The following is a 72,089-nucleotide window of genomic DNA, read 5'->3' on the forward strand; positions in this document are numbered from 1 at the left end:
ATACCCGTGGGTGTCTCGGCGCTGTGACTTAAGCTGGCAATCTCAATTAATCATGCGGTCAACCTTATGAAGAGAGGTGTAGGACCGCTATTGGTCAAATAGCCATGTTTTTACAAGTTTTCTAAATTGGATTAGTGAAGGTGCAGCTTTTAATTCCATAGGAAGCGAGTTCCAGAGTTTGAGGACCGGACCGGTTTCGAGGTAACACCTCTCATCAGCCCGGCTAGCTTGACTCCAGTGGTGTGGAGTGCCTGGGACCCACGTCTGAGCATCCCCAGCGCACTTATGGCGGAATTTGCAAACAAAACAGGTGATGGACCGAATGTGGATCAATGTCACACATTCACCCCATTCCAAAGATCTGGGCCCAAATCCATCGTTTTTTTGCACTCCACACCACCCCGGGCTAGACAATGGCGATATGCAAATCAGCTCTGACCCTGTGCCCCATGGGAACAGTCCAGTCCGAACTACAAAAGCCATGTCCTTCCCAGAACGGAATCAAGCATTCGAGGTAACACCTCTCATCAGACCGGCTAGCTTGACTCCAGTGGTGTGGAGTGCCTGGGACCCATGTCTGAGCATCCCCAGCGCACTTATGGCGGAATTTGCAAACAAAACAGGTGATGGTCTGAATGTGGATCAATGTCACACATTCACCCCAGTCCAAAGATCTGGGCCCAAATCCATCGTTTTTTTGCACTCCACACCACCCCGGGTTAGACAATGGCGATATGCAAATCAGCTCTGACCCTGTGCCCCATGGGAACAGTCCAGTCCGAACTACAAAAGCCATGTCCTTCCCAGAACGGAATCAAGCATCCGAGGACCGGACCGGTTTCGAGGTAACACCTCTCATCAGCCCGGCTATCTTGACTCCAGTGGTGTGGAGTACCTGAGACCCACGTCTGAGCATCCCCAGCGCACTTATAGCGGAATTTGCAAACAAAACAGGTGATGGACCGAATGTGGATCAATGTCACACATTCACCCCAGTCCAAAGATCTGGGCCCAAATCCATCGTTTTTTTGCACTCCACACCACCCCGGGTTAGACAATGGTGATATGCAAATCAGCTCTGACCCTGTGCCCCATGGGAACAGTCCAGTCCGAACTACAAAAGCCATGTCCTTCCCAGAACGGAATCAAGCATCCGAGGACCGGACCGGTTTCAAAGTAACACCTCTCATCAGCCCGGCTAGCTTGACTCCAGTGGTGTGGAGTGCCTGGGACCCACGTCTGAGCATCCCCAGCGCACTTATGGCAGAATTTGCAAACAAAACAGGTGATGGACCGAATGTGGATCAATGTCACACATTCACCCCAGTCTAAAGATCTAGGCCCAAATCCATCGTTATTTTGCACTCCACACCACCCCGGGTTAGACAATGGCGATATGCAAATCAGCTCTGACCCTGTGCCCCATGGGAACAGTCCAGTCCGAACTACAAAAGCCATGTCCTTCCCAGAACGGAATCAAGCATCCGAGGACCGGACCGGTTTCGAGGTAACACCTCTCACCAGCCCGGCTAGCTTGACTCCAGTGGTGTGGAGTGCCTGGGACCCACGTCTGAGCATCCCCAGCGCACTTATGGCGGAATTTGCAAACAAAACAGGTGATGGACCGAATGTGGATCAATGTCACATATTCACCCCAGTCCAAAGATCTGGGCCCAAATCCATCGTTTTTTTGCACTCCACACCACCCCGGGTTAGACAATGGCGATATGCAAATCAGCTCTGACCCTGTGCCCCATGGGAACAGTCCAGTCCGAACTACAAAAGCCATGTCCTTCCCAGAACGGAATCAAGCATCCGAGGACCGGACCGGTTTCGAGGTAACACCTCTCATCAGCCCTGCTAGCTTGACTCCAGTGGTGTGGAGTGCCTGGGACCCACGTCTGAGCATCCCCAGCGCACTTATGGCGGAATTTGCAAACAAAACAGGTGATGGACCGAATGTGGATCAATGTCACACATTCACCCCATTCCAAAGATCTGGGCCCAAATCCATCGTTTTTTTGCACTCCACACCACCCCGGGTTAGACAATGGCGATATGCAAATCAGCTCTGACCCTGTGCCCCATGGGAACAGTCCAGTCCGAACTACAAAAGCCATGTCCTTCCCAGAACGGAATCAAGCATTCGAGGTAACACCTCTCATCAGACCGGCTAGCTTGACTCCAGTGGTGTGGAGTGCCTGGGACCCATGTCTGAGCATCCCCAGCGCACTTATGGCGGAATTTGCAAACAAAACAGGTGATGGTCCGAATGTGGATCAATGTCACACATTCACCCCAGTCCAAAGATCTGGGCCCAAATCCATCGTTTTTTTGCACTCCACACCACCCCGGGTTAGACAATGGCGATATGCAAATCAGCTCTGACCCTGTGCCCCATGGGAACAGTCCAGTCCGAACTACAAAAGCCATGTCCTTCCCAGAACGGAATCAAGCATCCGAGGACCGGACCGGTTTCGAGGTAACACCTCTCATCAGCCCGGCTAGCTTGACTCCAGTGGTGTGGAGTGCCTGGGACCCACGTCTGAGCATCCCCAGCGCACTTATAGCGGAATTTGCAAACAAAACAGGTGATGGACCGAATGTGGATCAATGTCACACATTCACCCCAGTCCAAAGATCTGGGCCCAAATCCATCGTTTTTTTGCACTCCACACCACCCCGGGTTAGACAATGGCGATATGCAAATCAGCTCTGACCCTGTGCCCCATGGGAACAGTCCAGTCCGAACTACAAAAGCCATGTCCTTCCCAGAACGGAATCAAGGGTTTGGATTTGGGCCCAGATCTTTGGACTGGGGTGAATGTGTGACATTGATCCACATTCTGTCCATCACCTGTTTTGTTTGCAATTACCGCCAGAAGATTCAAGCCAGCACAGATCTTGCTTGGCCATAAGTCTCTGCCCCTAGCTCTTTTGTCAACCAGAACTACTGTGCACTCTCGTATGGGACTTAGCCCATATGAAGTGGTATTTGGACGCCCAGCAAATGTTAGGGGTGTCCCTCGTCCCAAAAGATACTCAGATATACCATATCCTCTGTTCATTGATGATCTGCACGATTTGACTACTAAATTGAGTATTATTCATCAACAGGTACAAAGTGTTCTGCCAGAGGCCTCCACAGACCCAGGTCACACCATCGTTCCCGGCGAATGGGTCTGTGTGAAGAACTTTCAACGGACCAAGAATTTGGAACCTAGGTGGTCCCCACCTACGCAGGTGCTGCTCGCTACTCGCATGGCTGTCAAGGTGGTGGGAAAGCACAACTGGGTGCATGGAGTGCACTGCAAAAAGGTGCCACTTCCATTACCCTTTGACCAGTGGACTTGAATTTGAATTTAAAAGAATTTGTAGAGCGCACATACACTATGCATTTTCTTTGCGCTAGGGGTTATTTTACCGGGCAAGAAAGGCACAGCAGGCTAGGAGCTGAACGCTTGCTGAAACAAAAAAGTTTTAAGGGCCTTGCAAAACTCCATATAGGAGGATGAAAGTTTAACAGGGATGGGAGTGCGTTCCAGAAGGTAGGAGCAAGGACCGAAAATTTCTGACTTCCAGATCTTTGGTTCTTAAAACGAGGGATTACCAAAAGAGATTTGGTGGACGAGCGCAGATCTCTAGAAGGGCAGTAGTTAGTAATTGCCGAATTTATAAAGGCGGGAGCCATGCCCGCACGGGCCTGAAAAATAAGGCATCCCAGTTTAAAAAGGGCCCGTTGTTTGATAGGGAGCCAGTGTAGAGCAATAAGCAAGGGAGAGGAATGGTGGGATTTGGATAGGCAATATACCAGGCGTGCTGCCTGGTTCTGCACCAGTTGAAGGCGTTGGAGTGCGTAAGCGGGGACACCGTTATAAATTATATTTCCATAATCGATCTTAGAAAGGACCATAGCCATTAGGATCAGTTTAAGTGCAGGGGGAGAAAAAAAACAAGATATTTTCTTAATGATATGCAGGGTAAAGAAACAGGAGGAAACAACAGAACTAATGTGGGAGTGAAGTGTCAAATGATGATTGAGTGTAATGCCAAGGGTTTTAACTGAGTGTGATGGGGTGGGGGGTAAACCTAGAGAAGGGGGCCAAAACGAGGGGGACCAACGGTTACCACTGCCACCAGTCAAAACCAACTCTGTTTTATCCGGGTTGAGTTTAAGGTGGTTCGCATTCATCCAATCCCGGATAAACAGCATAACGGACTGGAAGCTAGTGATACCTGATGTGAGGGGGGACAAATTAAAAATGAGTTGGAGGTCATCAGCGTAATTATACACGGTGATCTCCATTTGTTGCAGTGCAAAAATAAGGGGAAAAGTATAAAGGTTTAACAAAAGAGGGGAGAGGGAGGAACCCTGAGGGACACCGCATTGCACCCTGCGAGGCGGGGCAAAGAACTCGGCCAGATGGACTGCTTGCGTACGGTCAGACAGGAAGAAGCCGAGCCAGGCCAATATCGGTCCCCCTATGCCTGCAGCCTCGACACGGGACAAGAGAATGGGATGGTCCACCGTGTCAAAGGCGGCGGACAAGTCCAAGGGCCTGGGGGGTGTTGGTATCGAGCCCCTCCCTGAGTTGATCCATGACCGATATAACCACCTTCTCGGTGGAATGCCGAGGACGGAAACCCACCTGGCAGGGTGCAAGGTAGTTACTATCCTCTATAAAAGAGCTGAGCACCAGGGTGACATGGGACTCAGCAACCTTTCCCAGAAATGGGAGAAGGGATATAGGGCGATAGTTTGCCGGGGAGGCTGGGTCTGCCCCGGGTTTTTTTAATATGGGAATGATTGTAGCGGTTTTGAAAGGGACAGGGATAGTGCCATGCGTGAGGGAATCATTCAGGAGAGTGAGGACAGGAGATGAGCAGTCTGAGAAAATCTGACAGAGAATGCGGGCCGGGCAAATGTCAGCTGGAGAACCTGACTTGAGACGCTTAAGTAGGGGGAGGAGGGATTCTCTAGTCAGTGCAGGAATGTGTGTAAGAGACAGGTTATTGCCTGGCGGTTGGGGATCAGTGAAGGTGGGCGAGGGATATTAGCCTTAATGCAAACTACTTTCTCAATAAAAACTCATTGAGTGAGTCACATAGGGCCTGAGAAGGGGGGATCTTAGGCAGAGTTCTATCCGATGATGCCAGCTCGTTAACGGTGGCAAAAATCTCACGCGGCTGGCATTCCGCAGCTATAATACGCCCCGAGAAGTATTCTATCTTGGCTACTAAGATGTCTTTTTTGTATTCACTAAGGATGGTAATATAGTGTTGTCTGTGGGTCTGGCAGTATGCTAGCCTCCAGGCTCGTTCAACCTGTCGCACCTCCAGTTTCTTGGCTTTGAGGCCAGGGCTGAACCACTTGTTGGCATTGTGGGTGAGGTTGATGGTAACCTGCTTCAGAGGGGCCATCAGGCTGTAGGCTTTGGTAAGCCAGCACTCTAAGGTGGTTACCTGAGAGTGCAGAGCCGAACCCGACAGATCAGGGCAGGTGGTAGTTAATGAGCCACACAAAGACAGAATATCGACTCAGTTCCAGTTCCTTGCCCAGGTGTTTTTAGGGAAAAGAGGTGTTTTTGTGAGACTAAGATCCAAGGAAAAGGCAAGCAAGGAGTGGTAAGACCATGTGCAGGGCGCAATGATAGGGGCGGAAATTGGAATATTTAATGCCCATATCTGATCAAGAATGTGGCCCCGGTTGTGAGTGGGCGCATGGACATGCTGGGTAAAATTAAGACTGAGCAGCAATTGGGTAAAGTCTTTGGACATTGTATCTTCGGCAGGATCATTAGGCCAAAAAATCTCCCAAGACAAGGACTGAGGCTCTGTTGACTGCCAGGGTGGCCAACAAGTCCTGGATGGCAGGAAGAAAACCAGGGGATGGCTGAGGTGGCCGGTACATTAAGACACATGTAATTGGAATCTTAAAGGAAACAGAACGCACTACAAGGCAGTCTGCTGCTGGTATCGCGGATGATGCAAGTGTCTGAAAATGGAGTCCCTCGCGAGCAATCAGGGCGACCCGCCACCCACCCTCCCCTCCGGTCGGTCAGCACGGAGTACAAAGTAATGGGGCGGGAGGGCCGCCAGGACGCTGGGTAAGGAGTCCCGGCGATACCATGTTTCAGTTAAAAACAACAGGTCTGTTGAGTTGGAATCCAAGAGGCTGAATATTTTAATTGGTTCTTGAAAGTGGATCTTGTGTTCAAAAGGGGAACAGAAGTGGCGGGAGAGGAAGTGGGGATAGAGGGGCACGGAAAATACACCATCGTGCAAGGGTGAGGGGCCTTTGAGAGGGACAGGGGAGGCAAGGGGTGAGCAATACCAAGGGCCTGAACACGAGACAGTAATTTTGGAGAGAACGCAATTGCGCTGAAGAGTATGTTAAAAGGTGAGCATGGTGATGTGCCCCTAGCCCCGGTCGCCCGCAGACGGGTGCAGACGGGCTTAACTTTGGTGCAACTTCAGCGCACCATCGTCGCGCCTGCTGCGCTCGTCTGCTGCGCTTCCGGAAACACATGTGCGCTTTATGCGGGAGAGCCTCGGACAACTAGACCGCCTAGTCTGGTCTCCGTGTCCTTCAGGCTCTCCCAAGATGGCGCCCGCTTTCTGCCCGAGCGGCACAGAGAGCCGTGGGGGAAGAGCCGCCCTCCACGCAACGGTAGAGGAGCCGCGATGGACCGGGGCGTGTGCAGCCACAAGAGATGGTAAGCCCACAGTAATGCAGAGTGTCAAAGAATAACAGCAATTTAAAAAAATACAAGGCTCCTGCACCTGATCGTACAGCACGCCAGGATCAGCATTTGCAGAATGTTAAAAATAACAGCAATATAAAAAGTACAAGGCGTCGGCACCTAGTCGTGCAGCGCGCCAGGATCAGCAGATGCAGGATACAGAAGTAGCGAGTGGCAAGAGCCAACACAGAGCACACTGTAGTTCCTTAGCCACGTAAGCCCCTAGTGATGCCAGGAGCTGCCACCACCCTGACGAAACACAGGAAGCTCCACAGGGTATGCTGCTTTATGCGGGAGAGCCTCGGACAACTAGACCGCCTAGTCTGGTCTCTGTGTCCTTTAGGCTCTCCCAAGATGGCGCCTGCTTTCCGTCCGAGCGGCACAGAGAGCCATGGGGGAAGAGCCGCCCTCCACGCAACAGCAGAGGAGCCGCGATGGACCGGGGCGTGTGCAGCCACAAGAGATGGTAAGCCCACAGTATTGCAGAGTGTCAAAGAATAACATCAATTTAAAAAAATACAAGGCGCCTGCACCTGATCGTACAGCGCGCCAGGATCAGCATATGCAGAATGTTAAAAATAACAACAATATAAAAAGTACAAGGCGCCTGCACCTAGTGTGGTTCCGTGGTTCGAGGGTCTGTGGTTTGTAGATTCTGAACCCGTTCAATGAAGGTCGTCGGATGTAGACGATTTTGGTATCAGCGGACCGCAAATCATGAGTGCGGTATGTATGAGTGTTTTCGTCATAACCGATCAATGAGAACACTACGTATTCAGGGATTTCGTCCCTCGGGTTCCATTTTGTGTGCGGCAGCCATTTTGTGTGGTTGCCCTCACATAGGCAGATGACTATGTCCGAACGAGTCTTTGGGACACGTACACCTTAGTTGAATCTTGTGTGACCTGGCCGAACTGACTCCCTTGCCCGAGGCTGACCTCGCTGAGCCAGTTCCTCGTTAAGCAGCTGGTCAGATAAAGAACAAAGAGCAGGACATTGCCGAGTTTATGGTACATGCACACACCTTTTTATCTTGCTTCTCATCTGCTTCTGTTCCTTCCTTTATGGCTTAATCACTGATTTGGGTTGAGGTCTTATGATGGGTTTGTCCGGCCTGATCGAACAGGAATATTGGAATGTGCTTGGTCATTTCTGGTGGGCTGGACAATGGAAAGTGGGATTGTCGTCATGCTATATGTTTGAAATGTCACTGTTTCATTGGTCAGTTTGTATGTAATTGATGCTAGCCAGGAATGTGAATTTTAGCATAAAAGACGATGCTCCGCTCCTTGAATTTGTGCAGTCTCTAGCGAACCACCCGTGTTGTGCTTCGTAGACCTCTGTTCCTGGTTGCAGCCAATAAATTTGGTATTTGACGTCATCAAGAAGTGTCCCGTGTCTCTGTTTGCCAAGGCAGGGGAATCCGCAGACATCGGGCGTTATCCCTGGTGCCGCTGGGTTCTAAAACCCGGTTCTTCACTAGTCGTGTAGCGCGCCAGGATCAGCAGATGCAGGATACAGAAGTAGCGAGTGGCAAGAGCCAACACAGAGCACACTGTAGTTCCTGAGCCTCGTAAGCCCCCAGTGACGCCAGGAGCTGCCACCACCCTGACGAAACTCGTAGTGGTGTAAGAGAATCGGACACTGCAGTTGTTCCTTGTTTTGTCCCGTTAAGTGATGCTCAGATTTATGGGACCCTGTCTGAAAAAGCGGATGACAACATTCTTCAAGCTGCTGTGCCTGTGCATCATCGAATAGACACCACCAACCCAGAAATACTGTTTAAAGACCAGACCGTGCCGAGCAAAACACGCTACAATTTAAGGCCAAGACCCAACAAACTGAACTCTTGAACACTCTTTACTGATTAAAGACATTCTTTTGTTCTTTTTGCTTTTTTTATGTAATAGCCCATGGTACGGAGTCGGCGCTGGTGGTCGTGTTGGACACCCTTCGATCTCGGGTCGGCAATGGTCGAGCAGACTTTTTAGTGTTGCTCGACATGTCGGCCGCGTTCGACACGGTCAGCCACTCCATTCTTATCAACAGACTGGAGGAGGCCGGGATAGCAGGTTTGGCATGGGACTGGCTGATTTCCTATCTTCAGAACAGGCACCAGGTGGTGGCACTACCATCTTTTCGATCAGGCATTAGGAGAGTGGGACAGTGTGTCCCTCAGGGGTCTGCGATCAGTCCCATCCTGTTCAATTTGTACCTGTGTTCCCTGATAAAATTGATCAAATCTTTCGGCATCTCAGTGATTAATTATGCCGACGACACCCAGCTCATCCTCTCCCTTGAAGGAGAAGATGCGGTGTCTACAGAGACTTTCCATTGCTGTATGACCGCCACTGCCGACTGGTTGAAAAACAACTCCCTCCAATTTAATAGCTCCAAGACCGAGGTACTTCATTGCTTCTCGGACCGCGTACCGCACCCTTTGCCGACTGATCTTTGGCCTTCTTCCTCCTTGGGCAATGTGGTGGCGGCGGACTCTGCCCGCAACCTCGGAGTCATGTTTAACTCTAACCTCCAGCTGGACGGTTTTGTTAATAAAACCATTTCCACATGCATGCTGCTACTCCGTACATTGCGGAAAATTCTCCCCCTGCTTCCGTTCCAGGCTAGACCAGCGGTGGTGCGTGGCATTATCCTTAGCAGGATAGATTATTGTAATGCACTGCTTCTGGGGGCACCTGGCACTTTGATCAATAAGTTGCAGCGCATTCAAAACATGGCTGTGAAGCTGGCTCTTTCTAGGCCGCGTGCTGCCTCCTCCTCCCTTGCACTTAAAGATCTCCACTGGTTGCCATTTCAACAGCGAATTCTTTTTAAATCATCCTGCCTGGCCTTTAAGGCTCTACATGACCAAGGTCCAGTCATACTACAGAACCTCTTTTCTTGGTACCAGGCAGCGAGACCTTTACGCTCCTCTTCATTACATCTGGTGGTGGTTCCGAGGATCCACAGGCTATGGATGGGGGGCCGGTCCTTTGGTCACGCAGCTGCCAAGCTCTGGAATTCCCTTCCTCTGTCCTCGAGGAGCTTGGAGGACCTTCCATCCTTCAAGAAAAGTCTAAAAACTCACCTCTTCCCTAGAACAGCTTAAACAACGTGTCTGTGTAGATGGTTCAGTAGAGTCTAAAGCGCCAGGATACCCTTTGGGTAGCAGATTCGCGCTATACAAGTGCACAATACAATACAATACAATACAATATTAGTATTAGATGTGCCATCTGTCTCCGTCGCAGGGTCACGGTAGGAGACTCAGACTGTAACCTGATTCTGTTCTTTAGTAAGCGGCTAGTGCCTCAGGTATACATAAGTGATTAGCTGAGTGATTGGAGAAGAGTGCCGTGAGCGACATTTTTTTTAGATAAAGATGGATGGTACAATAACTGTAATTAGGGAAAATCGGAAGCAAGAAATGAGAGTAAAATATTGTAAACTATTACGTAGCCGATTTGGCATAGCTTTGTGTGTTCTTATGTTTTTGTGTATTTTATCAGCCTGCACAGGATGGATTGTTCATATCTTACAATCAAGGAATGTTGCTAATACTACGACTTCTTTGCCTTCCCGACTTTCTGTCTTTTCACATAAAATGCATACTTTACCCCCACATGAACAGATAAGGAGAGCCGAGTATATGAATAATACGTTTATTCAGTTGTTGCACCTACATCAGTTGGCTAGCAATATGACTGACTGTTGGGTGTGCGGACTCATGCCACATAATACACAAAAGGGAATGCCATATCTGGTTCTTCCTTTCTCATACGAAGGTTCAGCTTGGGCCTATTTGACATAGTTTTCGGCCGCATACCACAACAGACTTAGAAGCCCTGTGAGAACCCCTGGGTAATGGATTAGATTTTAGTCATAGTTCCTTAATAAAAAGCATATTGGTGATGACCAAGATTGTAGAGAAGAGTAAGATTCCATTGGATGAAAAGAAAGCTTATGATGGATGGAATGTTACCCACTATGTCTCCATTCTCAGCGATAAAACTAGAAAAGGTGAGTCTTCCCCAGTGTGGACTGTGCCCCATAAAGGAAATCTTTCTCTTCAGATTAACAGCAAGAAGATTGATGAGGTCCAGAAATGTACATACACCTATGTTCTTTCATCTCTTGATTTCCCTCCGCTAGTTCCATCTCAAGGAACATACTTTGTTTGTAATGATCGAGCCTATACTTGGTTACCTTCTAACTTTTCGGGAACTTGCTACATAGCTTTTCTACTGCCCCCTACATATACGGCTTCGTCAGACCATCACAAAGTTAGACACAGCAGAGGCGTATTCGATGCCAAAGCCACGGCAGAGCAAGAGGGAGGAGATTTCCTTAAGGGATTCCTTCCCTTTTGGGGTCCAATGATTAACAGCAGACACATTAGGCAATTGGTTCAAGTGGTTGAGACCACTATTAATGGTACTGCAGGTGTTATAGGTAACATTACTGCCGAGCTTCAAGCGGACCGTCTTATGATGCTTCAGAATCGAATTGCGCTAGACGTGATTCTAGCAGATCGAGGAGGTGTCTGTAGATTGATCGGATCTAGTTGCTGCATATATATTCCAGATGACGCTCCAGCAGTATACCAGGCCATTTCCAAATTGCACACAGTCTCCGAATCGATACATCAGGATTAAGGAGATTGGTCTTTTATGGGATGGTTTTGGGGAATACTGTCAACTCGGGGATGGAAAATCTTAACATTCATTGGAGCAATTCTAGTTGTCATATTCTCTTGTTTTTTGTGTGTTCAGTGTGGTCCTGCAGTGTGTGGCCTGTTGGCTACTCTGTGCGTCCCACGATCTGCTGCTCAGAAGACAGAGAATATTAGAATGATGGTGCAGCAACAGCTTGAAGATTTCATGTACATTAGTGTTGACTCTGACTCAGATTAGCATGAGTTGGTTTGTTTTTGCCTGAGTAATGGCAAAAGGAGGGTCTGAGGTTCTGAAAATTACGAATTTGTTTGTACTCAGTCTCCATTTTGAGATCGCCGCCATTTTGTGTTGCCCTCACTCAGGCAGCTCGGCGAACGCGATGTTTTTTTCATTTCTGCTTTACGTGTCAGGTGGCTTCCTCGCCTATGTTTACTAACGAGTGTCAGGGTCTGGCCGAGTACACTATTTCCTGTCTGAGCTGAATAATCCCCGTCCGGACTATATGTCATTTCACACCATTTTTTCCTTTAAGTTATCTTATTTGCTGTCCTTCGCTACACATCTCATGCATTCTCATGTTTCTCGACTGTCCTTCTATGACACACAACTGTGTTTTTCTCTGCTAGTAAATTGAATTGTGTGGATTCACTTGTGATTTGCTTAAGGGGTCGAGTGACAAACATACTCGGGAACTTGAGTTGTTTTGGACTTAAAGTATTGTCTGCAACATTTGCCTAGAGCTCATGTTCGTGTGCAATTGCATTTTTGCATTGTGTTGTATGATATATAAACCTGTGCGCCACGGAGTTAAGTGGCAGTCTCTTTTGAACCTCGTTGTATTGATGACTTCTTAGACCACTGTACTAGCTGCAGCTAATAAATACCATCTTCTACGCCAGATGAAGAGTCTGTGTCTCTGTTTTGACAAGGCAGGTGAATCCCGGGGATTTAGGCGTACCCTGCACCACCGGGCCTTAAGGCTGCGGTTCTCCAACAGTTGGTTGTCCTCATGGTAGCCAAGATAGGCATCCAATGGCATTGATGCATGTCGCAGGTGCCCACACACAAGGATGGGCTCACGGAGTTGTACCGATCGTCTGCCTATGAATGTCATATTTACAAGGTCCAGGATCAATTAAACATTTATGAAAATGTATGGGGTCCTTTCTTGAGCCAAAATGATCCTTAATATCTCACCTTCTAATATAGTCTTTACCAGTTCCTTATGTGTTTGGACTAGAGTATAGTGCACTAAATAACACGCTTGGGCTTGAATAGGGAAACTACAGAGGTGGCTTGGGCATGTGGGACATGGAGAATGACTCTCTCTTATGCACAATCACAATACTGTTGGCATTATTCTTTACTGAATGCCAGGTTGTGGGGAAGATATGGGGTGCACAGTGACGCAATGTTGTCTTAGATGTTGCCACTTTGTGTTTCTTCTGTTTTCTTTTTATTTATTTTTTCTTTTCTTTTTCATTGTGCACATTTTAGAACTTCAAACATTTGCTTTCTCTCAGAACTGTGGAATCCATATAAAACCATATTAAGTACATTTTGTTGTCATTATAACCAATAACCCCAATAAATATATGTGTTTAAAAAAGGTAGATAAACCTAAGGAGTAAATAAACATTTGATTAAAAATACATATGTACATTTAGCTTCAAGAATTGAGCCCAAAGTGTTTACTTTTGGACTCACAGAAAATCTAACTTCAAGTTCTACCAATTTCCTTTCCTTTGTCAAAAAACGTGGTACTCCAGATTGATCTACATCCTTTCATTTTTGTATTCCCATAGAGTTTATAGTTTTATGCAACAGTAAAGAATCAGCAGTGCCTGTTTCATGTCGAAAGAAGAGACCTTTATTACCAACTTCAGGCACCTCAAATACCAGAGCATTTCTAATATGTAGCAATAAGGCCATTAACTGTTTTTCTTGAATATACTTCTCTTTGGAAAAGGGTCCATTGCTTCATATTGGGTCCATATTCGTCATTCTGTGATGCTTAGTATTAGGCAGCGCATCTTGTAGAGTACTGGCCAATGCTCCGTCAATCATGAATTGCAGATGCGTTTTTGAAGTAGTAATTATTGGGTCCTCGTCATGAAGAAACTCAGATTCAAGCTTTTGAGCTATTTTAGGTTCTAAATCCTAGCAGTTCTGTGAACACTTTAAATTTTCCATTATGCTTTATTTAGAAAAAACGCTACTACTGCTAGGCTTCCATTTGTATACGTTGCTAAGAAACCATCACCCAGATTCATGAAAGTGCCAATCTGCGATTAGCAATTTGTGAGAAATAGCGACTCACAATTTGAAAATCGCAAAATGGCATTCATGTAGAAATGCGATAGAAAAAGCGAATCGCAATCGGCCGCATTTGGCGATTTTGCCAAAATCGCTTACATTTTGAAGAATTGGCAAGTTTCCATGTAGAAATTGCGATCTCGCAATTAGCGAAATCGCATTTTGTGATCTCGCTAACTGCGAGATCGCAGTAACGGGAAGTCGCATTTCGAGTCCATTAATGACATCACAACCAGGAAGTAGGCTTTTCCCACCCACAAACAGAACACTGAGCCAGACAGTGGAAGCAGCATTCTGAAGAGCTCCAAATCTGTTTTTGCAGCACCCCAGCAGGACACAAATCCACAAAATGTCCCAGGAAGCAGCAGGGAGCAGTAGGCAAGCGCGGAAAAGAAATATCAAGTTCTCAGAACAGGAACTAGAGTACGTGATTGATGGGGTCTGCAAGGACCATGGACGCCTCTTCGGCAAAGCCTCCCGGAGGGTGCCAGAGGCAGACAAGCACCGGATCTGGCTGCGCATCCACACGAAAGAAAATGCGGTCGGGGTGACCCAGCGGTCAATTGATGACCTCAAGAAGCGCTGGTACGACCTGAGAGGTCGTGCAAAGGAGCGCATTGCCGATAGGCTTGGGGAGCGACTGGCCACCAGTGGAGGGGATCCTATTGCCACACCAAACACTCCATTGGAGGACCGCATAGAGGACACCCTTGCACCAGAAGCCTGCGTGGGGGTAATCCAGCTGGACTCGTCCCGACCCAGCCAACAATCAGAAGATAAGTGCCATGCAACTGCGACCCTGTCCCCCAACAATGCCCATGACTCCTGAGCTAGCAATATGACATCCCCAGTAATGCAGGCCATGCACACCTGAAATGCCCCATTGCATTGTGGTAGTTGTAGTGAAATCATAATTCCCCAGATAGCTCAACACAGACAGACCTTTCAAATCAAAGTAATTCCAAAAGCCAGTCAGGGAAAGCAAGCCTGCATGCATGTATCAACATCTCATGTGCAGGAGACATAACATTAATCATGCACCCTTTTACATCACCAGTGCTGTCGACCAACCCAGCACTGATAGCGAGGCCCTGCACATCGCGGAGACCCAGGAGGACACTGAGGGTGAGGGCCAGTCCAACCAACAACCTGGTCCATCACAGCCACCTGCAGTGCTTCCACCACCACCCTTGTGGATAGGGCCACCCCTGCAGCCACAGGTGTCCAGCCCACACCCCAACAGACACCCACAGCAGTGGTACAGGCCACACCACTAGGAGGCAGACGAGGTGCACAGCTGGAGCAAGAACACACTCCAGCACATTGAGGCGCCAGCAGTGTCAGGCCTCAACAGGCACGGGCAGGGCACTCCATCTTCCTGATCCTGGCCTGGCCATTGAACGCCGCATGCTGGCACTCCATCTTCCTGATCCTGACCTGGCCATTGAACGCCGCATGCTGGCTGTGCACCGTACCCAGGCACGTCACCTGGCAGCAATCCATACTCAGCTGCAGGCGACTGCCCAAAATGTGGCCCAGATGACTGCTGCTGTCAGGGAGAACAGCCAGCTGCTGGTAGCCCAGCAGGACATGACCCGCTGCCGCCACCGCCAACTACTGGCCCGCCTGTCGGCCTACACCAGGTCGAACCACATTGTAGGCAATGCAACGTCACAGCTGTCACGCAGGTCACTTGCCATGCAGGGCCAGATGGTACAGTGTTGCCAGGATGTGGCCAGGTCACTTGATCTGCTAACAGCAGCAGTGCTCGGCAGACAGCCCACTGCCCATGGAGAACCAGGGGGGCCTGACGATGTGAACGAGGTTGCGTCGACCAACAGCAGCATATCCTTGCCGCCTGAGTCTGTACGTCGACGCAGCAGCAGGGCCACAGCATCATCTCGGGCCAACACCGTCCCTCAGGACCCAGAGAGACGACTTGGTGCGTCTCGTCGCAGCCACCATTGAGTACTTGGACACTGTCAATAGGGCCATGCTGGACACCTCTGCAAGCCCTCTACTGCTGCATGGGGAGGTATGAAGAAATACTGTCCTCATGTGACACCAAAGAAAAAAAAGGCCACTTTGTTGTGCATTAACAATAAAGATTTATGGTCTGACTTAAATCCAACTCATGTCATTATTACATTTGTCATGCATGAGTGCAGTGTTGTGTGAGGGGTATGGGTGCACTAGAAACAGTTAATAGTGATGTGGTTGCGGCGCCTGTGTCCTTCAGCAGGATTTTCCCCGTGTGCATGACGCACATGTGGAGTTGGGCGGTTGTCCCCTTCCGACTCACTGCCAGATATCTCCACTGGTATCCTGCGCTTGGTAGCAATGTTGTGGAGTATTGCACACACGGCCATGATGCGGCAGCAGACCTCAGGGTGTGTATTTGATGGCCCCACCAGTCTTGTGAAGTATGCGGAACCTGCTCTTCAAAAGGCCAAATGTCCTCTCAATGCAATTTCTTGCGCGTATGTGTGCAGCATTGTAACACCGTTGCTGTGGTGCTGCAGGGTTGAGGTATGGGGTGAGGAGGTACTCACGGAGAGAGCGTAGCCGCTGTCACCTGAATGAAAGGAGCAGAGGGTGAGTGCCTGTTCTGCGCAGATACATGATCACAGTGTACTATTTTGGGGCATGTGTACTTACCTAGTAGGTGTCCTTCCCCAAAGTCTCCCCTGGCCAGTCGTGTGTGGATGCCGCTGTGCCGGAATATGAAGGAGTCATGTGTGCTCCCCGGGTACTGTGCCACTATGTCTGTGATGTATGTCTTAGCATTGCACACCATCTGAATGTTGAGGGAGTGGTAGGACTAGCGGTTGCGGTACATGTTTTCCGTTTGTGCTGGTGGGCAGATGTGGATGTGGGTACAGTCAATGCACCCTATTACATGTGGAAATTGTGCTACTTTGTAAAATTGATGCTTGGTCTCATTCAGGTCCTGTTGGCTGGTGGGGAACGAGATGTAGTGGTGTAGCCGGGTCAGCATTGCATCCAGGAAACTCCTTAGGCAGCGGGACATGGTGGGCTGGGATATCACCCCTGCAACAGCGACTATCCCCTGGAAGCTTCCGGAGGCCAGAAGGTGCAGGCTGCACAATACCTGGACATGTGTGGGCACGGCATTGATCCTCCTTGTTGGGTACTGCATCAGGGGGTCTAGGTCCTGGATCAGCTTGATGATCATTGCCCCATTCAGGCGGTACTTAGCGTACATTTGCTCCCTGGTTTGGCCCAGAAGGGTGACCCGCTGGTGGAATATCCGCTCCTGGATCCTACGTCTGTTCCGTGCTGCTCGCTGTAGCCTACGCCGCCTGACCACCATGTAGAGTCCTGGCATTGTGAGAGTACTCATGCTCCAGCTGCATATCCTTAAGTGTGTTTGGTCAGGCCTGCACCTGGTGGTAGTTTGTAAACGTTTTTAAAAAAAAAAAAAAAATCCTTACTGGTTACCACCTGGTTTGCGTTCTCCTTAAATTGCGCGTAGCAAATAGCGATTTTCGGGATTTTCGTATTCTGTGATTTTTCATGAATAACGATTGCGATTGTTTTGCGATTTCACAAATTAATTTGCAGATTCCATGGTTTCTCGCAATTTCAGATTTACAAATGGGCTTCTTCCAGGATTCTGCGATTTTATTTGCGAAATCGCTATTTTTCTTTAGCGAATTTGCTTTTTTAACGATTACACTGTCATGAATTTCTTTTACTCAAATTGCGATCGCAATTGCTTTTTCGCAGCTATTGCGATCGCAATTTGGCTTCATGAATCTAGCTGCATGTTACCTACGAGGGAAAAGCACAGAGTTGCCCATTTCCCTCTCCTGCATTCCTGCTCCTCCAAAGAGTTTTACGGAAAAAGGCTCCATTTTTGATAGGCCAAAGCTCGCTGCTGCTGGGGTTAAACAATGCAAAGCCCAAAAGAAAAGTAGCGAATGCTCACTTTAACTGGGGCCACAATATCTTGACCAGAACAACTATGCCCCTGCGGTACGGCATTCGACGTCTTAGTAGTCAAAAATAATGAATACAGTACATGGTATAACAATTCATTTATATTTTATATCGCCACAATGCCTGTTTGTCGAACACAGCAGTGAAAAAAAGGATGTGACGAAGGAGAAGGAGTGAATTATGGACTAAATACAGAGGCAAGACCAGTTCCATGATCTATGCTATTCGAGTCTTGTCTCTTACACCTGTCCCGTTGCAGCAAACCTCAATATGTACGAACAAGGAAGAGGAAGACCAATGTGGTGTTAATTACTGAATGTGAGTTAATTAGCACACCTTCTGTAAATAAAATGTAATTGGGCTACATTTATTTTACTCTGGCTACATAAGTACTCAAATACATGCAAACATTATACTGTACATGTCATCACGCAAATGATACTGTTGCATTATATGTAACATGTGCAAGCCATACGCTTAAGACTCATGCAGTCACTTTATCTAAAATACCAGAGTCATCTGAGCCCATGCCGTGGTACCAATATTTCGCGCACACACAAACTCATGTGATCACCTAAAATTACTTTATGTGCGTTTTAATGCAATTTCTTTTCAATTGCGAAAATCTAAATTAAGACATTCAGAAGGGATATATTATCTTGATTTTCAAAGATTTGCTGGGATTTTCTCAGCGACTGGTGAAAGCACTCTGGCTCCAGTAGCTCACCCCCTTGCCCTAGAAGGGGAGGTCATCGGTGGCAGGAGTCAGCGCCTGATATCTCCCAATCAGAAGCAAATAAAAGGCAGCCCACTGGGAGTGCTACAGGCCCGATGCTGCCCTCGCATTGAACACTTGAGCTTTGTACTGCTCCCGATTGAGAAGCAGCTGTTTGCCTAACCTTTGATCCTCCAAGTACATTAATCTGAGACATAATTCAACTCTGGCTTCCCATCTGGGGGTGACAGAAACAACTCCTTTTTGCAGATTTACAAAATTTAGGAATGTTTATTTTAGGACCCCTAGCAAACATTTTGTGTTTCGCTTACCTTAGGTTCATTTGTGAAAGATCATCTTTGTGGCACAGCATTGTTATCTCAGTTCTCTCCATGGCGCGAATTAGTTTATCACTCTCAGCTGCAGCAGGTCATCCACAGGCGTCTTAAAGCCGCCTGCAAGCAGACAGTAAAATGTCACCTGGTAAGTGACCATGCAAGTCGTTTATCGTTTCTTAAATTAAATACGTTATCATCTCACCACATTTAGTTATTCCCTGCATATATTAGGGAACGAGAATTCCACATTTTTACCATCAACAAATTAGTTATATCTTAACCACCATACGAATGGCTCGCATGTAACTCTCTATAATTGAATAACTGACTCCATGCTACGAAAGGGTGAAGGGGTCTGCGTTTCATACACCCAGGTATCAATTGGTGTTTGTATACAATATTTTTTTGTGTAGCTCAATTTAATTAGGTAGATGTGTAGTATTATAATTATCAAAAATACGTTTTACATTTAGAACAGAGGATAATATTTGCATAAAACAATCTTATTTCTAAAACTGCAGTGCCACCTTAGGACATGAACGAGTGAAGACTATCTTGAGCATAGAACCTTACATGGGCATAGAATCTAACATGAGCACAAAATCATAGTTTTTCTTATCGTACATAGTTCATAAAACCTCACAATCATAATGTAGATTTTCCCCAGTCTTGATGGTCAGAAAACATGGATTTTATTAAAGACACTGAGGCTAATATTATTGTAATCTTCCTTTAATTGCTACTCAGCAGCCTCTTTAAAGAACTCAGAACACTTCATGACAACAATTTCCAACCTAATAAACGGCCAGAACACTCTGATCTCTTCCTTCTTTTTAAACTTATCACATTTCATAACCATAATCATGTTCTTACTGTTCTCCAAAAACAACAAGTGAATAAGAAATAAACATGCCCATAATCCGTTTCCATGAACGAATACAGCTCCAACACTCCAAGAGGTTCCACGTCCTCCTCATCCTCTTCTTCTATTTTTGACCACATCCTACAAAATAATATAATCATCTGTAAACAGGGTTGGGAATGGGGTGGGAATAATATTATCCTCTGTGTCTTTAATAAAATCCAGATTTTCGGACCATCAAGATAGGGGAAAATCTACATTTTGTGTCAAGACCCGAGGCTAACATTATTGCAAGTTCAAAGCTTTTTTAACAAACAACAATCTGCATTGTCAACAGGCTTGAAATAAAATCTGCGAAAAAGTGCATCATTCGACCAATCCAAACTTCTCAATATGTCCTCTAATACTCCTCCTAACATAAAGGCTTGAGAAGCAGACACTCCCCATAATGAATGTGCACCAAACAAGCTCATATTCACACCTGAATTCCACATCACCTCTTTTACCCACTTTGCAAGGATTGGAGAGAACACACCTTCATGAGGATACCTGAAGGAGATCAACAACTGACTCACAGTTGCAGGTCTCAAATGCAATGATCTCTTCTCATACTCTCTCACACAACGTACTACACACAAGTTTTCATGGTCATCAAAATAAGGGTGCAAGTTTGCCTTTGTTTTTTTGTTTAAATAAAAACACACACCCTCGGGTGAAAAAATCTTGTTTGAAACTTCTAAAGGGCTAACATCTTATGCTCTTCTAAAAGATATTACACATAAGAAAATAGTTAATTTCAAAGATAAAGGTGTAATATCTACAAATTCATTAGCCCCCAGACCATCCAACTACTTCATCACTTTGGTCACTTCCCAAACTGAATTATATCTTGAAACTGGCAGTTTTGACATTCTTATACTCCTCATAAGTCTCCTCACTAGGACATCCTGACCCACTGAAATGCTGTTCATATGAACATGACTGGACGCAATAGCTGATTAATGACCATTAATTGTCCTATAAGACAATCCCTTTGCAAACAGCTCAGATAAGTAATTTACTACTTTTGCAATATCCGCTGAAACAGGTTCAAAACCCCTCTACCCACACCAGCAAACTCATTTTTGCCATGCCAATCTATACACCTTTCGTGTTCCAGGGCCCATGATTCATTGATACGTTTTGAACCCCCTTGTGGAAGTCCTGACTCTAGAACTGGGTTCTTCAACCTTCTCTGTTATGAGAGCTACTTATGATCAATAAAAATCGTCCTGAGCTACAAACTATTTTGTATTGTATTAGTGATCACATCAGAAAAGATTGTCATTGGCCACCCTATAAAACACTGACCTCTGTGATCACGTCTGAATCAGGTAGGGTAGCCAGCAGTAATGTAGAAAAAGGCTTTATCAATTTGGAATGCCTTACATAGGTAATACATAACAGCCTTAGCGTAAATGCCCCTGGCACCAAGGTCCTAATAATAATATTAAACCTACCTAACGGCACATTATTTATCACTCAAATATAAGCTTTAATTATATTTTGGAAATTCAACCTTCAGCTTATCAGTTCTGAAAAAACACACATTCTCATTTTGAAAACACATTATTCACTTTTGGTATACATATATTCATTTGATCAAGCAAAAGCTTTTAATTTAGAAGGCTGACCTGGACCCAGGAGAGCTAAAGATACTTTTAGGCAGCTGAGAGCTAACAGTAGATCACAAGCTACTAGTTGGAGTAGCCTGCTCTAGAATCAAGTTGTGTACTTTGCATACTGGCCCCTCAAGATCTCTGGAAATACTGGCAACAGAATCGGATAATCCACCAACATTTCCAACAATCTTGGGTACCACACCTGTGTTTTCCATAGAGGTGGTACCAACACCACCGTCTCCTTGCACCTGCGAACCATCAGAGCTACTCGAATTATTATTGAAAATGATCGGAAAACATAACTCTTCAGACCTCAACCCTGTCTGAAAGCATCTATCCCTGCATACTTTGAATCTGGATGCCAACTGTAAAACTATTTCTACTTGGTATTTAATCTTTCCGCAAATAAATCCATCGGAAAAGGTCCCAAAAGATTACTCAATTTCATGAAAATCGCTCTGTTCAGGTTCCAATTGCTTGAATCCCTAAGAGTCCTTGAAAACCAATCTGGCTCCACATTGCTCAAACTGGAAAATGTCCCGCCTGTACTACAATGTTCTGTCTCAAACAATATTCCCAAAACACCTCAGCCAAATCTGCCAAAACGTTCAATTTCAGTCCCTCAAACGTGTTGCCATACCTTACAGCAGACACATTGTCCATCTGCAGGAAGATTAAACACCTTGCATTGTTCTTTGTAAAACACTTTATTGCAAAAGAGCCTGCCAGAAGTTCCCAAGAATTTATATACCAATTGGTTTCCTCTTCTGGCCAAAAACATCCTGTAGAAGATAAACCACGAGTTGCTCCACATCATATCAAACTCACATCTGACTCTAATTTCAAATCTGGTAGAGTTCCATAAATACCTCTCAAATTCCATGCATTCATATTACTTCACCCACAGCCAAGTTTCTCCTTGGACTCCTCTGAGTGCACAATCTCCTCAGAGTATCTCAAACCCTGTCTCAGATGTTTGGTCTTCAATCTCCTTAGCAAAACCAAAGGGGATGATGGACGGAGTGGTGAACATTACAATGACTCATCCCCAGTCAAATGATCTGGGTTTAATCCATCGTCATTCTTTAGCTCACTACGCCAACTCAGTTCAGACATGGCCATATGCAAATCAGTCTGACCCTGTGCCTCATGGGAACAGTCCAGCCCGAACTGCCAAGCCATGTCTTCCCTGGACCGGAAACAAGCATCCTTGACCGGTTTCTGGCTAATCAGCCATCATCAGCCAGGCTAGCTTGAATTCAGTGGCAAAGTGAGCAAGGGACCCACGTCTGGGCATACTCTGCCAACAGAGGGCGAACAAAGCAAAACCAAAGGGGATGATGGACGGAGTGTTGAACATTGCAAGCACTCACACCCAGTCAACTGATCTGGGTTTATTCCATCATCATTTTTTAGTTCACTCTGCCACCCCAGTTCAGACATGGCCACAGGCAAATCAGTCTCACCCTGTGCCTCATGGGAACAGTCCAGCCCGAACTGCCAAGCCATGTCTTCCCTGGACTGGAAACAAGCATCCTTGACCGGTTTCAGTCTAATTAGCCATCATCAGCCAGGCTAGCTTCAATCCAGTGGCAAAGTGAGCATGTCTGGGCATACCCTGCCAACTTAGGGCGAACCAAGCAAAAGCAAAGGGGATGATGAACGGAGTGCTGAACATTGCAAGCACTCACCCCAAGTCAACTGATCTGGGTTTAATCCATCATCATTCTTTAGCTCACTCCGCCACCCCAGTTCAGGCATGGCCATTGTTAGAATTGGGGGTCTCTAGTTGGCACAAGTAGGTACTTGTGACAAATAGGGACCCTCTCCTCTAGTCAGGGAAAGGGGATTACACACCTAAAATAACCCCTGCTCACCCTTTCGGTTGCGTGGCGCGAGCAGTCAAGGCTTATTTCAGAGGTGTTGTAAGTTAAGCAGTTGTGACCACATACAGTAACCCAGTGACAACACTACAAATGGACACCACACAGGTTTCATATCAAAAATAAGTATACTTTATATAGAGCTACCACAAGACCATAACCACCAAAAATACACACTATGATTACTTTGAGATAGTAGATTAAGCTTAGTTCAGTTCATTTCTTAGATGCAACACTCTGTGTCAATGTACCTTAAGTTGCGTTGCGCTTCCACAACAAGCAAGAAGCTCTTGTTTCTATGCGTGGACTGCCGCGGCAACACCCTTACGATGCGACAGCAACAGCTCCAGCGGTGACGCTCTTCTGCACTATGCGTGAAGCTTCCGCTTGATGCGAAAACTACAGCGGCGACATCCAAGATGCGAAGGCAGCAGATCCGACGTCGGAGCGCTTCTCGGGGATGCGAGGTGCTCTTGATCAATGCGGTGCAGTGTGACAGTTCCAGCGGCAACACCATCCTTCTCTGGAATTGTAATGGCAGGCACAGTGACAGCGACACGCTCCGACCTCATTGCGAGATTCTTCTCCTGACGCGGTGCAGTGCGACAGCTCCAGCGGCGACACCCTCTTCCTACGGAGTTGCGACGGCAGTGATGGCGACGCACTTCCTCTTCGTTGCGGCACGCTTCTCTTCGATGCGGTGCAGTGCGACAGTTCCAGCGGTGACACCCTCCTTTCTCCAGAGTTGCGACTGCAGGCACAGCGACGGCGACACGCTTCTTCTCGTTGAGTCGCGCTTCCAGCTCCTTGCGACACGCAGTTCCTCAGAAGGCCCAAAACAGCAGCAGGCACTTCCAAAAGAACTCTGGGGAGCTGGGAGTTGAAGACTTTTAGACTTTTGTCCCTGAGACTTCAGCAGAAGGCAAGCTCTTTTCCAAGACCTTGGAGTTCCTTAACAAATTAAAAGCAAAGTTACAAAGTTCCCTTCTCCTTCCTTTGGCAGTAAGGCAACTGCTGCATGTCAATCCCCCAAGCAGCACTTCAGCTTGGGAATAGTCTTTCCTCAGTTTCTTCAGGTTCCTCTCCTCAGTAAAGGTTTCTTCTTGTAGTCCAAAGTGATCTAATTTCATGGGAGCAGGGTCCCAATATTTATACCCCAAAATCCTTTGTTCTCTGAGGGGAGAGGGGTCTGTGCCTAGTCCAAACCAGTTCCTGAGCACTTTGTTTATCAGACCTCTCCTTTCCTTTCACAGTGCAGCACAAAAACATCAGACATTGTGGAAGGCAAGTACAGTCCTGGGGCACTTTGTTGACAGGACTCCTTCTCTTCTTTCAGTGTGCAGGGCAGAGACATCAGCCGCACCCCAGGGGGTGGAGCCAGCATTGTGGAAGACAGGCACAGCCCTATTCAGAGTTCAGGTGCACTCATCCCTCCCATCTAGATGCAGATCTCTCTATTCACCACTGGGTGGCTCAGCCTGTCTCCTGGAATTCCACAGCCCTGTCACTCACAGAAACCAGACATAGGAATACGCAAATTAGCAGTGGCAGGTTTGAACGGTTAGACAAGCAAATGCCTACTTTCTAAAAGTGGTATTTGCAAACACAGAATTTTAAAATAAACTTCACAAACAGAAGTATTTTATTATTCTGAGTTCAGGCATACTAAACTCGAATTTCTACCATGTTCTCAGAGCCTGTTAGGATTATAAAATGTACCAATTCTAACAGCCCATTCTGACCTATGGAGAACAGATACCCTTGCAATAGTGAAAAACGAAAATGGCTGTAATTCACTATTCGGACATGCCACACACACCAGGGCTTGTCCTACCTTATACTTACAATTAACCCTGCCCTTGGGCCTACCATAGGGGTGACTGATATGAAGAAAAGGCAAGGTTTAGGGGACTGGGAAGTGGGTGACTTGCCCAGTCAGCATGACAGTACCAGACTGCACTCAGGCTCTGCAATGGCTGACCTTAGACACATTTTACAAGGCTGCTTCTGTGGGTGGCACAACCAGTGCTGCAGGCCCACCATCAGCACTTGGATTGCACGCCCTGGCGCACTCACTGCACTAGACTAGGGACTGACAAGTAAACCAAAATAGCCAAACATGAAATCACTACTCCATACATCAATTTACAATAGGGAGCACTTGCACTGTGGAACTGAAAAGCAGTGGCACAGTGCCTAAAGCATCTAACACCAACAATAACACATGAGGCAACACCAAAAATGGAAGGGAGAACCACGCCAATGGTGCCAGGTCTAACAGTCATAAGCAAATAAGTCTGACCCTGTGCCTCATGGGAACAGTCCAGCCCGAAGTGCCAAGCCATGTCTTCCCTGGACCGGAAACAAGCATCCTGGGACCCGTTTCTGGCTAATCAGCCATCATCAGCCATGCTAGCTTGAATCCTGTGGCAAAGTGAGCAAGGGACGCTCTTCTGGGCATAACCTGCCAACTTAGGGTGAACAAAGCAGAAGCAAAGGGGATGATGGATGGAGTGTTGAACATTGTAAGCACTCACCCCCAGTCAACTGATCTGGATTTAATCCATCATCATTCTTTAGCTCACTCCACCACCCCAGTCTAGACATGGCTAGATGCAAATCAGTCTGACCCTGTACCTCATGGGAACAGTCCAGCCCGAAGAGTCAAGCCATGTCTTCCCTGGACTGGAAACAAGCATCCTGGGACCAGTTTCTGACTAATCAGCCGTCATCAGCCAAGCTAGCTTGAATCCAGTGGCAAAGTGAGCAAGGGACCCATGACTGGGCATACCCTGCCAACTTAGGGTGAACCAAGCTAAACGAAAGGGGATGATGAACGGAGTGTTGAACATTGCAAGCACTCACCCCCAGTCAACTGATCTGGGTTTAATCCATGATCATTCTATAGCTCATTCCGCCCCCCTAGTTCAGACATGTCCATATGCAAATCAGTCTGACCATGTGCCTTATGGGAACAGTCCAGCCCGAACTGCCAAGCATGTCGTCCCTGGACTGGAAACAAGCATCCTGGGATTGGTTTCTGTCTAATTAGCTGTCATCAGCCAGGCTAGCTTCAATCCAGTGGCAAAGTGAGCAAGGGACCCACGTCTGGGCAAACCCTGCCAACTTAGGGTGAACCAAGCAAAACCAAAGGGGATGATGAACGGAGTGTTGAACATTGCAAGCACTCACCCCCAGTCAACTCGTCTGGGTTTAATCCATCATCATTCTTTAGCTCACTCCGCCACCCCAGTTCAGGCTTGGCCATATGCAAATAAATCTGACACTGTGCCTCATGGGAATAGTCCAGCCCGTACTGCCAAGCCATGTCTTCCCTGGACCGGAAACAAGCATCCTCGGACCGGTTTCTGGCTAATCAGCCGTCATCAGCCCTGCTAGCTTGAATCCACTGGCAAAGTGAGCAAGGGACCCACATCTGGGCATACCCTGCCAACTTAGGGCGACGTGGGTTCCTTGAAGCGTAGTAAAACAATGATTAAATAAGAGTTATCCCAAACCTCTAAATTAGCCATACGCTCACAAAAATGTTTTGAAACGATATACCTTACCCTTTGATTCATTGACTTTTTCTCCAAAATGGAGATTTGCCCACTGATAAGGTGGATCTCATCAATGGAGGAGTCTCTGAAGGCATCTATGCCCGCCAAATCAAAAAGCAGCCTGTCACATTTTGCCTTGGGCAGCAAAGACTTAACTGGAGGCGCTGCCTGGCTGCACAGTTAGGCGATTTAAAATGTTTCAAACGTGCAGTCTCAGTGAGAGTCTGAATGATTGCAGTGAAAGGCACCACACAGCTATGCTGACACCCAAAGTGAAACCGTGCAGGGGTTTTAAGCCCCGTGCGGTCATCTAACCAACGGACTTGGGCTATTGAGCCCAACTGTCACCTCATGGTAATCGTTTCAATTCTGATTAAATTGACTATTGTAAACGCATTCACAGCAGGCAACAACTTACTCTGTATTGTTTATGCACTTTCCAAAACCTAGCAACATTCCTACTATTAGGAAGCTATTAATCATTATTATAGAAACACTTCTTCAAAAAACAAAAAATATTCAGATATTTATCTGACTAAAACTTATAACAGTACTATTGCTATACACATCCATGCAGTACCATCACAGACAAAAAACGCACTCACAACCATGAATAATTGTTATACCTCTCTGCTCAGTGGTGACCAAAAAAAAGAAGGAAGTGATCACAGTGTTCTGGCCTTAGGTTGTAATTTCTTGTCATGAAGTGTTCCGAGTTCTAGAAAGAGGATGCTGAGTGGCAGCAATTAAAGGAAATTGCAAAAATGTTAGTCACCGGTCCTAACATAAAAACATAGCTGCTTTTGAAGAAACTTCAATCCTGACAGTTTAGGTCAAGTTACCCTGGTTTTTAGATTGTTCTAATTAAAACCATGTCCTTATACTAATATCATGTCTGCAACTCATGCTTTGGGGTCATATAACAATATTAAAATAATGCCAAAAATGATCTTAATTAAAATGTACACAAAAATACTCTTAGGTAAATGGAAGAACCAACTAAGTATGAGTATTTGAGGTCTTCAAAACGGGATCACAACTGTCGTAAAACATTCACTTGCTATCAAGATGGACACATTTCATATGGTGCCAACTGACAGGTGGGAAATGACAGCATGCAGTGAGAGGGATGGAAACATTGTGTTAAAAAATCCATTGATGATCTTGTGCATCTACTAGCAACTGCATGACAACCCAATCTGTCAGAAACTCTGGCAAGTACTGGTGGCAGGGCAGACTGATAGACAGAATATTGGTTACAAAGCTGCATGAAATCATACAGGAACTCAGTGGAGAACAGAGAAACAGTGGATAACCTTGCAGAAGATAAAAAGTAGTCAAAGCTCAGAAAGAACATGCACTCGAGAGGCTATTCAGCACTCAGAATAGCTAAAAGAATGGATTTGTAAAACTTGTATATAATAGCATTTACAATAAAGGGAATGTGAGTAAGAACTTGGGAGTCCCACACGGTTAGACTGAAACCCATTAAGTTCTCCAACCACAACTGCTGTTACAAATATTAACTGCCAACAACCACTTACTTATAGGATATACATGTAAGGGCAGGTTATGTGGGGCTGATACCTTAAGTGATGTATAAAAATAACATAAAGATAATACTGTGAAAGAGAAGTTATCATCTGTACCTATGAATTCTGGTAATAACACAAGAACATAGAGGGCATTAACAGTAAGGGTAGAGAACTAAATCACACAGCCCCAATAGACATGAGCAGGAGAAGAGAAGAGTTTAATAGGAAAGAAATAAAAATAGAGGGGAACACTCTGCAGAAAGCAAATACACAACCACATTAGGAAACTGGAAGCTAAGGCAGTAGGAAAAGGAAGGTAGCACCCTAGAAACTGGAAAAAGGTAGCTGCAGAAAGAGATAATGTTCAAGGATCAAAGAAGCACTAAAATAGTGCTAGCTCAGGAATCGAGAATCAAGGTAGCTAGTTCAAGGAAAAAGGATAAGGTGAAGCTCAGGAAAACTCTGGAAACAAGGAAGACAAAAGCTCAGAAAGTAGCGAAACAAGGAATCAGTCAAACAGGAATACTGCTACAAAGACCAATTCGGTAAAGAAGGAAACTGGGGCTTCAATGAGCACATGCTCTAGGTGTGTGCAGGCTAGCACTAGAGTTGGGTGTAAATGATTTAATTCTGTGTTTGTGTAATCATGCAGAATTACTCAAAAATTCAGCGAGATTATGGGAAATTACACAAGAAAAGTAGCACTGCATTAAGTGAAATTTCGTAGCTCAAAGATTTACTCCTTGCGTTGACAATGCACAGCGTTTTCAGCTAAGAAAGCGTGCTAAATGCAAGAGAACATGAACAGCAAGTGCAAGAAGCAACTCACTAAATGTGCACTTGAGTTAGGATTCCACCCGTAACTTACGCCTTTAGAGCTATTTTCTTAGCACAAAATGTACACTTGTGCTTCAAACTCCCTTCTTTTCTAGAAGTTCTTAACAGCTACTTATTCAATCAGTTACCTATGAGTCCTCTACTTTTTCTACGTCGCCTGGTCCTCAGGCATTGTCCTAGTGCGATGAAGTCTAGAGGCATATTGTTGGGACGGGAAGTCTCCTGCATGTCTCTGGAGACAGCGCTTCCCCTGCACTATGCTAATGTCAAGGCAAGTCATTCAAAATCTACTGTATGGTTTCTAGATCCCTACCTCATGACAATCATACAGGTCCACTGAGATTATCCCTGTTTACATGGATTGAGACCCTAGAGCTTGGATCTGAGGTCAAGGAGGCATGCCTAGTGCACCCCTATTTTTCAGAGAGTGGGTACTACCCTCTTTATTAGGGCTCTGGTAGACTCACAGTGGTAGCAGCAATTACTATTATTATTATTATTATGTTTCTTATATAGCGCCTGAATCGACCCCCGAAGGGGTATCTCCGCGCTTGCCTTGGGAACCCGTCCTGGCTTTTCCCTGTGAGATAGCCCCTACAGGGCATCCCCAAGGTGAAAGCCAGGCATCCCGCCGCGGGGGGGGGGCGTAAATCTATAGTCAGGAGGGGTGAGTCCCTAGGCACCCTCCTGACCAAGTCTCTGCAGTCTGCCATGCCTGCGGTCCTGTTGTCTACCTGATGTGTGTGTGAGAGCCTGTGAGTTTACTGGGGGAGAATGGTGATTTGAGGTAGTGTGAGGAATGCGAGCTGTTCTGCTGGACATCCCAGCTCCCCTGTGCCCCTCCCCATTTCCTTGGACATGCCTGGTGGGCTGGGGTAGACACTTAGCTCTTATCTGGGTTTAACGGCACTAACTCTGTGAAGAGGACCCTCACCGACTGGCCAGTGCCTCCTGGGCTGGAGTTACTTACATTTCCTGTTTAGGAAGTTGCACAGCCTGATATCAGGAAAACATGGAGGGAAATTGTGCATGCTTCACCCATGCATGGAACACGCCATGAATGGTTTTTGATTGGAGGTGTATTCAGGATGCAAAAGTAGCAAGCCCTCTGAATGGATGAGCCTATCAATCAGAGGGGATAAAAGTCTGGCCTGAGTGGTCAGCTGTTGTTCAAGACTGGTCTATGACTGAAGAGGCGGCCACAACAGGCCCGTCTGAAGATAGCCTAGGTGCAACCCACAGTGGGAAGGCAAGAGAAAAGACACTGTTCACTGCATCAGGAACTAAGGCATAAGCAGCATGGAAGAAGACCAGCTATTTCTGTGAGCCTTGTGGAGCGGAGCGTGCGCTTTTGAACAAGGAAATTACAGACAGCTGCTCAAGGTGTGCAAAGGAAGCTTACAGCACATCAAAGGAGTTAGTGTGGAAAGGAAGCTTGTGGCACATCAAGAAAAGATGGTGTAAGGAAGCTTGCAGCACATCAAGGGAGCCAGAGAGGAGGAAACTTAATAATAATCTTTGAAGGTGAGATCAAATCCCCTCCAAGCTCCTCCCTTTCGTTGTGGGAGCCTGTACAAACAGTAGCTGGGAATAGAGGCCAGTGAAAAGGCCCCCACCTTTCTTTTTGTGATCTCTGGGGGTTATCAGGGTGAACTGGCACTCTGTCCAGCCACTACCCTCCTACAGCTAGCCAGTGGCTACTGGACTAGTGGGACTCCAGGAAACTGTGCAAAGACATCAGCCACCTGTGATCAGATCCCTGACACCACTAGAGCGGTGTCCTCACTCACGACGGGAGGGCACTTCTGTTGCTTTGGGAGGGGGGTTATGGGGCTGATTAAGAAATGTGACTTCACATCATATGCTGAAACTATATCCTTTCAATCCAAAGATTGTTATCAAGGCTCTAGTGAATGAGAGCAGCCCTGTGTAACATGGTCTGTAATATGCAATGCTTATTGTGTGTTTTCATGTTAACTGTGTTTTTATACTGCTTGGCGTCTAGGCGCTATAATACTGTTTGGGGTCAGGACTCTTGAAGAACTGGGCTTTTAGAACCCAGCGGCGCCAGGGGCACGCCCAAAGACTTCGGATTCACCTGTCTTGGTTTACAGAGACACGGAATACTTCTGGGTGGCGTCAGAGACCAAGTTTATTAGCTGCAGCTTGTAACAGTGATCCAAGAAATAGATATTTCAGGAGACTGCTCAAATTCGTAGAGCAAGACATCCCTTTTTAAACACAATAATCACATTTTATGAGGATACACTCCCACTGCGGCAAAAGTCAACCAATGAAATACATTCTCAAACAAAGTATCACATGACGTAAAGTTCAGTTTGCAATGTCCCATCCCAAAGTTAATTATTGGGAATATCCCAACATCCAATTTCCACAAGCCGGACAAACCCATAATTGAAAGGCACAATGCATGTAATAAAGAACATAGGAAAGGAAACAATGTCTGATAGTGAGCAAAATAAGGCATGTGTAAGGAGACTAAAAGTTAACGATGTCCTGAACAATGATTGGTAATCTCAGACAACGATCAAACCAGGGAAATTGACTCGGCAGGGTCAGCTTCAGGCGAAGGAATACAATTCACCTCAGAGTCAAGAAAGAACCTGTTAATGTGTAGGAATACGTGAAGGCCAGGTTGCTTCGTTCGTTCAACCACATTCATCGGCCTACGTGATGGCAAGACAAAATGGAGGCCTCAAAACAAAATGGAACCCATGTTTGAAACGAAATCTCCAAATACACAGCGAACTCGCTAGCTAACGTGACAAATTCACTCCACATTAGTCGCATTCGCCAAATACGGCCCGAAATCACCAAAATCGTGACAGAACCACGACCTTTCGTAACGAGGCCCATTTTCACAGAACCACAGACCCTCCTTTTGCCATTACGTAGGCAATAACCTAAACTCACGTTAATCTGATTCTAGGTCTATCATCATCAAACCATCTAAGTGTTGCTGGAGCATCATCCTATTACTCTCAACGTCTCTCCTCGAGACAGGTCTCTGCACACACATCATAGCACAAAGACCACAAACGGTGGGAGCACACTGGATACAAGCACAAGAGAAGAGAATAGCTAGAGCCATACCAAAGAAAATCAGAAGCGCCATGAAAATCAGTAGCGCCATGAAACCGTCCCGGTATAAGCGCGCTTAATAAATATGTTAAAATTCAAAATTCAAATTCAACTTTCCATCCCCATTTGGACAACAATTCCCAAAACCATCCAATCAACGACCAGTTTCCTTCATCTACATGAATAGACTCAGAAACCTTATGCAATCTGGAAATGGCTTGGTACACTGTCAGGGCATTATCTGGTATATAAACGCAACAACTAGATTGGATCAATTTGCATACCCCTCTTCTATCTGCAAGTATGATGTCCAACGCAACACGATTCTGCAATGTTAGCCTGTAGCTCCACTGTAATAATACTAAGAGCACCTGCAGTCTCATTTATAGTGGCCTCAACCACTCTCGTAAGCTGTTGTATGTGTCTGCTATTCGCCATAGGGCCCCAAAAGGGTAGGAAATCCTTGAAGACATCTCCTACTTCTTGTAATGCGGTATCTTCCTTATCAAAAACACCTCTAACATATCTCGCCCTGTGGTAATCCATAGCAGCTGTGTACGTAGGAGGAAGCAAAAACGCTACGTAACATGTGCCTGAAAAATCAGGTGGCAACCATGTCTAGGCTCTGTCATGACATACAAAATATGTACCTTTAGCTGGCACAAACGGAGGAGAAGTCTGGGATGCATAAACCTAGGTTTGAGCACATACACTCTCACCTAGCTGAGCTTTCGGATTTCGACCATTACCACGTAAACAAAAGTGGCCTCGATGGGGTACAATCCAAATCGGGGGAGACCTCTTTCATCTCTCCTTCTCTGTCAGGCTAGTACTATACCCAGTAGCATTCCAACCAATATATGCCTGTGCTTCATCCTTAGGGATAGCATTGTATGCATCGATATCTCTAATCATATCTACTATTCCCTTTATCAAAGCACTATTGCTTGGGTTGTCTCTCATGGAACGCATAGGGGACACCTCATTCGCATAAATAAACATAGTCTGCAAAGCCCATACAGACCCATTGGAAGAAAAAGGCAAAACCAGGTATGGCATACCTCTATCCGTCGTATGGGGCATAAGCCACATACCCAACAATTTGTAGTATTGACTAGCAACTGATGCTGGTGCAAAAGCTGTATGAATTAATTGTTTACGAATTCCGATCTTCGTGTCTGTTCATGTTCAGGCAACATATAGAATTTGTGTAAAGAAACAGTAGTAGAAGAAAGCATAGGTTGGATGGTGGGTGCAGAAATCAGTGGTGTAGCATATAAAATACAACCCACACAAGCCAATGTGATACTCAAAAACACAAAAGAACATAGTATAATGAAACATTTGTTACGAACCGATGTACATAATCTCATTTTAAAATGTATTTTCTCAACAACTCTATCTTTCACAAAAGACTCCATCCTCTAACGTGCTGTTCGCGGCAGTTGTTTCTCTTCACTCAAGTGTGCATCTGTAAGTCCAAGGAACACCCTAGAACAAAACAGAACTGCTGACCTTGCGTCCACACGGCTCACAACCCTGAGTCTTTATACCGCGACCCTACAGCTGAACCCGGATGGTAGTTCGAAAAAGAAAAACACACAAAAAAAGTCTCTTGTATGATAGAGTATAGTCCACTCAAAAATATCAAAAACCCTCGGAACTTTTATTAGTTCGATCTGCTCCGCAGGTTATAGCGCTCTTTGCCAGAAACAGTCTTATCCCGAAATAATGTCTCTGGATTCGTAGTATCATCGACGGAGGCACAGCTTCTTGCAAAACTTCATCATCCTCATGTTCAGACTGAGTCCATGTGAAATGGGCATCACTAAAAGGGGCAAAGTTCACAATTCTGTCACCTTCTGAATCGGGAATACCATCAACAATGCTTTGGTCATATGGCAAAGGAAGTGGAAGCTTTTTGGTGTGGGTGGCGTGCACCCAATTTTTCTTTCCGGAAACTTTAACAGCTGTCCGCGTAGTTAACAGGACTTGGAAAGGCCCATTCCACCTCGGCTCGAGGTTCTTCGTCCTCTGGAAGTTCTTAACGAAAATCCAGTCGCCAGGTTGGATGGAATGTCCTGCATCCACAGAAGCTGAAGGTAAGGTATCATACACCTGTTGGTGAAGAACACGCAATTTAGCAGTAAAATCATGTAGTCAACCAACATAGGGTACTCAATGTCGCTGTATTTTTGTGGCCACGGCACACCCCAAACATTTACCGGACGTCCAAACACCACTTCATATGGACTAAGTCCCATATGAGAATGCACCGTCGTCCTCGTTGACAAAAGCTCCAACGGCAAAGCATCGGGCCATGCTAGGCCAGAGCTCGCTTGTATCTTAGCCAACTTCAACTTAAGGGCGCCATTGTAGCATTCAACCAAACCAGCTGACTGGGGTGATTTGCGGCATGAAACTTCTGCCTTATTCCCAAACCTGCACACACTTTCTTCATAATCTGGCCCACAAATTCACTTCCATTGTCACTCCATACCATTCTCGGCAAACCAAACCTAGGGAAAAACTCCTTCAGTAAAGCTTTAGCTGTGGATAAGGCAGTATTATCCTTTAGAGGGTACGCCTCTACCCATCTTGAAAAGGCACAAACAACCACAAGGACATACTTCAGGTTGTTGCATCTCTCCATATGAATAAAGTCCAACTGTAGAACCTCAAACGGATACGTCAGAGGAGCCAATTGACCTGCTGGAGTTGGTGTTCCCTTACCAGGATTGTGCATCAAACAAACCATACAAGTTTTCACCAGATTCTCAGCACATTTCGGAATTCCAGCATTCTGCCATACTGGAGCCAACAACTTACATATTCCCTTCACACTGATGTGAGCCATTCCATGTGCCATTGTAACCACTGGAAGCACATACGCAGCAGGCAACAATCATCGCTAGTGTTCTGACAACTCAATCCAACAACCAGTCGAGTCCAATATTCCCGTACTCTCTCTCCACACATTCAATTCTTTCTCAGTAGCTTCAGCCTCAGATCGATTTCACACTCTCTATTGTATCTTCACACATTCCTCTATCCGGAACCCATCTCGCAGGGCCTGCAACATACATTCGACTCGTCACATCTTTTGCCGTTTCTCTCGCTACTTCATCCGCAAACGCATTACCACAACCAACGTCATCCGTAACCTTCTTATGTGCACTGCATTTCACAATCGCAACTTGTGTCGGCATCGTAAGTGACTCAAGAAGTTCATTCACCAACTGTCCATGCTGAATCTTCGTACCATGGGAAGTAAGGAATCCACGTTCCTTCCACAAACGTCCAAAGCTAAGGGCAACACCAAACGCATATTGGCTATCCGTATACACAGTCACTCTCTTTGCTTTCGACAACACACATGCTCTCGTCAGTGCAATCAACTCTGCTGCTTGAGCTGAATTCTGTGGAATACGTGCAGCTTCAACGATCGTGTGCAAAGTCGTAACCGCATACGCTGCAGTTGTATCGCCATTCGGAAGCTGAAAGCATGAACCATCTACCCATAAAGTACCATCAGAATTCGAAAGAGGAGTATCTTTCAGATCAATTCTACCCTTCGTTTCTTCCTCTGTCCTGAGAAAGCAATCATGCTGCTCTTGAACATCTGTCTCTACAGAAATCGGCAACAACGTAGCTGGATTCAAGTGTTGCATCGCTTTATGTGCACATGACTCGCCAAAAGCATCAACTCATAACCTGACAAACGTGCACTAGTCAAATGCTGAGTCTTAGTCTTATTCAATAAGGTACTCACTGCATGTGGTACCATCACAATCAACGTATTATCCAATACCAGACCAGCAGACTGCCGGATGGAAACAGCTGCTGCCGCTGTAGCTCTCAAACAACTCGGCAACGCTTTAGCTACTGGATCTAACGTAGCCAAAAAATACGCACATGGGCGTTGCTTGTCTCCAAACTGCTGTGTCAAAACTGACAACGCACATCCTTCTCTCTCGTGGACATACAACGTAAAAGGCTTACTGTAGTCGGGGGTACCCAACACTGGAGCCGAACACAACGCATCACGCAATTCAGAAAAACTTTCCTGACATTCGTCAGACCAAGGAAGAGGATTCGGAGTATCCTTAAGAGTAAGTGCCAACAGAGGTTTTGCCAGTAACGAAAAATTCGGAATCCACTGTCTACAATACGAGGTGATACCCAAGAAAGCACACACTTCTCTCTGTGTGGATGGTACAGTCATTTGTGCAATCGCTTGTATACGCTCTGGGGTCAATCGTCTTCCCTCCTTCGACAAGAGATGACCTAAGTAGGTCACTTCTTGGCGACAATATTGCAACTTCGAAAGCGACACTTTATGATGGAGGTCAGACAAATGCCGTAACAAACAAAGCGTAGATTCTTTACAAATCTCCTCATCATGATCAGCAACCAACAAATCATCCACATATTGGATAAGAATCGCACCAGAGGGCAAGACAAAAGAATCAAGCTGAGTCTTTAAGGTTTGATTATAGATTGATGGACTCTCACAATAACCTTGAGGAGCACGCTTAAACCGGAAACTTCGGCCTCCTAAAGAGAAGCCAAAAATATCTCTACTCTCTTCAGCAATAGGAATGCTAAAGAAAGCATTCTTTAGATCTATCACAGAGAACTAAGCAGCCGAAGCCGGAATCATAGTCAATAAAGCAGTAATGTCCGCGACAACAGGAAACTGCGGAATCACAATTTTATTCACTTCTCGAAGGTCGGTCACAAAACCATACACAGGTAGCTGAGTAGAGTCAGTACGTTTAAGGACAGGCAAAACCGGACTGTTGCACACATTACCTCTCGTTTTTTCAATCATATCTTTCTCAACCAAATCATAGATGATCGCTAGAAGAGCTCTCTCGCCATCACTTCATATTCGGTACTGCGGAATACGCGGCAACTTAACATTCGCCTTGAGGGTAACAACGTATGGCGGAATCTGCAAAAGGCCAACATCATTTGGACCCGTAGCCCAAAGAGTATCAGGGAGAGAACGTAATTCCAGTGGAAGTCGATCTTTAGACAAATACATCAGAGAAATCACTTTCTTACCAAATGTAAGATGTACTCCTGCAGGAGAAAAGTACAATGTTGCATTCAATCTTTTCAACAAGTCCAAACCCAACAGATTCTCACCACAACCTGTTGTTAGAATCAGAGGTGCTTCCAATTCACAAGGTCCAACAGAAAGAGACAAGGGACAAGAAACCGGGTTACAAACTGGGGCGCCAGAAAAACCTACCGAAACATTTGTGAAGCCAGACAAAGGTGCGCCAGGGAGTTTAGAGTGCATGATAGAACTCTTCGCCGCACCAGTATCCAACAGAAAAGGTTCTGACACACCTGATGTAATCACTTCAACATAAGGTCCACTCTGGTCTACTGGAACAGACACTACTCCCTCTCTTTTTCCATGGCTGTCCTAGCAATCATTACAATCAGCATTCTCACTCTCAACATAGTAATCATGAGTGTAGTATTGAGTCGACTGACCAGACGCAACATTCTGCAGATCAAAACAATTCATAGAATTCTGTGGGGGAAAGGATCGTCCATTCTGGGGGAACACACCCGGTCCTCTATCCCTAGGTACTTGCTGAACACCTGAAGGACCGGGTATTTAGAACCCAGCTGCGTCAGGGAGAACGCCTAAAACCTTCAAATTCACCTGTCTTGGCAAACAGAGACACGGGATACTTCTTGATGACGTCAAAGACCAACCAGGAACAGAGATCTACGAAGCACACACGGGTGGTTCGCTAGAGACTGCACAAATTCAATAAGCGTAGCATGGTCTTTTATGCCAAAAATCAAGCCTCAGGCAACATTTCAAATTAGCATTCGGTGCATACAAACTGACCAATGACAGTGTAACATTTCAAAAGTAGCGTATGACGACAATCAAAGACAATCCCATTTTCCGTTGTCCAGCCCACCAGAAATGACCAGGCAAATTCCAGGTTTCCTGTTCGATCAGGCCGGACAAACCCATCATAAAGCCTTCAACCCAAATCAATGATTATGTCATAAAGGAAAGGCAGAAACAGATTGGAAAGGAGATAGAAAGGTGGGAGCAGTGTACCATAAACTCGGGCACGTCCTGCTCTTTGATCTTTATCAGGCCAGCTGCTGAACAAGGAACTGGCTCAGCGAGGTCAGCCTCGGGCAAGGAGTCAGTTCGGCCAGGTCACCCAGGAGTCAGCTAAGGCATACGTGTCTCAAGGACTCGTTCAGCCACAGTCATCGGGCCTATGTTAGGGCAACCACACAAAATGGCTGCCATATACAAAATGGAACCCGGAGGTTCAAACTAAATCCTTGAATACAGAGTGTTCTCCTATATCGATTCATACGAAAACACTCAGACACGCTACACTCGCCATTTGCGGTCTGCCGACACCAAAAGCGTCCATTTCCGACGATCTTTAGTGAACGGGTTCGAAACCATCGAACCCTGTTCGAGAACCACGGAACCACAGACCCTCCCTTTGCCCTTACATAGGCAACAGACCCAAACCCATGTTAATCTGAATCTGGATCTATATTCATCAGATCATCGATATGTTGCTGTAGCATCATCCGATTACTTAGTACCTCTCTCTGGACAGGTCTCCTTGCACACAAAGTAGCGCAGAGGCCACAAATAGCAGGAGCACACTGTACACAGAGACAGAACATGAAAAGGATTGCTAAGACCATCCCAATGACCATTAAAATCTTCCAACCCCAAGTGGATATCAATCCCCATAACCATCCCATCAAAGACCAATCTCCTTTGTCCAAATGGACAAAATCGGAGATTTTATGCAATTTGGAAATGGCCTGGAAGACTGATGGAGCGTTGTCTGGAATGAAAACACAGCAGCTCGATTGAATCAGCTTGCAAACTCCACGTCGATCTGCTAGAATAACATCAAGGGCAACTCTATTTTTAAGTGTCATGAGTCTATCCGACTGGAGCTCAGCAGTCAGGTTACCAAGGGCACAAGCAGTTTCGACTATGGTGGACTCAACCACTCTCATCAACTGGCGATTATTCCTACTGTTAGCCATAGGTCCCCAAAACAGCAGAAAACCCTTGAAGAAATCTCCCAGCTCTTGTCCTGCAGTGTCTTCTTGGCCTAAGACAGCTCTAACAACTCTCGTTTTATGGTAATCTGCCACAGCTCTAAAAGTGGGAGGCAACAGAAAGGAAACAAAACATGTGCCCGAGAAGTCAGGGGGCAACCATGTATAAGCTTTGTCGTAGCAAACAAAATAGGTACCCTTAGCCGCTAGAAACGCTGGGGAAGACTGAGACGCAAATACATAAGTCTCAGCGCAAACACTCTTCCCTAACTGAGCCTTCGGATTCTTGCCGTTGCCCTGCAGACAATAGTGGCCCTGATGGGGCACTATCCAAATCGGTGGAGAACTTTTCGCTCCCTGGTTAACACTCAGACTAACTCCATATCCAGTAACGTTCCAACCAATGTAAGCTAATTTCTCATCTCTCGGAAAAGTCTCATACGAGCTGATCCCTCTAATCATGTCAACAATGCCTTTAACTATAGCACTGTTCTTTGGGTTGTCTTTCAGTGAACATTGGGGGTAAACACTATGGGCATAGATAAACATCGTTCTATAAGCCCAAATCGAACCATTTAAACTAAAGGGCAAAACTAAGTAAGGAATACCCTTATCAGTTGTATGAGGCATCAAACCACAAATCCAACAATTTGTCGTATTCATTACTAACTGGTGTTGGTGCAGAAGTTGGATGAAGGAATTGTTAGCAAATTCCAATCGTCTAACTACCTCATGCTCAGGCAAAGGATGGAAAGAATGAGAAGAAACAGTAGGTGAAGGTGTAGGTTGTACAGTGGGATTAAACGTCATTTTAAAAACAAATGTTATATAACCGGCTATAAATATCACGAAGCTCAATAGTAAAAATAAACATGGTATCAAAAAACTTTTCTTTGATATCATTTTACATATTCGTTTTCTAAAAGTCAATGTCTGTACAGGTCTGTCCAACTCAAAGAAATCCATCCTAAACTAAATGTGCTGCCCGCGGTGGTAGGTTGTTTCTGCTCCGGAATGCCTCTGCTAACCCAGGAAGGCTGCCTTGGGCCAACAGAACCCTCGACCTAGTGTCTTAGGCTTGCACTCCAAAGACTGGTGGCAACCGCGACCCTAGCAGCAAGAACCGGATGGCTGTTCAAGAAAAACAAAAATGAGTAGATCCTTGGTGGAGAGTTAACCTGTAAACAGAAAAAAATCATCAAACTTTATTAGTCTTTATTTATTTGTCAGTAACTCTCGGTCTCAGATTATAGCGGTTCTTTCCAGATAATTCTTGATCAGCGAACAAAAGGTGAGGCTCTGTAGTGTCCAACCGATCTGCAGGAGGTACTGATTCTTGCAAAATTCTATCGCTCTCTTTCTCTGAGTTTGTTCCAATCAGCCGAGCATCGCTGAACGGTATAAACCGTGGGACAACTTCTGTTTCAGAGTCTGCAAGTCCCTCCTGGACCCACTGATCGTATGGCAAAGGCAGAGGTGCCCTTTTAGTATGAGATCCGTGGATCCAGTTACGCTTGCCTCGCACTCGGACCGCAGATCTTGTTGACAGGAGTACTTGGTAGGGCCCCGTCCAACGGGGCTGTTCGTTCTTGGTCCGCTGGAAGTTACGTACAAAAATCCACGATCCAGGTTCAATAGAATGGCCTGGATCCTCTGCAGCTTGTGGAAGGCTGTCATGCACCTGTTGGCGTAAAACACTCATTTTAGTTGTCAGTTCACGCAAGTAGTCAAGCAACACAGGATACTCGAGGTCACTGATCCTCGTTGGTCTTGGTACGCCCCAAATATTTGCCGGGTGACCAAACACGACCTCATCAGGACTCAAACCCATTCGCGAATGCACAGTCATTCTTGTGGACAAAAGTGCTAATGGCAAGGCATCTGGCCATTGTAAACCACTGCTCTCTTGAATTTTGGCCAATTTTAACTTAAGAGTGCCATTATAGCACTCGACTAAACCAGCTGATTGGGGGTGATTTGCAGCGTGGAATTTCTGCCTAATCCCGAGACCCTCACACACTCTCTTCATAACTTGACCCACAAATTCACTCCCATTATCACTCCAGATAATTCTCGGCATTCCGAACCTCAGGAAAAATTATTTTATCAAGGCCTTCGCTGTGGACAAAGCAGTATTGTCCTTAAGGGGGTAAGCTTCTACCCATCTAGAAAAGGAGCAAACAACCACTAACACATATTTCAAGTTGTTGCATCTCTCCATATGGATGAAATCTAGCTGCAAAGCCTCGGACGGATACGTAGGAGGAGCAAAATGACCAGCTGGTGTTGGAGGTCCCTTACCAGGATTATGCATCAAGCACACCATACAGTTTTTGACCAAATTCTCTGCACATCTGGGGATTCCCACATTCTGCCAAACAGGGGCCAACAGTTTGCAAATCCCTTTCACACTAATATGTGCCATTCCATGAGCCATTGAAACAACTGGAAGCACATACGCGTTAGGCAACATCCATCTCTGATGCTCTGACAAATCAGCCCAACAACCATTCGAATCCAATCTACCCTTGCTTTCTCTCCATTCATTCAACTCTTTCTCTGTGGCTTCACCTTGAATAGATTTCACGCTCTCAATAGTATCTTCACACATACTCTTCTCTGAAACCCATCTCGCTGGACCCGCAACATACATTCGACTCATCATGTTTCTAGCAGTTTCTTTCGCAACTTCATCCGCAAATGCATTACCACGACCAACATCATCCGTAACCTTTTTATGGGCACTGCATTTCACAATCGCTACTTGCAATGGTAACGTAAGAGACTCAAGAAGTTCATTCACCAGTTGCCCATGTTGGATCTTCGTCCCATGCGATGTCAAAAATCCACATTCATGCCACAAACGTCCAAAGCTATGAGCCACACCAAACGCATACTGACTATCCGTGTACACATTCACGCGTTTTCCTTTTGCCAACACACACGCTCTCATAAGTGCGATCAATTCAGCTGCTTGTGCTGAGTTCTGTGGGATACGTGCAGCTTCAACAACCGTATGCAAAGTCGTCACAGCATAGGCTGCAGTCGTATCACCATTCGGCAACTTAAAGCACGAACCATCAACCCACAAAGCATCATCACAGTCAGGAAGAGGAGTATCTCGGAGATCCACTCTCCCTTTCGTCTCTTCTTCGGTTCTCAGAAAACAATCATGCTGTTCTTCACTATCATCATCTGTCTCGAGTGAAATCGGCAACAATGTAGCTGGGTTTAAGGTATTACACCTTTTGATGTGCACATGACTCGCTAACAGTGTAAGCTCATACCCTGACAACCGAGCACTAGTTAAGTGCTGTGTCTTGGTACGATTCAACAAAGTATCCACTGCATGTGGAACCATAACCACTAACGTGTTATCCATAACCAAACCAGCAGATTGTCGAATTAACACAGCCGCTGCCGCTGTGGCTCTCAAGCAACTTGGCAACGCTCTAGCTACAGGATCCAAAGTCGACGAAAAGTACGCACATGGGCGTTGCTTATTGCCAAACTGCTGAGTCAAAACCGACAATGCACATCCCTCTCTCTCGTGGACATACAATGTGAAAGGCTTACTGTAGTCGGGAGTACCCAACACAGGAGCCGAACACAACGCATTGCGTAATTCAGAAAAGCTCTTCTGACATTCATTAGTCCAAGGAATAGGATGTGGAGTATCCTTAACAGTAAGAGCTATCAAAGGCTTCGCTAACAAGGAAAAATTAGGAATCCACTGTCTACAGTACGACGTGATACCCAAAAACGCACGTACTTCTCTCTGTGTCGTAGGAACACTCATTTTCACAATAGCCTGAATTCTTTCTGGGGTCAGTTTCCTTCCCTCCTTCGATAAGAGGTGACCTAGGTATGTAACCTCTTGTCGACAGAATTGCAGTTTTGAGAGAGAAACTTTGTGATGACAATCAGATAAATGACGTAATAATGACAACGTGGCATCCTTACAAATCTCCTCAGTATCGGCAGCTACTAACAAATCATCAACATACTGAATAAGCGCTGCACCGTCAGGTAAAACCAACAGATCAAATTGTGTCTTTAAAGCTTGACTGTAAATCGATTGTCTCTCGCAATAGCCTTGAGGAGCGCGCTTGAAGCGGAAACTTCGTCCTCCTAAAGAGAATCCAAAGATATCTCTACTTTCCATGGCAATCGGGATGCTGAAGAAAGCATTCTTCAAGTCAATACCGAAAACCAGGTGGCAGAAGCCGGAATCAAAGTCAATAATGCAGTAATGTCAGGCACAACAGGAAATTGCGGAACAACAATCTTGTTCACTTCACGAAGATCAATGACAAATCTATATACAGGAGGCTGTGAAGGATCAGTTCTCTTTAGAACAGGCAAAACAGGACTATTGCACACATTACCTCTTGTCTCTTCAATAACACCCTTGTCGATCAGAACATAAATGATCGCTAAAAGTGCACGCTCACCATCACTCGAGATATGATATTGTGGAATGCGCGGTAACTTAGCATTCGCCTTCAGTGTCACAACATACGGGGGAATATCCAACAGGCCCACATCATTTGGACCCGTAGCCCACAATGAATCCGGTAACAGAGACAATTCCGATGGAAGACAATCTTTCAATATATACATCGGAGAGATCACACTCTCACCCAAAGTAAGATGTACTACTGCCGGAGAACAATACAAAGTCGCATACAATCTCTTCAACAAGTCCAATCCCAACAAATTCTCATTACAACCTGTAGTCAAAAGAAGGGGTGCTTCAAACTTATGAGGACCAACAGAAAGGGGTAATGGAGCAGAAATCCGATTCATAACGGGGGCGCCAGAAAAACCTACAGAAACATTATTAAAGCCAGACAAAGGTGCGCCAGGGAGTTTAGAATGCATAATAGAACTCTTCATAGCACCAGTGTCTAGCAGAAAAGGTTCTGACACACCTGATGCAATCACTTCAACATAAGGTCCACTCTGATCTACTGGAACTGAAACAACACCCTCCCTTTGTCCATGGCTGTCCTAACAATTACTACCATTTGCGTTGTCACCTTCAACATAATAATCATCTACGTAGTACTGTGCTGTCCTACCAGACAAATTCTGCTGTTGGTCAAAACTATTCATTGAGTTCTGTGGAGGCAAGGAACGTACGTTCTGTCCGCGACCTCTACCTCTAGGCGCTTGCTGAGCACCTCTACCTCTCACACCGGGAGCACTATTCGCTCGTTGTAACAAGACCGGACAACTATTCTTATAATGACCCTCTTCTTTACAATACGCACACTGATTAGGGCCATACGGAAATCGATGTTGAGAAGTCTCATCTCTTTTTGCGAGTTTCTCGAATACTGTTGAGGTTGCTGATAATCACGCTGATTATTAACACGGGGTGGATAAGCTTGTTGTAGAAGAACTTTAGTCTTCAATTCCTTAGTTTTCTTATCCGCTTTCTCTAACTCATCCTTGCGTCTATTCTCATAGTACTGAGCCGTAGCTAAAATCTGCGCTGATGTGGAAACAGGCCAAGCACTCTCAGAATCCTTCAACTTAGTGCACATCTCGGGAAGAAGATTGTGTACAAATTTGTCGACGAACAATCTCTGGCCACCCTCGGTAGCCATATCCTGCCCACTATGATCGACAAAAGTTTCTTCGAAACGCTTGAAAAAATCTGACACAGTCTCATCTTTCTTCTGCTTACATGCAGACAACTTGTCCCAATTAACACGTACTTCGGGCATCAAAGTCTTCATGAGATTAATGATCCTACCAGGAAGTTCTGTAATAATATTTTCAGGCTTAGCACCTCCAACTTGTCTATCGTTTGCAGCAACAAGATTAACCCACGAATCACCCAATTCATTATCATGATCCGTATGTCGAATGACATTCCAGATGGGCTGTGGAACAACATTTCCAAATAACATATCTATGTCCGCCAAATTCATGACGCACAAACTCACAGTTTGTGTAAGCTCTTTATAATATCCTGCTGGATTTTTCCGCGGATCAGGCAAAGTCTGCTTAAGCGCTAGAACTTCAGCGCGCTTCCATGGAACATGTACCCACACTCGCTGAAAGTGCGCAACAACAGGCGGAACAGCATTGGCATCAGCAGGTCTCCAAACCGGAGGAACCTCTCGCATCGGATATTGACGCGCTTTTCTCCCAACTAACGAGTCGGGCTCAAACAGCCATTCAGAAGAAGCAGTATTTCGAAATGACAATAACGTCGACACCGCTCTCTCGATGTCGAGGAAACTCACAATAGTTTTTTTGCAAACTCAGAATGCAATCGGAACAACTCTTCAGGAGGTTTACCCACTTCGTCCATCCATTGGTCATGGAGGAACGCACACATGATCTCAAAAACATATCGTTGCTTAGGTGCTTCCCATTGCCGAAAGACATCCATGATACCCTCAAGGTCGTACTGAGACGTGTATGTAACCCATCTACGTGCCAGGTGATCCAAAACCACTCGTTCATCCGTATCAGGCAACTGTCTACGTGACTGTTTACGCTCACTCACTGGAGACATACCCAATTGTCCCAACCAAGGAGTCAGAAAACCAGAAAAGGCAGCAGTCATCCGCTGTCTAGGAGAAGGAGTAGTCGGAAGAATAAGGGAAGACGAAACAGTAGTAGAAGAATCCAAAGTCGGAGCTGAAGAAGTATTAGGGACAGACATAGAAGTAGCAGTCGAAGAAGAAGGCAAAGTTGGCGGCCTCTGAGGAGGCTGCGCCAAAGGAACAGTAGCCAACGGAAGAGCTGGCTATGGAGGAATTACAGGAGGCACAATAACCGGCAATTGCACAGCCACCACTGGTGGCGGTGGTGCCGTAGCATTCTGCGCATAAGGTGGCGGTGAATTTAACAGATGCGACATTAAAGGATCTTTCGCACGATCTTTCTCGTCTTTCTGCTCTTTAGGCGGCAAGACTGGGTAGCATCTATCTACCCCTAACTTCCTCACTCTGAGCATCTGTTCACTTTCTTGTTCTTCTTCATTATCTTTATACGCAATGGCAGCTTGCACCATTGACATACCTCTTTCTCGCTTATTCTTTTTCGCTAATTTCATTTCTTTCTGTTTGGCTTCTTTGCGCCATATGCAGAAAGAGTCAAACATTGCCGGCCGGGCTTTCTTCTTGAACAACTTCACCTCGAGGTTATCTAGAATTTCAGTTTCAAAACTACCGTAACGGGGCCACTGTAGGACACCGTCACTCTTCGTATATTTTACCCAGACCTCATTATAACTAATAGTGCCCACACCATGTTTCACATACAACTCGTATGTAGGAGTTCCGATCGGAGAACCGGACACGAATCCTCTAACCGGGAGTCCCTTATTGAACCACAACTAAACAAGTGCCTAAAAGTGCTAAAACCAGGCATCTTGCTCACTAGTCTAGCTTCAAACAACAAGGGGAATCTTAAAACGATAGTCTCGTGAATACACCAATCCCTTGGCTTTGGGGCCTGCAGGTACCAAATCAAAGCGATCCACTAAAGGATACCAAACAAACTAAGGACTAGGAGACGCTCCGCTTATACTTAACTGAAATGTCAATGGCGTCACCAGAAGACCCGTCAATCGTCTCGCTCTACAAATGTCTAAGGCTCCAAAACAGGGCAACAGTCAGGGCAGCAGTCCTTCGTAGCCGTCGGAAAGCAGGAAACCTCGCAGCAAAGACTTTCGGACCACGACGACATACAGGGGTCGATGAATTGGCTGGCCTTCCTCCAGAATTTTCACACGAAGCTTCTCACGAACCTCTGGCTTGGACCGGTACCGCTGAAGTCGCCCCACGTTGGGCGCCAACTGAAGGACCGGGTTTTTAGAACCCAGCGGCGTCAGGGAGAACGCCTAAAACCTTCGAGTTCACCTGTCTTGGCAAACAGAGACACGGGATACTTCTTGATGATGTCAAAGACCAAAGTTTATTGGCTGCAACCAGGAACAGAGATCTACGAAGCACACACGGGTGGTTCGCTAGAGACTGCACAAATTCAATAAGTGGAGCATGGTCTTTTATGCCAAAAATCAAGCCTCAGGCAACATTTCAAATTAGCATTCGGTGCATACAAACTGACCAATGACAGTGTAACATTTCAAAAGTAGCGTATGACGACAATCAAAGACAATCCCATTTTCCGTTGTCCAGCCCACCAGAAATGACCAGGCAAATTCCAGGTTTCCTGTTCGATCAGCCCGGACAAACCCATCATAAAGCCTTCAACCCAAATCAATGATTATGTCGTAAAGGAAAGGCAGAAACCGATTGGAAAGGAGATAGAAAGGTGGGAGCAGTGTACATAAACTCGGGCACGTCCTGCTCTTTGATCTTTATCAGGCCAGCTGCTGAACAAGGAACTGGCTCAGCGAGGTCAGCCCCGGGCAAGGAGTCAGTTCGGCCAGGTCACCCAGGAGTCAGCTAAGGCGTACGTGTCTCAAGGACTCGTTCGGCCACAGTCATCGGGCCTATGTTAGGGCAACCACACAAAATGGCTGCCGTATACAAAATGGAACCCGGAGGTTCAAACTAAATCCTTGAATACAGAGTGTTCTCTTATATCGATTTATACGAAAACACTCAGACACGCTACGCTCGCCATTTGCGGTCTGCCGACACCAAAATCATCCATTTCCGACGATCTTTAGTGAACGGGTTCGAAACCATCGAACCCATTTCGAGAACCACGGAACCACACACCTCGACCTCTCACACCAGACGCACCATCCGCACGTTGTAGCAAAACCGGACAACTATTCTTGAAATGGCCTTCTTCCTTACAATACGCACACTGATTAGGGCCTACTGGGATTCGCTGCTGAAAAGGCTCGGGCTTCTGCAACACTCTCTGAAACTGCTGAGGTTGCTGAAACTCATGCTGATCAAAACGAGGCGGATACGCCTGTTGCAAAAGAACCTTCTTTAGTCTTTTTCTCTGCTTTATCTTTCTCATCTTTATCTCTATTCTCGTAATATTGTGCAGTAGCCAATATCTGGGCTGAAGAAGAAACAGCCCATGAACTCTCAGAGTCCTTCAATTTATTACACAACTCGGGGAGCAAATTATGGACAAAACATCCACAAACAACCTTTGGCCACCTTCCGTACTCCTACCTTGACCACTATGATCGATGAACGTCTCTTCAAACCTAGTGAAGAAATCAGACACACTTTTGTCCTTCTTCTGCTTACATGCTGCTAACTTATCCCAATTCACTCGCATAGCAGGCTTCAAAGTCTTTATGAAATTAATAATCCTACCAGGCAGTTCCGCAACTAAAGGCTCAGGTTTAGCTCCTCCACCTTGAAGACCATCTGCGGCAGTAATATCGGCCCACGTATCTCCTAACTCTACTGCATGATCTCATGACGGATCTTCGCCCACAAAGGTTGAGGGACAACATTCCCCAACAACATATCTATGTCAGCTAAATTCATCACACATGCATCAACTGTCTGGGACAACTCCTTATAATACCCTGCAGGATTCTTATGGCGGTCAGGTAGAGTCTGCTTAAGAGCCAAAACTTCAGCTCTCTTCCAAGGGACATGTGCCCAAACACGCTAAAAATGAGCCGGTACACCCAAAACAAGAAGTACCGGAGGAACTTCTCTCATGGGATACTGCTTCACTTTTCTCCTAACCGAAGGATCAGGTTCAAACAATGGCTGAGAAGGAAGTCTACACCTAAACGCAAGAAGCGTCTCTACCGCTTCTTCAACATCGGGACCCACTATCGTCCCTTTAGCAAAATCGGACTGAATATTCAATAACTTCGATGGAATCGGACCCATTTCAGTATGTCCCACTCTTCACGAAGAAAAGTACACATTACATCAAAAACATACCTTTGCTCTGGTGGTTCCCACTGTAGAAAAACATCCATAACCGCTTGCAAATCATACCTAGAAGCATTCAAAATCCATCACCGAGCAAGGAGATCTAACACTGTTCGCTCCTCGAAACTTGGGAGCTGACTACGCGTTTGTGTCCTCACCGAAACTGGGGTCATATTAAGCGACCCAAAAAGAGGAGACAAAAGGCTAGTGACAGTTTCAACCATTCGTTGTCGAGTAGAAGGAGAAGAAGTCGACACGAGAACAGGTGACAAAGTATTCTGAGACGGCAAAGACAGAGGATCAGTAGAAAAAGAAGTTAAAGGCAAAGGAGTAGAAGTCTAAGGATTAGAAGGTAAAGGAGTTTGAGGAAAAGGAGTTAGCAAAGCTGGCGGCCCTAAAGAAGGCTGCGCCGGAGGTGGGAGAACCAACTGTGGAAGAACCAGTGGCTGACTAACAGCAGGACGCACAACAACTGGAGGTTGTGCAACTGGGGGTTGCGGAGGTGCCGTAGCAGTCCGCATATAACGGGGTGGTGAACTCAACAAATGCGACATCAAAGGATCCTTTTCAGAGTCCTTTGTCACATTCGAGACAAGAGGTGGCAAGGCCGGATAACACTTATCAATGGCCATGCAACACTGTCTATCTGATACCTCAATCTCACGATCTTCTTCATCTTCTTTGAACTGCCTAGCAGCTTGCATTATCAATATATTCCTATCTTTCCTATCTCTTTTAGCTTGTTTAATTTCTCTCTGTTTGGCTTCCTTACGCCAGAGGCGGAAAGAGTCAAACATCGCCGGCCGGGCTTTCTTCTTAAATAGCTTAACTTCCAAATTATCTAGGATATCTGATTCTAAACTACCATGATATGGCCATTTTAAGACACCATCTTTCCTGGTATAGCTGATCCATACTTCATTATACGTAATGGGAACCACTCCATGCTTTGAATAGAGCTAATAAGTCAGAGTTCCAACCGGAGGTATCGGACACGAGTCCTCCAATCAGGAATCCCTGTTACAACTACAACAAAACAAATTCCTAAGTTTTCTAAGACCAGGCATCTTCGCTCACTAATCTAGCTTCAAACTTCAAGGGGTTATCTAACACGATACTCTTGCAAATGTACGAGCCCCTCGGCTTTGGTATTTGCAATTCCAAATCAAAGAACCCAAGAAACAAAACCAAGTCCTGGGAGCGACCCACTTATACTTAACCAAAACGTCTTGTCACGCCACCAGAAGACCGTCTATCGTCTCGCTCTACAAATCTTCACAAACAGGTCCAAGACAGGGTGACAGTCAGGGCAGCAGTCCTTCGTAGCCATCGGAAAGGGGAAGCCTCGCAGGAAAAACCTTCAGTCCGCATTCGACATGCCGGGGTCGATGAAGTGGGGGCCCTCTTCCAGAATTTCCTCACGAAGCTCCTCACGATCCTCGGGCTTGCACCAGTACCGCTGAAGTCACCCCCACGTTGGGCGCCAACTGAAGAACTGGGCTTTTAGAACCTAGCGGTGCCAGGGGCACGCCCAAAGTCTTCAGATTCACCTGTCTTGGTTTACAGAGACACAGAATACTTCTAGGTGGTGTCAGAGACCAAGTTTATTAGCTGCAGCTAGTAACAGTGATCCAAGAAATACAGCATGGTGATATTTTAGGAGACTGCTCAAATTCGTAGAGCAAGACATCCCTTTTTATACACAATAATCACATTTTATGAGGATACACTCCCACTGCGGCAAAAGTCAAAGTATCACATGACGTAAAGTTCAGTTTGCAATGTCCCAACCCAAAGTTAATCATTGGAATGTCCCAAAATCCAATTTCCACAAGCCGGACAAACCCATAATTGAAAGGCACAAGGCATGTAATAAAGAACATAGGAAAGGAAACAATGTCTGATAGTGAGCAAAATAAGGCATGTGTAAGGAGACTAAAAGTTAACGATGTCCTGAACAATGGTTGGTAATCTCAGACCACGATCAAACCAGGGAAATTGACTCGGCATGGTCAGCTTCAGGCGAAGGAATACAATTCACCTCGGAGTCAAGAAAGACCCTGTTAACCCCTTGCATGCTGATGACGAACCCCAGCCGTCATGCACTACGGTGCTCGTGTGCTGATGACGGCTGGGGTTCGTCATGGCCCGCCCCTGTTCATTTGTTTACAGCACAGGGGCGGAAACGGGCCAGCAGTGAAGGGGTTAATGTGTAAGAATACGTGAAGGCCAGGTTGCTTCGTTCGTTCAACCACATTCATCGGCCTGCGTGATGGCAAGACAAAATGGAGGCCTCAAAACAAAATGGAACCTATGTTTGAAACGAAATCTCCAAATACACAGCAAACTCGCTAGCTAGCGTGACGAATTCACTCCACATTAGTCGCATTCGCCAAATACGGTCCGACATCACCAAAATCGTGACGGAACCATGACCTTTCGTAACGAGGCTCATTTTCACAGAACCACACTCTGTCACAGAGGGTTGTAGAGACATCTGTTTTTCTGACTTGTTATCAGGTGCCAAATGATTAACTAATAATCTGAAAAGAGAGGACTGATCAACTATAAAATTCAGATGATACTGGAAAAAGAGAATAACATAAACTCTTCATCATTGCAAGAGGTAATTTGTCCAAGTAGATAATCACAGTACTGAAGAACAAGCAGAATAGGCAGAATGTTACAAAACAAGTATAAGTGTAAACCAAAGGCTGTGAATTAACAGTTCCAAATATACAATCAATCATATAGTAGCCTTATGAAAGACAAATAGCAAAATAACAGCGAGGTTAGAGAACATGTTTATTTTATACTAGCAGGATATTACAGTCACATGAATATTTATTTATTTGACTTCATATGAGGTCACAGAATTCTGCAGACATCTTAATGTGGATTCCCAGTTATTAATGAATTGTGTATTCTTTACAATCCATTTCAAAAAAGAAAAGTTTCACTTTTCCTGGTTGTGGAGGATAGATCAGACTGTTAGGGGCAGTCCTACTACCATATAACCTACTTGAGGTATAGTTTAATATGAGGCACCCCACATGGTAACAAATTTACAAATGAGACTAGTAGATGTAAATAAATGATACAGGTATCACAGTATTTCCGCAAGATTTCAAAAATAATTTTCTGAAGATAAAGCAAGAGGTCAAATGATCATATACTAGAGTTACTGTTAATTAAAAATATCACATTTATTGTAATTATTGTAACAAAAAATTCATACATTCATTAACATTTGATAAAAACAAATCATTACATTCAATTTATTAAAACACGAGAAAGTGATACATTTGTTAAAAAGGAAGAAAAAGCACAATAACTGTCGACGCAGCGTTTGGGTGAACTGGCTTGAACACCTTCTTCAGGACAATGCTTTTTGTATGGTTAAAAAACAATCTATATAAAGAAATATAGATGAAAAGTTTATTAGCTAAACATTCTAGTACAGTTTGACCTCTAAATTTAATAAACCTTCTTTACACATAACATTTTACATTTATGCTGCAATTGGTAGAGATGAATAATCTACACCTGTTTACCAGCTTGCCCTTGTTTTTTTAATTTTGTTCTGAGCCCTCCAATACATTTTTCCCTAATTTCTACCTATGGCTTGTTTGTGGAGATCAAAATCTAAGGACTTTCATACTCCCATGTTCATTTGCAGAGCATGGGCTGCTTAGGATAATAAGCATTGGTAAAGCCAATAGGTTGCACCTTTGCGTCTTAGTGGCTTTATAAGGGATTTTTGCCAATGCATGTTCATCGGTAACCTAATGGATTGTGTGGGTTCCTTTATCTTTTATTACTTTATTGTGCAATCAAAGATAGTGGGTGCCACTTGGAGGGATGAATAGAAAAATAAATATCTGTGCAAATGTGCTTTTTTTAAAGCAAATCAGGCTGGCAGCAAATGGCAGCTGCTCGGAAATTCAAGAAAAAAATAATATATCATTTTTAACGATTTTAGGTGGTGGGAGAGCAATGAAGGAGCTGATGGAAGGAAGGCAGCTAAAGAGTGAGTGGGGAAACAATGGACAGGGAAAAAGAATAATTAAAACAACTTAAGCAATGTCAAGGGGGAAGAAGAAATAGACACGGTGCAGAAGAAGGGTGCAACATGGAGAGGTTGGGGTGGTTCATGTATATAGGACAAAAAGGACCACCGGAAAAAGAGGGCAAGTGGGGGAAGGAGGGAGCAACTTGGAGCATTCAGAGAGGAGTGTGTGGAATTTTAGGGGGTGGAAGCAGCACACAAGGAAGAGATCCTGAGAACAAATGCACTGTTGTGGAGTGCTTAAAGAAAGGGAAAAAACAGTTCCCTACATATGAGCAGTGGAAGAAAACAAGCCAACCAAATTCAAATGATCTTAAAAGGCTATGCTACAGGGGAGGAACAAACACAAGAAGAGGAATGCAAGGCCTTAATAAAAAAAAAAGGAAATGAATGACAATAAAGCCAACCAATTGTAAACAATAGACAGGCTCTAAGCCTACTGAATAATTTTGGTATACTCACAAGTGTGCATTCACAGCCACACAGATACAAGCTTACAAGGAGGAGAGACCTAAAAATTAGGTGCAAAAAATGGGTTCCCTCACCATAGTCATCTAGAAAATCTTGCCAGCTAATGGCAGTGGTTCTTAGGTGTAAATTCTATTGACTTCCTTGATACAAGTTAAACAGTGGCTCAATATACTGATACCGTGTAAGCGTCAGACTGGGAGACACTTCACGACCTTCCAGGATGCCAAGCTACTGTTCACTAAGGACAAATACATACTGGTGCACTCAAAGACATACTGCTTGAAGGGTTCAATTGCAAGAGTTGGTCTTGTTTTAGAAAAATGATATGAAGTAATAGCAGCGTCTTTTTTTTATTAGTCCTTCTTTTATCCCCATGAATCTATGAATGCTTATTTATTTGGTAATTCTTTTTGTAAACCTGTCGCCACTGCACTCCCATTAAACAACGTGTTCCACTGTTTTTGAGATTGAAAAAAGGGTAGCCTTTGTCAGAGTGGCTTCTGACAGGCTCTTACATTAGCATATAGTTGCGTCTTAGACCTGAGCGGCCAGTGTTTTCGTTCCTCATCTGGACGCTTGCCAGGTTTTCGTTTCAAAGATATACTTGCACTAGGACGTGGAGGTTGGTAATTGTGTAGTTAATCTTGTCATCAGACCTGAAGGTCTACAGATAGTGCACTAATAGAGGAGAGCAGTCAAGGCCTTATCACTCGCTGCACTCTGGGTCTGCATAGCAAGTTTGACAGGGCTCCATAGTCGAATTGCACCGCATGCTTAGCAGTCCTCATTTACTTTAATCTACATTCTTTCAGCTCTGTAATCCTTACAGAAGATTCACTATAAATAGAGCCCGAGGCAATTAGTGCTGCTTTCCCTGAAAAACTAAGCTTTAATTACCATTGGCGTTTAGCTTGTAAAAGTGTCTTGGATACAAAATCCAGAGGATGAAAATATATTTTAAATAATTAGAGTTTATCTTTACAAAGAAAGGAAAGTTTATCTTAAAAGCTAATGCTCTTATCTAACTTAGCATCTTGTGTTGTTTTTGTCCATGGAAGCATACAATGCAGAGCTCCAGGGGACGCTCACGAGTGACAATGTTAACAGCAAACCTGCACTGTGCATCTAAATAAACAACGTGAGCTCGGTCTGTTCCTGTAAGGTTTAAATTTGAAACCGTGTTTGAGTTCAGTTAGAGACAGGCCACATATTTCATTTTCTTCCAAGGACAGCATTTTCATGGGTAAAGTATTTTGATTTGCACTTTTTTTTTACTATGTTGGCTGTATAGAAAGAGTTTTTTGCCCATCCTTTAGAAAGATGAAACAGCAAGGTCACAATGATAAAGCGCAGCGCACAGTATGCAGCTCTGACTTGTGATCCATACACAAGACGTCAGATGGGAGCCTGAGAATGGTGCAAACATGAATCAGTTGTTCATGCATAATACTCAGTGAAGCAAGACCATTTCACAACTGTCCATGTTTTTGCATAAGGACAAAGGGGCAGATTTATGATAACTGGGGCATCCCCAGGGATGCGCCAGTTATTTTGCGCTGCTGATCCGCCACCCATGGTGCGCCGCATTTACAATGCGGCGCACCATGGGGCAAAAACGGCACAGATGCGTGACGCATCTGTGCCGTAAAGATGCCGCATTGCTGGAGTTGCGTCGCAAGCGCGACGCAGCTCCAGCGAGGCTCGGGGGTGCCCCATCTTTACAATGCTGCGTCAAGACCTACGCCTGCTTCAAGCAGGCGCAGGGTTTTGACGCAGCATTGGCCTGAAAGTGACTGAGTGAAATCTTATAGATTGCCCACCCTGCGCCGGAACGCCCACAAGTGGCGCAGGGCTTTACAACGTGACACATCTGCCTAGATGCGTCACGTTGTAAATGGGTCGTAGGGATGCGCCACGTTTACGCCGCAGTTGCGTGACGCAAACGTGGCGCATTACCAACATAAATCTGCCCCAAAGTAATTGTAATTGTATTTACATGGCCCTCACTACCCCGGACAAGGTGTTGAAGTGATTTACTGTGAGCAGCAACCTACTCCGGAACCCAAGGTCACTGGATAAGCAAGTGATTATTGCTGGTTATTATCATTAGTCATGTGCGCTTCAGAAAAAAAGGAATGCATTTATTCCAGTTTCTTTGTGATAGACTAAATGATACCAGTTATGTGTGATCATTAGTGGAGGCCTATGTGGCTTCGCAGTGCAAAGCAGATTGTAAGACAATTACGGAAAAAATATGACATACTTTGCTTATAAACAGTTTACGTAGGTAATGTAAGAATATATAACAGAGTATTACGGAAGTACATTTGTATGTACGCCAAAAGGAATAATGAATAGGACCCTATGCTGGTGACTGTGAACAGGCCCCTCCACTGGTGAACCATCTGCAAAAGGGCAGCTAGAAAATGAAGAGCACAAACCCTTCATTTTTCCTGCATGGGGATGTCCTGCCAGGCAAATAGCAGAAATGACCCTAATGCCCATAGTGTAAACTCCCCTGCTTTGTCATGGGTATTTAAGTTAAGATTGACTTATGACCTGTTTTAATGAAGGTAATTGAAAGGATAAGTTTAGAATGCTGCATTGGCAATCACAAACTTGAAAGTGAGTCATTACACGTTCTAGTGAGTGTCATTGTGGGATGGTCATCCTTAATGATTTTAAATGTGTTGCAGTGATTAACTAGGACCTATTTCTGCTTTTGTTAATGTGGTTGCATCCTGACAAAGCTAATAGGCTTGTCTACTGACACCTACAACCCATAACATTGTATCTAGCATTTGTTAGGGGTATTGTGTTTATAGGGTTTAGGGCTTGCTGGGGATGTAAACGGTTAGGATGGTATCACTATATGTATTTTCACCTGCTATCATGTATACATTTCAAGTAGTGTGTAAATATTTTTTCCTTTCTATAAGTAAAACCGTGACTGGAGAATGATTTATTGGCTGTGGTTGTTGCATGCCTGTGGACTGGCATACTTGCACACAACACCTCCCCTGAGTATTCCATGGACTCCTCAGCAATGCTAATTGTGTCTTTCATGTTTTTATAGTGCTTGGAATCTAAGCGCTATAATACTGTTTGGGGTCAGCACTCTGGCCCAGAGGATTATAGAGACATCTGGTTTTCACAGTTTATCCTCATTTTACGTGTAGTATAATTCTCTTGTGTGTGTTAAAGTACTTTTTATCAGCTGGTAGTACGGTGTGCATTGAATTCTGAATATCTAACCCACCTCACCTCCTTGAGTAAGCCTTAAACTGCTCTGTCTCGCTACCCTGAGAGAGTCAAGTGCTGGAGAGGAGTACTTAGTTATCCAGTTTTGGGTCCACTAGTACTGAGGCCCCAGGACACCAGTGGGGAACACTCCAGGTTATGCAATTGGAGCGCAGTAACCCCTGAGTGCTCTCGTGCCCAGGAAGCCGGGTCTAACAGTCACAGGATAATCAGGCAGTGATATTCTGGTACCATCCAGGAGCTTAATGGCCTCGTGAACGCTGATCTGAAATACAATTCTAAAGATATGAAATATGTAAGAGAACAGAAAATTAGAAACTCCTCTCCTTTCGTGAGATATTGGGATAAGCTGTATGGTGTTTCAGTTTGGGGCAAATACAGTTAAATTAGTTCCAGTAGCCTGACATGAGGTGAACATTTTGTGCTATTAAATATCAGTACCAACAGTTTATAAAAAAAAAAGCCACCAAGGATAGTTTTGGAGTAGTAACTACTATCTCTAATAATGTTGTTCTCTGGGAAATAGGTGCCAAGTACATTAGCGGTGACAATAATATTTGGTATATCTACAGCAGCTACATTAATATTAGGGGATCAACACCTAGTCTAACTTGTAAGCTTGAGAAATATTACCAGAACTCTCTTGGGTCAAGTAATCTTGTATAACAAAATGCCCTGAGAATGAAGTTCAGAGTGTTGGGCTTTGGGACATACAGATGGAGGGATTAGGCATAATTCCTAAGAGGGTAACCTGAATCTTGGAGTAAATGTCTTATGTACAAAGCAATGCCATTAGATAGCTGTCTAGTATATTAAAATTGAGAGTTGTCAGAGATTACTTGCCTTTGATGTCAGAGATTGACAAAAAAATCACAAATAAATAAATATATTGTGAAAAGGGTAATGTATGATGTTGATCACAATGGGCCTGTGTGAAACCAACTGACAATACAAAGTTATCATGCAAAATGGAAAGGGGAATGGCTGATTAGTTGTAATAACAGTTTCATAGAAACAAATATTGTTATATTGGTTTATTTATATCGTTATATTGGTTTATTTATGATAATGTATTGCTCTGAATCAAATTCATTCTACCGGAACTAAAAGTGTGTGAGTTGTGGCAGGGGACAATATATGTAGCTACTAATATGCCTTATTGTTCCTGATGAGTCTAAAAATAGTAATTATTTAAACAAGTTGCTTGAAGAAAAGGAATATAAACATGCACAATTTATTTAAATGTGTTTTGCAAATTAGATAAAAAAACTAGTATGATACAGAAATCTAATCTTATTTGGTGCATGGGTCCCCTATGAAACTCTATGAAGAAAAGCAGTTGCAGAGGTTCCATCATCACAGATGTAGTATTGACAATACTGGAAGCAAGAACAGCTGTCTGGATAGGAGAAGGAAAAACATAATTGGGGAAATGTAATAGTATGTCCCATGTCAAATAATACACAAGGATTGAAGAAGATGAGGTTTGAAGAGGTAGTGTAGAGACAAATTATTTGGGCCATGAATATTAGTAGTTGGCTAAGAGCGGGGAGGCATCTCCATTATCTTCAAGGAAACCATCAGATGCACGCGAAGACGCGAAGACCATAATAAGAGGCACCCTCGGCTATAGACCCTGGAACTCTGAGCAACATTCTACAACAGCATCCTCAACCTCATTGCACCACCCAGCAATCGACTCTCACCACTACATCCTACTCGGCAACCTCAACTTCCACATCAATTACTCCAACAACATTAATTCCGTCGCCCTCCTGGAGAACTTGAACATTTTCGACCTCATCCAACTGGTCACCAAACCCATGTGCAAAGCTAGACACACTCTTGGCCCCATTTTCACCTCTAGCAACTGGATCAAATTCAGCTACACCACAGAACTCACCTGGACTGGCCACACCATTGTACACTTCCCCATCACCAATGCCCAGCACACCATCACCAGACATCATATCGCCCCTACAGCAGCTGAAACAAGGACACCCAGTGGTTACCAGCCCCCACCACCTTTCAACCCAAGGCCTCAACAGACCTAGACCAGACCATCCAGAACTTTGCCCCCTGAATCACCAACAGCTTCATAAGAGTCGGCCCACTGAAACATACAATATCCAACAAGACCTCCAAACATGCCAGCTGATACACCCAAGACCTTAGGCCCACCAAGGGCAACTGCCACCAAATGGAGAAACAATGGCATACCACTAAGATCCCAGCTGACAGAGAAGCGCACAAAACATCCCTCAGCAAATATTACCAACACATCAAGGAAACCAAGAATGCAGCCATCACCACCCACATCAACTCCACTATCAACCACACAAAGATATTCTTAAAAATAGTAAAGGATTCTTCAACAAAGCATCCATAGAGAATGCCATCCAACCTGCCAAGAACTATGCAACACCCTCTCAGACTACTTTCAGAGCAAGATCACTAACATCTACAACAATTTGTCCCTCCAAACCACCACCCTCAACCCCAAAGACCTCAAACAACCAGCAAACAATAGCCAAACCATTACCACCTGGTCGCCGCTCGCTGCCCTGACCACCTCAGTCATCATGTCTTCCATCCACTCCGGGGTGCCCACCGACCCTCAGTCACCTCTGCAACCTTGCAACAAACGCAATCAGCACACAACTCACCAGCATCCTCAACACCTCAATCTCCACAGCAACCTACCCCAACAGATGGAAACACACAGATGTCAGGCTCCTCCTAAGGAAAGCCTTCATGGACCCCAGCGATCTAAAGTTATTGTCCGATCTCCCTTCTCCCCTAACTGGTCAATGTTCTCTAGAAATCCATCAACCAGCAGCTCATAGTATTTCTGAAACCAAACCACCTGGATGCCTCACTATCATGATTTCATGCCAACCACAGCACTGAGACTGCATTGATTGTCGCCACTGACGACATCACAAAACTCTTTGATTGCAGAGAAACATGTGGCCCTTATCCTCCTCAAACTCTCTGAGACAGTCAACACTGTCTCCCACTGCACCCTCATCAACAGACTGTACAACAAAGGCATACAGCAAGATACCCTCAAGTGAATCGCTTCCTCCCTTACAGATGCACACAGAGCATCCAAGTGCCTCTCTTCACCTCCACCCCCAAACACATCATATGCAGCATACTACAAGGACCATCCCTCAGTCCCACTCTGTTCAACATCTACATGACCCCCCTTGCAGAAGTAATCAGATCCCATGGACTCAAAATATTTTCATATGCACACAACACTCAACTGATTCCCTGACTGATGGAGGATCCCTCCAATGCCAAAACCAACCTTTGCAATGCCATGACCAGCATAGCCAAATGAATGAGAGACAACTACCTTAAACTCAACTCCAACAAAACTGAAGTACCGATCTTCGGGAATAACACCTCGGCATGGGACAAAAGATAGCCTGCAGAACTCAGACCTACACCCACACCAACCGCCATACGTACAACCTCAGCATCATTCTTGACAGCCGACTGACTATTAAATGACAGGTCAATGTAGTCACCTCCTCCTGCTTCCACACACTTTGCATGCTCCGCAGGATCTTTAGATGGATCGTAACCAGCACCAAAAAAACTCTGGCCATCCTCACCATTAACCTCAACTACGGCAAAGCTCTCTGTGCTGACATCTTCAACAAGCTCCTCAGAAGACTCCAGACCATACAGAATGGCGCAATGAGATGCTTCATGGACCTCCCCAAACAAACCCATATCACCCCCTACCGAGAGACTCTCACTGGCTCCTCAGCCAGAAGAGATGCCAGTTCAAGATCCTCACACATGCCTACAAAGCCTTATACGAACTATGACCTGCCTACATTAATCATCGACTGAACTTCCACCAACCCAACCCTCTAGACACTCCTCCTCACTTGCCCTTACATACACACCCGCATCTATTGCAGCTGCAGCGGTGGCTAGTCTTACTCCTACATCCCTGCCAAGACCTGGAATGACCTTCCCCTCCAGTTCTGTACAGACTCCTCGCCTGCAGACTTCAGAAAAAGACCTGGCTCTTTGACGTAGCCCCAGCGCCCAGATACCACTAGAGAAGACAGTGTTGCACTTTACAAATGCTGTTGATTGATTGATTGATTGATAAGGGGTGTGATCATCATTGTGCCCAATAACATCCTTAAGAAATATAATAATCATCAGCTATTTCAGGATTTGCTATTCGAAAGGGGGCATTACATTCATTGTTGCTTCGCAAATTTACTTGGCCTCTTCCCCTTTTAAACTGTGGGAGGATTAACCTCCCAAAATGTAATAGGGGATGTTAATGTTATTGCACAAGGGCAATACTAGTGTGTTAACTCATGTACAAAAAAGGGTTTGCTCAGCTGTCAGAAATGTCCGGTCCACTCATAATCAGAGCGTTCAAGTTTAGTGAGAATAGTTAACTGTATCGCAATTCTCTCATGCAAATAAACAACCTGGAGAAGATTCTAATTTTTAGAGAAATATCATCAGAAGGTCACAAAATAATGATGGTTCATTTAGAAGACTACGGTTTCAACCAGTAAATCTGTGTTTTTAATATGAATAGGCATATAAGCAATTTTTTTGTAAAATGAAGGCTTAACTTATGCCAAGTTAAGGTTAAGATGATGATGTATCAAGAAGACCCCTCTTCTAAGAGGGAAAGTGGTACAGGGGGAACAGGGACAGGGAGCTTTATCAAGAGGTCCAAAAGTAAAAAGAAGTTGGCCAGTTAAGGAGGCCGGCTTCCTGGGTACTTACAACTTCGTCATGTGGACAACGTGTCTGCACCGACCTGTCCCTACAACGCAACTGCAGTGGTCTGACCAGCTACCGCACCCAAGCCAAAGAACTCAGTAACACCTCTTTGAAAAAAATATCTATCGAAAGTAGTGAGACTGGCAGAAAAAGGGCACGGAACAATAATAGGGAGTCACTCCTGAAACAAAACACACACCAAGGATGATGTTATGACGTGTGTCACCCCATTTACTCTATTTTCCAACAAGGTGAAATCCATCACCTGAAACATTGGAGGATCTTAAACTCTGGGAACCTGGGTCTGGAACACCCCTGCTTTGCATTCAAAAGAACGTCCAATTTGAGGGTTCAGCTGGTACAAACCAGAGCACATGCAAGAAAACCTAACACACAGGCCACCCTCTGGAATCTCCAACGTATCACAGGACACTAACGGCATGTAACTCTACCACCCACTTGACCGTAATGCAGTGTGGTACTTTCCACTGGACATAAAGGCAGCACACAAACTGCAACACAAAATACTGTATTTATCTGATTACCTGCCCCTGCACAATGTACTACATTGGCATGATTATGAGACCAGTGAAAATCAGGATGGGAGAACACAGGAGTACCATCAGATGCGGTTGTAATGCGCCCAAAATGAGTACCACTACAAGGAGGCAAACCACTCCACCGAAGACCTGAGATGGACTGTCCTGGAAGCAGACCCGTCCCAGAACGCTAGTACTGGATTCAGACAGGAAACACCACTGGGTCTTTCGCCTATAGACCAATAAAAGTGGGCTCAATGATGAGATTCCTTGTACTGAGGTCTAGGTACCCATATACACCTGTGGACGATCCTGCATACATAGTAACAGAAACGCACCTGCATCCATTGGTGATGTGACAGGCACAACAACTGTCCCTGTGCATCCTTCACTGGGTACGTTTAGGAATTTGCACTCCTGAGCAGAGCCTTCCGGCTACAGTGACAATACACTCTTGATAGGGAGAATTTATACAGTGTCATGTGTACCCCTTCATTGAGGCTTGGGACCGAGTTCCTAGTGGTCTTGAGTCCACCCAGAGGGAACCCTACCCCAACCACCACCCCTTCAACCTCCCTCTGTAAGTTTACTGTATAGACTTACCCACATGTCTATCAGTATCGTTACTGATCTTTTATCTCAAGAGAAGGGTGAAAACCCCTTACTCCTATCTGTGACCCTGTCAGTACTGTGTCCATCTATATCGAATAACCATATGTTGTGCCACACAATATGGGAATATAGTACCATGAATCCCCACATATCATTAATGACCTCTTCATTACCTCACTACCGGGGTTCCCCAAGGTTCCACATTGAGTCCCTGCTTTTTAATATATATCTTACCCCTCTTATTGTGCTGGCCGAACAAATGGGAGCAAAAATCATAGCGTATGCAGATGATACCCAGCTTTTATTTACCTGGCAGGATGCAGCAATTAATACAGAGGTCGTCCGTTCAGGCCTTTCCGCTGTGTTTAACTGGTTAGCAGTGGCACAGCTGAAGTGCAACGAAGACAAGACGGAAATTTTGCTGTATGGCCAATTCCCACCCAATTTTAGAGAACTCTTGTGGCCGCCTGATTTTCCCCAGCCAGGCTCAGTTACATCGCTGCCAAGAATTTGGGAGTCTGGTTCGGAGAGGATCTGAGATTCGAGGCACACATAAAAAAACTCACTGCTGTGTGCTTCGGATCTCTTAAAGCCATGAGAAAGTTCTTTCCATATCTGCCTTCATCAGCTAGAGAGTCGGTTGCGAGAGCTTTAATTTTATCTCGGCTCGACTACGCCAACTCTCTTTTTAGCGGCACTCCAGCTTTCTTAGTCGCCCGACTGCAGATTATCCAAAATGCGACAGCACGGTTGCTGTGTAAAATTCCAAGTAGAGAAAGCATGCGAGCACACCTAAAGGAACTTCATTGGCTGCCGATTGCTCAAAGGATAACTTTTAAAATCCTTACTTTAGCATTTAAGGCAGTCCATGATATGGGTCCATCCTATCTGAGAAAAAGATTCAGCCGCTATGTCCCCACTCGGCCGCTACGTTCAGCTGGCTGTAATTTCCTGAGTGTGCCCCGCTTTCAGCGAGTACGACTGGGAGGCTACTCGCTTGCTGTTGTCGCAGCTCGGACTTGGAACTCTCTTCCTTTTTCCCTGAGATCAATTGAAAATTTCTTCTCTTTTAAGAAAGCACTAAAAACTCATCTTTTTAGAACAGCCTATTAGTGTTATTATTCTTTTTAGTTGGCCACTTGCTTGTTTTCTTTTTCGCGCCAGGATACTCTGGTAGTAATGGAGCGCGTTATAAAACAGCAAATAATAATAACAAATAATTAAAACATCAGTGTCTCTCCACACATCTATAGGGACCATCTTTAGGTACCCCTTTGATACTGGTACCATCCAAGTGCCCTTCCTTTGTTTTCCATCAACCTCTCTGAGTCGTGATTGGAATGCCTCATAACTTGGTCTATACTCCAGGCCACTTCAATATGTCCCCCAGAGCTGCGCAGTACCACAGGTAGGTAGGTGCAGACACACTGTCCGTCCAACGAAGTTGTAAGTGCCCAGGAAGCCTGCCCCCTTGCCTGCCAGAGTTCTTTTTACTTCTTTCTAATTTTCCCTACCCGCCCATTCTGCTGACTATACAGCCATGATACATGCTGCATTATCATTTCTAGATGAACACACTTTAACGCAGCACATACACGCCACTCGATGTTGCCATAGTCCTTCATATCTTAGGTGAGTGCCATAACCAATGTCACAATGACTGTTTCTGACTCTATACAATTCATCGCTAGACATGATGAAACCACATGTTTGTTGTGCGAGCACGGTGTCAGGGGAATGGTGCCTATGTGTTTTCTGTTCAATGGTGTTTAAATTGTCTTCATGTCAGTTGCAGTGAGCACTCCAAGGCAAGATAAATCATGGGAACTATTACATGTTCTATATGTTCGTGTGTGCGGTTTGTTTTTACATTGTCTGTCACATATTCATGCAGAAGATGATCATTTTCATTTTCTCCTCACAGCTCGCATATGGGACACGATGTCCAATGATAGTAAGCTGTTTTATACCATATATACTGCATTATATGAAACCTGAGCAACGCTCTGGCTAGCACTGGTAAAGTCGTGGGTTAATCCTTAAATCCAGTGACTATTAATTTTTATGAGGCCATGCCTAAGATACCACTCCCTAATACAAACAAGTGTGGTGTATTTTGTCTACCGGCTTCGCAGTGACAACGTCTCCTGCGGAAATCACTGTGTCAGACCTATCCAGGGGCACCCCACATAGGTACTTACCTTGTGTCTTACAAAGTTTTTAACCAATTATGCACTTTATTCACTCCTTTGTTCATTATTTGGTATGGTTGGGGACCAATCTATGGGTTCATGACTTAGGGACACCACTGGTGGATCACGGTCTGCTCTACCTTGGTTTTTAACCCTTTTTTGTTTTCATTATGTTTTTTCCTCCCTACAGGTCAGACCCAGACCAACACACACACAGTAGGTAGTACCTAGGGGTACCAACTCAGTGTGGGGTAGTTTGTCCACTATATGTTTTTTTTCCTGATGAAGTTGCATGGATCCCTATGCCCACAATAGTCTTGAAGCATGTTGGCACACTTGTGAAGGGGTGATCAAAGTCAAGTCCCTACTCAGTTGCAACACTCAGACTACCAGGGCTCCTTTCAAACCCTGAGGTAGCACTCACCTACTATAGGTTTTTATCCCTCGGAGGGCAATCCCCTCGTTAAAGTATAGTGTAGGATCTCCCTAACCAGTTTTAACCTTTATTCACACCCCACCACTTCACTTCAAAAATCACATTACTTGCACTCATCATATGGTAGCCTCTAAAAAGATCTCCGCTAAAGTGACCCTTCGGGAGAACCTTAGGGTATTGCAACGCCGTGATGACGAGGAGCACTGCCCTATGATTAAGGATGACATCCTCTAGGGGATGTGTGAGGGCAACATAAACAGTTCAGCTGATTGTCCCCATCCATAACTCTGGTCCAGGCACTCTCCACCACTTGAGAGACCCTGCCTCCCTTTCCTTAGGAACATTAGTCCCTTTTTGACCTTAAGATAAGGACCACAGAATTGGAGTTTATAGAGGATGAAATTTATGCAAGATTTTTTTTTAAAACAATAATTGCATTTTTGCGCTATTCCTCCTTGTTTTTTCGGTGTGATTTATGTACTAGTGCAATATTTTGTTTTACTGACAATAATAATATTGATAATAACAATAGTGATTATTTGTTTATGAGCGCAAATTTGTTTCAGAAAAATAGCCGAAAATGATCCTTTAACTTCTACTACTAAAATGCAGCAACTAATTTAAAAAGATTGATTTGTAGCTGTATATAGGTGTAATATATTTGTCATATTTTGTTTGTAGGAAAAGATTAGTAATAATATTCATTAAAAGGATTATGCAGTCGCATTTGTGAATTTCTTGCAGCCAACAAAAATCACATTTATAACTTTTGACTTAAAGTTCTACTTTCACATTACTTATAATTGATACTATAAACTGAACGAGAAGCTCATTTTTTAAATTATTTTCTATTACTTGATTTCACATTAAAGCCAAAACAAAGAGACAACAGTGGCAATTAATAATACAAAACAATCATATTTGGCTCTAAACGTTCAAAGGATGAACATAAAAATTATGTTACAAACCTAGGTTTGAGTAAATACCTTAGGCAATTAATTTACAGGCTGGTCTTGGAGCGTACAGTTATGTTTAATGTTTTGTGATAAGAGCTACCTGGTTTCAAACAAATATGATTGAATGCTCAGTTACCAAATCATTAATTTAAAAATAGGTGTCTCATGGCATGTAAATGATGATTTAATGTAATTGCTTTCGTGTTGAAATTAAAATACTTCCTGATAATACTACAAGAAATAGCAATTAATAATAAATATTTTTAATTATACTGAATATTTCATTATAATAGCTGTTTATTTCAGATAACCAAACTTGCTCATGCTCAAAATGGGGATTTCAAAATAGCTGACAATAGCTCCAAAGCATGTTAAAGATTTTTTATGTCAAAGAATTTTCTTGTCAAACTTTATATTTTCGGTGTCGATTTCTAAGAAATAACTAGGATGTGAAGCATCAATCATTTTAACAACATGCAATATAAATACAAGCGTAGCTTCATTATGTCATCTGCTAATGACAATGCTCATTAATTTTTAGTCAAATATAATCAATAAACCAAATGCCATTATTCTATTATTATATTAAAACATGAAAATGTAGATTAATAGAATGTACCCAGTTATGTGCAAAAATATTTCACCAAAACGCGAGTCATAAGCTCTTGTGCGAAATAAAATAATAACTGTTCTGGCGTTTTTATCAAAGAATTTAGCAACTTACTCTAAAAGTGCAATGGAAAAAACACAGTCTGAGAAGTGATGATATTGACAATGTTTGTCCACTCGCTTGCACTAAGAAATAAGATGAGCACAAATGCTTTTGCTTGAATTGACTATTAAATGGGTTGACTGTTAATTGTCCAGTTCATAAAGGTTTTCACAGATACATTCCACGTGAGTGGCACAAATAATTCTTGAGTTGAATTCACAAAAAGGAAACAGGAATGCGACATGTGCCCATGAGATTAACGCACTTCTGCTTTACACACTGGATGCGTACATTATGCTTATGTAAATTTTGATTTCAATTTGTCCAGTGGGCATATCCAGGGATTGTCCGAGAAAAGGTGGGGGAAGTGCATTAGAGATTTGCATGACAAAGCTGTGGCTGCAGAAAAAAATGCAATAATCTTCACCATAAGCACTCACGAATGAACATATCATATTCTTTTAAGACAACATAGTCCTTCGACCCCCTCGACCAAAACACAACAGATGTCATGCATTACACCGGAGCCCAAGCACTCTCTGCAGCAGACAAAAGTGAAAAAAGTTGTGAAATTTAGAACAATAGTTTATGTACTAGCTTGACTAAGGACAGCGTAACTGCCATTTTTTCACTTACGCCAACTCGGATAAGTGGAAGTTCCCATCTCTGACTCAAGATACGAACCAACAGTGTCACCCGAGGTGAGTACATTTTGTTTTGCTGGCTCAGTTACAATTGCTTACTTATATTGAGATATTCTGAAGGGAACTCTGCAACTGCTCTAGCTCTATCACCCATGCACCTGCTTGAATCTTCGTGAAATTCTGTTAACTGTGACCGAATCTAGAAGCCTGTGCTGTAGGGAATAAATGTTCGCTCTTTCTTAACTCGAAGAGCGTGCCTCCTGCCGTGATGCTAAAGGAATCCTTGCTAGATGACACTAGAAGTTTCTCCCACTTCAAAGCCGGTACCAGGTATACATATTGTTTCCTGAGACCCACTCATAAGAACACTCCTGGAACTGTTGATACTCCAGAAGAAGGACAGCCCTATTGCCAGAGGCCTGCCCTGGTGCATGAAGTCTGCCCTGCTGTCTGACAAGGTAGACTGGACCTGCTCCCTTCATCCGAGGCTACCTGAAGTGACTTCAAGGATCCCCTGACTGACCCCTTTTCCGATCTTCAGGGACACAACAAGCTACAGAGGCCTCCCTGCAACTGCCCAGCATACTTGTTGCAGCTGGACCTGCCTTTACCTGCAACTGGAAGGTAATTCTTTCTGAGGGACTAACCCTGTCCCTGTATTTGGCCAGTGCTCAATCACGGTTGGCTGAACTTGTGACTTTCACTCGATCTCACTCGACTGGATAGCCGCGAGTGGTGCTTTGTGCTTTTAGATACTGGACTTACCTAAAATGTTTACAATTGCATGTCTTTGTTTCTATTGATTGGAGTTTTGTTTTTTTGGTTATTAAATGTAACTTTATTTTTCTCAGTTGGTGTGGAATTTTTACTTTGCTGTGTTTTAACTTAATTACTGTTTGTATTCTGCATTAATACTTTACACACTGTCTCTAAGTAAAGACTGACTGCTTTATGCCAAGAACCAGAGGGGTAAACACATGTTAATATAGTGACTGTTGTAGTTCACCCTGACAAGGATTTTAGCTGTAGCTTTAGAAGGGCTCACACCTTTCTCAACCAACAACCGAATTTCTCAAAAATAGAATTACAAAGGTTCAAGCAACAGCAGTTGAGGAGTTCTAAGTATTAACGGAAGGCAGACCCCATGTAGGAATTGGCCTGAATTGCAGACCATTGGGTAGGGAATGAGAGATCCAAAAACAAAAACCCATCCCTTAAAAAATCTAAGATCTTCATGACTCAAAAGTTGATGGATCACATGATGTTGCCCTACCCAAGGGGAACAATATTTCCAATGCCTCACATATACTTTTAAAGTAGTTAGATGTCTTAATTGCTGGACTGAAGTGGTTTCCTCAGTTAAACACCCCAAAGCTTAAGGGTTAATCCTCTCAAGCTCCAGATACCCAGCTCTGGGCGAGCTAGTGATATATTGCTGAGGACCAGAACTAACAGAGAGAACAGTTATAGAGAGAAATTCCAATGGGGGCGAATAATATTTGAAGAAGGATCAGAAACCTAGTCCATATGGGCAAGCGTGGCACCAGCAGCAAGAATTCTGTCTAATCTGCATGGATCTTCTGAAGAACGTTTGGAATGAGAGTGATTAGTGCACATGTATAAAGTACCAAAAGTTTCCAGAAATGACATACAGCTGCAAAACCTTGGTTGCTCTCCATTCTTTTGGTGGCAAAGAGATCTCGCCATGAGGATCTGAACCTTTTCACTATCTGGTGAAACACCCTGAGATGAAGAACTAGAGAGGTTGAGGATGGGAACACATGACTTGATTAATCTGCTAGCATACTCTCTCTCCCTGGAAGATAAACAGCATACAGACTAAGGAGATGTTCCTCTGCTCAACTTCAAATCTTGTGTGCCATAAGGACTAGGAAAGAAAACACCATCTGATTATTCAGGTATGCACTGACCAGCACATTGTCTGAGTGCACCACTACCACCTAGTTGAATAACTGCAGAGCAAAGTGCATCAGGGACAAATGGACAGTCCTCAATTTCTTTCCAATTGAAGGACATTGAGGCGGCATGCAGTTCCCACTTCACCCATACCTGCTTGTCCTTAAGCACTGCATCCAACCTTTACCACTGGCATTGGTTGTGATCAGCTTTAGAGATGGAAGAAAAAATCCCAAACCCAGTAGCAGCCCGTGGTAGGAGAGCTGTCGGGCGCTGATGTTGGGCGGCAGAGGGGCATGGTGGGGGTAGTACACTACGGGTTATGGCCGATTAGAGGTAACATATAAATACATTTTAAAAAATTGTTACGTGTGCTGCATCGCACGATGTAGCATGCAACAAAATTTGTTTTATTATTTATAAGTTTACTTACCTCTAATCGGCCGTAATCCATAGTTTTCTACCCATCCACCCTGCCCCTCCTCCACCCCATGTCAGCGCACGACAGCACTCCCACTACAGGCCACTACTGGGCAAACTCCTGCCCAATCACGCTGGTTGCAGCCACCGTGTTAACTCCTGCATAATCTGGACTAAGCACGCTCCACGTCATCGAATTCCTGAGATGATGAAACCCGGTAGCCCAACAAATGATGGACTTAAGGGTAAATGTGAACACGTTCCCAAAGGATGATAGCAAAGGTTGACACAATGTCCTCCTGGACCACCAGATCATTTTTGGCTGATGGAAGAGTTTTTGCCAACGTGTTCCTCATGTGAGTCTGCAGTTTGATCTTCCTGTGCTCTGGTAAGAATATATTCTCCAGAGAGGTGAAAAAACTTTCAATGATGAACGGAATGATCTGCAATGAGTCATTGTCAGATGTCTGCACATTTATCAGGAAGACAAGCTCAGTGAACACTTTAGAAACATTTGGAAAAACGTCTGTTCCGTTAAGAAAAAACAAAAAGGCAATAAACCAAACATTTAGATATGGTAAAATCTTAATCCCGACCAAATAAATTTTGCCCACAACTTGAGCCAGAAACTTTGTGAAAATCCTCAATGCTGATGCCAGCCCAAATGGGAGAAACCGGGAAATGGAAGTGCTTGTCTTGGACCCTGTAACAAAAAAACCTCTGGGAGTGTCTGTGTGCCGAAATATTGAGGTATCAATCCTTCAGATCTATTCATGTAGTTAATCCCCATTTCTTAGCAGTGATAGCAAGGATTCCAAGATTAACATTTCTTTTTTTGCTACAAAATTAACTTGTTCACTTCCTTAAGCTTGATTGCAGGCCTGTACTCTCTGGACAGCTTTTGCATGAGGAAGATGATGGAATAGCAACTTTTGCCATTCTGGTCCTCTAGGACTGGACGACTGATGCTTTGCTGAGCAAATTCTAAATGTCATCCTTCAGAACTACTTGACAAACTGAATCTCTTGGAAGAGGGGTGTGGTAGATTGAAAATGTTCACTCAATACCCGCATTTTACCACCTCCACTGGAGGTTGACACAATGTCCTCCTGGACCACCAGATCATTTTTGGCTGATGGAAGAGTTTTTGCCAACGTGTTCCTCATGTGAGTCTGCAGTTTGATCTTCCTGTGCTCTGGTAAGAATATATTCTCCAGAGAGGTGAAAAAACTTTCAATGATGAACGGAATGATCTGCAATGAGTCATTGTCAGATGTCTGCACATTTATCAGGAAGACAAGCTCAGTGAACACTTTAGAAACATTTGGAAAAACGTCTGTTCCGTTAAGAAAAAACAAAAAGGCAATAAACCAAACATTTAGATATGGTAAAATCTTAATCCCGACCAAATAAATTTTGCCCACAACTTGAGCCAGAAACTTTGTGAAAATCCTCAATGCTGATGCCAGCCCAAATGGGAGAAACCGGGAAATGGAAGTGCTTGTCTTGGACCCTGTAACAAAAAAACCTCTGGGAGTGTCTGTGTGCCGAAATATTGAGGTATCAATCCTTCAGATCTATTCATGTAGTTAGCTGGAGCTGGAGGTGGTAAAATGCGGGTATTGAGTGAACATTTTCAATCTACCACACCCCTCTTCCAAGAGATTCAGTTTGTCAAGTAGTTCTGAAGGATGACATTTAGAATTTGCTCAGCAAAGCATCAGTCGTCCAGTCCTAGAGGACCAGAATGGCAAAAGTTGCTATTCCATCATCTTCCTCATGCAAAAGCTGTCCAGAGAGTACAGGCCTGCAATCAAGCTTAAGGAAGTGAACAAGTTAATTTTGTAGCAAAAAAAGAAATGTTAATCTTGGAATCCTTGCTATCACTGCTAAGAAATGGGGATTAACTACATGAATAGATCTGAAGGATTGATACCTCAATATTTCGGCACA

Source organism: Lissotriton vulgaris, chromosome 1_1 (assembly GCF_964263255.1).
Source record: "Lissotriton vulgaris chromosome 1_1, aLisVul1.2, whole genome shotgun sequence".
Taxonomy (NCBI): domain Eukaryota; kingdom Metazoa; phylum Chordata; class Amphibia; order Caudata; family Salamandridae; genus Lissotriton; species Lissotriton vulgaris.